The following is a 72,089-nucleotide window of genomic DNA, read 5'->3' as shown; positions in this document are numbered from 1 at the left end:
GTTAAACAATTACCAGGAAATATGAGACAGAGTAAGCAGACCAGTTAAACTGTTACTATACCAACCATTAATAAAGATTGACAATGCCTAGCTTGTGAAAACCTTACACCTTGCCAACATGGAAACAGAGAACATTGCATATAGTAGAGTCAGGTGAGAAAGACCAAAGGCTTTCTTAAAGCCAGGATGGTCTAAATATCTAAGCAGCAACATTGACTGTTTTCGGTTTCCTCGGGGGAATTTGCTCATGGCTATCAAATCTTTACAGGCTTAAGCATTATCTATAGACCTGTGTGCACCAAAGCATGGATACTGTCTGCCTAAGTGAGTCCTCCAAAGATTGGTCTAGCTGTGAAATTGTTCCATTTCTGGCCTGAGTCTTAACTCTGTGTGTTAATTGATATTCTTTTCCTTAATGGGAGATAATTTGAGTTCAGACACCTTGGGGGAAAGCATCACCTTGTGTAAGTCTTTAAGTGGTCATAAAACAGAGAACAATATGAGGAGAGAAGTTACTGAGATGTGAGGCTCTGATTAGATAATAAATTAAGTATTGTATATTATGTACAGTATATATAGCATGTTATATATAGTATAATACATATTTTATATAATGTTAAACAATATATATAACAAAATGTATTAAGTGCTCACAATGTGCCAGGAAACCCTTTAAAACCCTTCCTTTTATCTCTTCATATATTGCAGGCAGGAATTTGTTGGGAGAGTACTCAGACATCCCTGTATCAGTAGAACTAATGTACAAAATACCAATTTGCCCAACTCTGTGCCTAATGGAGCTAGAATGTGTGTGTGCACACACATGCTTTTTGAACAGTAAAGTGTGTTTACAGGGTGAATAGAAAAGATTGGCAAGCCCTTGGGAAATCGTTTTCAGCTTTTCAGAGGTGAGTGTTATCGGTATGAAGACTCGTTTCCTTCCCCATCCTTTCCACCCCGGAAACCCATCACTGGCTGTCTCTTTTCCCAAACACATCTCCCAGAGAATGGGATGAGAATTAAGAAAGAATTTCAAATTGGGCTGTCTGCTGACTGTTCTGTGGAGTTGAGCACAGAACAAGTTGGGGTTAATAGGAAGAATAAGACTGCTTTTTGCCTTTGTTTAGAACAATGCCACATATAGCATGTGACAGTTTAAAGAGTGCCTTCGCAGACATGACTTCATCCGATCCTCAGACAGCCTCAATATATACTCAATGCAGATATTAATATCCTCATGCTACCAATAAGGAAAGGGGGCCTGGGAAGCAGTAGATGGTTTGAAGGTTTTGGCTAGGGAGTGGAAACATCTGAGCTTATGTCCAGTCCAGTTCTTCTGATGTTCAATACTCCCTCTGTCCATTTGGTGTCAACGACAACACTTCCCAGAGCCTCTAGACCAGGCAGTCACCTGATTCTAATAGACACACCAGTTGTTTTCCCTGCATTCTGCCTTCTTTCCTCTCCTAGCACATGAAGGGGGGGAAAATAACAGGGAACTTACCTTGTCCATGGGTTCCTCAACAAAATAACGGCTACAAAAACTGTTGAAACTGAGTGCTTTGCAGCATTATCCCTAAGAATATGACCTTCCTTCTGGCTCTCAGGCTGGAGCTCTGCACTATCCTTGGCTAACAGACCATCCTATTTTAAAATGTCTTCAAGGGAACAGCAGTTTTCAACAGCTTGGCTGTTTGTCAATACTCACAGTCTGCCTTATAGGTACCCCAATTCTGTTCCCTTCTCACATTTGCACCTTATCCTGCATTCAGCAAAGCCTACCTCCCAGTTTCTCACACACTCATCTGTCACAGCGAAATAGAGTTTGGGGAACAGCAGCATCTTCTTTACTCCACAGTGTGGAGCCCTCGATGCATACACAACCTCTTTGTGAAGTGTAAAGACCCTTGGCTGCCTCTCTTCCGGGGTGGGGGTTTGCCCAGTGTGTTGGGAGGAACAGCCGATTCCACCGATCTACTTGGATCCAATTTTGTAAGATCAAATAATTTCTACTTTTTTGAGACTTACCTTTAGAGATTTGCATGACTCTCCTCATCTATGTCCAAAGAGCACGGGGATGCATGCAGGGACAATATGTGTGATTAGTATTAAATGCCATGTTGTCCTCTACAGCATTTCAACTCAAGGACTTCATTGCATCTTCCTCTTTGTAGGTCAGTCCATCCTGTCACCCAGAGTTACACCAGAACACCACCTCCTTGCTTCTAATATACAACGTACTTCACAGCAGGAAAGAATTTATAGCATCAGTGTTAATTTGCACAAGTCCCCTGTGGAATGATCAGCAGCACTCAAACTCCCATTCAGTTCCTGGTACTGTGCTTCTAGGAAGACTCAGACACAGACTTAAAGATGGAGTCTGTATTCTCCAAGGCCCTTCATGTCCAAGACAGAACCTAGTCCCACAGAATGCTTTCTTTCGAACCAGTAAAGAGATTTGCTGCTAACAAAAAAAGAAAGAAAGAAAGAAAAAAAAAACAGTAAAGTATTCCTGGACCTGTGAGGAATTGTGGAAGTGGCTGGGGTGGGTATGATCTTGTCAACTTGACTACATCTGGAATCAACTTAAACCAATGCAGCTGGGCACACCTGTGAAAGATTTTTCCTGGTTATATTATTAGAGGTCAGATGGCCCACCGTAAATCTGGGCCACACCTTCTGGTGGCATAGGGACAGGGAAGAAGGAAGCTTTTGCTGTTTGCCTACTTGTCCTCAGTTTCACTGGTAACTTCCTCAACCCTGCTGCTGAGGTGTTCCTTCACTGTTATTAGAACCTACTTCTTTGGGGAACCAACAATAACCAAAGACCAGCTGAGAATCCAGCCTTGTAGACTGAACAATTTATATATTCTTGGTCTTTCCACAGAGAGATAGCCACTGTTAGACCAACTGGACCACAGCCTGAACCATTCCAAAGTATCCTCATTTAATCCAGAGTCACTATATCCGTTCTCTCTCTATAGAAGCCTGACTAATATAAGAGGAATGGAGTCTGGAGAAAGTCATCCTGTGGGGTGTCAGCAGCAAGGGGTGCTCTGAAAGCTCACATTGCTGCAGAGTCAATGGGCCGCCTCCATTTCTTCAATGGATTGAAGAATAGAGGTAGAGTTACTTTTTTTTTTTTCATGAGAAACCAGGGATATGATTGAGAGATCTAAGAGAGATGAAAGGTAAGATATGTCCTGAGTCTTCAGCCGCCATACTCACTGAAGCTGGAGACTCTAAATGCTTATCTGGAGGCTCAGTTCTTCCCCCTCCCCCATTTCTTTTTAAGAATCAAACTGAAACAAGCACCGATGTCAAAATCTGGTCTTGACTCAGACTCGAAGTTTCATCATCATTACATCGAAGCCTGACAGATCGATGATGTCCAAATGTCTTCTCAGTGCAGTGATGCTGGTCTCTCATGCAGAGCAGATGGCCTGAATCTCTGCTTTCGTGAGGGAATCTCTACTTCCAGAGCCACAACTGAAGAGACTGTGAATTAAAATCTAAACTAAGCTGCTCTTGGGATGCTGTTTTACAAATCTGAAGATGAAGCAGAGAAAAATTCTACCCAGTGCTTGTTTTCAAAGAGGAGATATCAACCCTAAATCAATAGGCAGAAATATTCTCTGTATCGTATAGACTATAGGAACAGACAGAGGAAGTAAATCCCCAAGAAAAGGAATGAGGTAACCTGCAAGAAAATGATACTAGCAAAGATCCTGGTGGGTTTCCGGTTCCCAGTCCTACATTCTTCCCAAGATAGAGCTGCAATTCCTGCCCTAGGATCCACACAGCACACGGGATCCTTACAACATCAGTGTATTCCCCTTTCCTACCTAAGCTGTGACATGTGAACTTACGGAAAGTGCAGACTGCTTCCAAATCTCTGTGCTGGTATGTTCTCTGTCTTTGGCTCCCTGTTGCTTAGACTCCTGATTGCTTTTCGTTTGAGTTACCGCTACTCCTGAATTAGTCAGAATGTATAGAGATGAGTCCGAAGTTAGTGATGCTTGCTACTCACTCAGGGGATGAAAGTTCATTCCCAGGACCCATGTTGGGTGGCTCAGAACCACCTCAAACTCCAGTTCCAGGGGTTCCATGAGCACCAGTACCCATATGGCACACACACACACACACACACACACACACACACACACACACACAAAGTATTCAAAAAAAAAAACACCCTCCCTACCCTGAGTATTTCACCCAAAATTGAAGAGTGTTATTCTGAGAAATTAGTCACACAGCTCTTGGAAGGCTAACTAGGAGAAATACTAACTTCAGACAGTAGTTACCACCCTTAGCCTCAGAGAACAAAAGTGGGCAGATTAGATGAAGTGCTGGAGGGAGGGACCGGAAACATTAGAGCTGAACCTCTGAGACAGTTCCCACGTGGTTTCTCTTAGCACTGTGAGTTGGCACATTGGGGTTCTGCAAACAGGAGAAGATCTGGAGCAGACTGCCACCGTGGTGTGAAATGCCCCTGCTAGGGGAAGGTGCCACATCTGGAACAGTGACGTTAATATCAAGGAACAGAAAAATGACCTCTTTCTTGTCTTTTCTTTTTCTGCCTTTTGGCTTTGCTTCTTGTCTCCTATGCTCAGAGCCTAAGAGGAAGCCCATAAAGGGAGAATCCCTGAGTCTGGTTTGCAAAATCCCAGCTATGTCATCACAGAACAGAGTACAGAAGGACAGATTTAAAGCTGAGACAACAGGCACATTGCAATGTTGGGGACAGCATACCATGACAAGGACTGCCTACAACAGGCCAGGGTGGAGACATCTCAGAAGCCCAAAACAGGTCTTTGTACAAAACAGGTGAATTTTGTGAGACTAGATGTTTCTTGGTGTAATGATTTCTAAACAATTAAAAATGAAGATAGAGGGGCACCGCACAGTCCTCGTGGCCTAGGAACATGTTGTATGTTCTCATCTTGGAAACGATACAATAACTGTTCAGTGGTAGTTCCAGATTAATGTTTGACTTGTAAAGAAAATTTGAAGAGATTATTGGAAAATAAAATGGAACCAACAATGAGACCCTGAGAAAGATAAAAGTTATTAAAGTTATGAAATAAGTTTTACACAACATTTGAGAGTGGTTCCTGAATAAAAAAGTGTAGAGCAGATAAAATCTTATACTAGTAAAACTAAGAACAGTGGGACTCTCCCGTGAATCACTGTGTGCAAAGTGCAGAAGCAGAAATCTAGAACTGCTGAGTTAAGGGCTAACTTGTCTTTCTGGCCACTGCCTGGCAGCTTTGCTCATGTCATTTATTATTAGAGCCTTACAAGAAAATACAAGTAGCTGGCCTCTAAAATATAAGTCAAAAGTTCAAAGTTTAAGTAATGATAAGTTTACAATTATTATTTTGGCCATGGGCTTGGGATTAGGGGAAGCTTGAAACTTTGGGGAACCATTGTAATTTTTAATTCTGTGGTTATTCTCTTGAATTTGATTTGACAATGATAATACAATGTCTTTTTGTTTCTACCTGCTTTTGGACTATCAATAAAAGACTGGGGCAAGAAAAAGACAAGAGAACTTGTGAGAACAGGTGGAGAACATGTGCAGAGCAAGTGGAAAGCAAGTGAGGTAAGAGTGAAGAATACAAGGTGTTCATAGGTGCAAGCAAAGGGAGACTGTGAGGAGGGAGAGAGGATGTGAAGAATGAGCAAAGGAAAAATGTGAGGTGTGAGTGTGTGTGTGTGTGTGTGTGTGTGTGTGTGTGTAGTGTGTGAGGGCAAGGGGAACACACAGAGGTGTGTAGCAGTGTGTAAGTTGGAGAAAAGAAAAGTACACAGGAAAAAAACAAGAGTTCACAAGAGAAAGCCATTTTAAGCCTTGAAAAACTGCCTATCAGTTTGTACCCAAAAAGTAGTGTGTTTGTTTATTATGCGCTTTCCAGATACCTGTACCTCAGTTGAGAACTCTAATCTTGTGTCAAGGCTGGACCCCGATATTGCCACTAACCTTGGCAACTTGAGCATGCCTTCTCCGTCCCTTAACCAGATTCCCACCATATAAGACCTTCCTTACAGGCTGTTTTTCTCTGCTCACCAAGCCTTCTGATGACTGTCACTAATCCAGTGTTTCAGACAGCACGCCTCTCACAGAGTATTCTTAAGCCATAGCCCATCCAGGGAGCTCTGTCATGCTCCACTTCATCAGATTGAACTGGCTGCGTTTGTGTGTCAACTTGACACAAGCTAAGAACCATCAGCTCCTGCCTTCTGGTTCCTGCCCTGCTTAAATTCCTGTCCTGACTTCCTTTGGTGATGAACAGCAATGGAGAAGTGTGAGCCAGATAAACCCTCTCCTCCTCAACTTGCCTTTTAGTTGAGGTGTTTTTGTCGTGGCAATAGAAAACCTAACTAAGCCATAGATTATACTAAAGGCCAGTTGATATCTATCAAGCACTAGCTGCCCTAACCCAAAAAGTATTAGAAGATATTTTCCAAAACAATTACAAGTTTCAAGTGTCTCTGACTAAAAAATGAGCAAAAAGAGGAAAAGGAGTCTTATAGTCAGGCAGTAGTCACTCCTCAGGATGCATTTCCCCCCAGTAACCCCTGACAGAGGCACATTTTCTCTGGTTCTCCTGTCTTCTATCACAGTCAGGTTTCATCTTCTCTTCCTCCCTCCACTTTATGTTGAATATGCAAATAGGCATGTCTTCTACCAGCCTCTAAGCTTCAGTTTTTTTCCCCTAATGTTTTAATTGCCATAATTGTATATAGTTATGGGAGATGGTATGATGTTCCAATATACATAAACAACGGGTTATCGAAGAACAGCATGTGGTCTAGCTACCACCGCAAACGTTTACCATTCCTTTGCGCTGAGAACACTAGCATCCTCTTCTATTACTTTTTAAAAGAATTATTTATTTATTTTATATGTATGAGTACACTGTCACTGCCCTCAGACACACCAGAAGAGGGCATTGGATCCCATTATGGATGGTTGTGAGCCACTACGTGGTTGCTGGGAATTGAACTCAGGACCTCTGGGAGAGCAGTCAGTGCTCTTAACCACTGAGCCATCTCTCCAGCTGTCACTGTTATTTTTGAAAGATACAGTAGGATATGAGCTGCGGTTGGCCCGCCCACTGTACGACCAGAACGTGTTCATCCCATCTTATGATACTTTTGTAAGTGTTAAAAATCTCGTCCCATTGTTTGCTCCCACCTCCCCCAGTGGCTATTCTACTCTGTAGTCTTAATACCTTAGTGTTTTCTTAAAATTAATTGTTGTGTGTGGATGAATGACGTGTGTGCGTGCATGTGTGCACTTCATGACTTTGTGGAGTCAGGTCTCTCCTTCAACCTTTACATAGGTTCCAGAAATTGAACTCAGGTGGCCAGGGTTTGTATAATAAGCATCTTTACACAATGAGCCTTATTGCCAGCCTCATGTAAATATATTTTTTAAGATAGCGCAAGTTAATGGAAGGATATAGTCTTTGTCTTTCTATGTCTGGATTGTCTCGCTTAAAATGGAGCTCTCCAGATCCACCCATATTGATGTAAATGGCAGGCTCTTGTTCTGTTTATGGCTAAGTGTGTATGCATAGTTCCAATGTGTATACATACTTACAACTTAGAGCTATGCTATGGGTCTGTCTATCCAATTGTTTTTGCACTCATAGTAGATGTTCAATCATAAGCACAGTCATAACACATGGTAGAGAGGAGATGCTCCCACTGAGACTTTGGTCAATGGTCCAGGGTTTTAGAGGAACGTGAGAGGACTTCCTGACGGATGAGTCACAAAGCCAAGTTTTTCTAGTCTTGAAAAATGACTGTAGGTCTGGAGAGATGGCTCAGTGGTTAAGAGCACTGGCTGCTCTTCCAGAGGACCTGGGTTCAATTCCTGGCACTGACGTGGCAGCTCACAACTGTCTGTAACTCCAGTTCTAGGAGACCTGACATGCAGGCAAAACACGAATGCAAGTGAGTGAGGTAAAATAAATAAAATGTTAAAAATGAATGCAAGTCTGAAATTCAAGTCAGAAAGATCCAGGCAGAGCCATCGAGGTTGGGAGAGGCAAAGCACATCCTTGAAATAAAACAAATGATGACAAGTCCCAAAGACTTGGCACTGTGTGTGACAGAAACAGGGAGGAAGGCATTCGGGTTGGCAGCAGCAAGTGGAAGAACAACAGAGTCTCCCTGTGGGCACAGGAGATGGTGCAGGGATGCAAAAGACAGACAAGATCACGTGCTCCGGTCCTTAGAGAGCATGGGTATGAGACGCTGGACCACAGAGCAGAGAAATAAATGTGAAGAGACCAAGGGAACAGTGACTGAAGATGAGTGTTTTATTCAATTTTACATCAAAAGGCAAAGAATAGAAAGCCGTCAGTGTGAGTCTCTGCTGAGGAGAAAGAAGCTCATAGGTGACACGATGCAGTGGCCATCATCACAATCCCTAGTGAGTACGGATCTTAGTTGATCTGCATGCTGCCAGTTGGATGGTGAGCCCAGCATTCCATCTCTTTGTGCCTTATCTCCCCGATGCACTCGCCCTGGACGAATGCTGGGAGAGTTAACTGGGCTCATCATTATTCTGAAGTAGCCGCAACATCAGTAGTATACTGACCCCTAAAATAAACATTAATGAGATAGAATGTTGAAGACGGAAGGTATATGTTATACACACACATTAATATATATTTAATTCATATTAAATATCTATAAAAATGCACAGAATAGGCAATAGCTAGGAAATTCAGAAAATTTAAACACTGGGTAATTTCTGTTTCTATGACATAATCATGGAGGTTTTGTCACTGAGCTATAGAAAAACCCTGAAGAGGTTTTCAAGCTTATTGAGTTCAGCTCTTCCTCCATCCTCCCTCCCCCACTGTCTCTTCCATAGTATAGAAGAGGAAACTGAGGCTTGAACCAACATGGCACAGCCCTGTGACCCCAGCACCTGGAAGCCTGGGGCAAGAGGTTAGAGTGCTTGAGATGAGGCAACATAGTGAACCAAACCCCAAAAGGAGGAAGAGGAAGAAGAGAGAGGAGGAAGAAGAAAAGGAGGACAAGAAGAGAGAGGAGGAGGAAGAAAAGGAGGACAAGAAGGAGAAAGAGGAGAAGGAGAAGAAAAAAGAGATGGATAAGGAGAAGAAGAAAAGAAAAAGAAGAGGAAGAATACCTTTCACATGAAGCACGCACATGTGTGAACACACACAGACACACACACACACACAGACACACACACACACACAGACACACACACACACACACACACACACACACACACACCTCTTGAGAATAGCCATGCAGAATCCAGGTATCTTGATTTCCAATCCAGTATACATTGACAGTCTCAGAGAAAGTGCCAAAAAGGGGACCTGGTCAGTTGATCCACTTCTGAAGTGGCTTACCAAGGGATAAGAAAAGGAAATCGGATGCTATGCATACAAGCTGCCGGAGCACAGCTACAAATACCACATAGGCACGCATCTCCAAATCCCAACTCGCCAGTCATTTTATTTCTGTTCTGGAATCAGTTTAAAAGGCTGTTGCTAGGAGCAACCCACAGAGCATTTGATTCTGAAACATGATATTGTATAATAAGAATGGCCTCCAAAATGTATAGTCAAGGATAATGAAAAAAAAACTGCTTGAAAAAAATTAGAAGTAGAAAAAAAAGCAACACAACAACAAAAACAAAAACAAAAACAAAAAAAAAAAAAAACCCCAACAACAACCACATCTCCCTCCACCAAAATCTGTGGAATAATAAAAATACAACAGAAACCTGGGCTACACTTTTAATTTTCCACTTTGGGACTTTATGAAATGATATAATTTTGGTGTGTCCTAAAATGGTCTCTACTGTATACAGGAAGCCAGACGAGGTCTCCACAGGGGCTGGCTGTACTTGCTTTTAAATATGTTAAACAAAAGTTGGTTACTCAGTAGGTCAGACTGTGTTTCTGAATAAACAACTGGCCGGTTAAATATAGGACTTGAAAAGCATCACAGACGACAGATAGTTTGCTATTGTTTGGTCCTTCACAAAGGAGCAATCATTTGGGAGAGGAATATGGAAGGAACAAAGGAAGCCTGGGTTTTTGGAATAATATAAAAGGACTTAATTTGCACTTTTCAGGGAGGAAGAAAAAGAATCAAATGGAAATAAAATTGTTCTGGGCTTAGAGACCTGAGCAGACCAATTATTGATGAAAGAAACAAAGATTTTATAGGAGTGTGAGACTATTGTCAAAACTCCAATTGAACATCTGATAAGAACAGGAGGAGGGAAACTGTCTAAGACTGAAGTTTTCTCTCCCCGCTGATGGGAAGCTGAGATTTTCTTTACCTGTGGTTTGGCAGTCCTGTAGTGGACTCCTGCTATGTACGATGAATAGCTTCCCCCTCGGGAGTCTGTTGAGTGTGAGGAAGAACAGACTACTTTGGGCAATTTCTTTTTCTGTTTTTCAAAAGCTGCAGAAACTGGAACCTCTGGGAGTAATTTCCCATGTTCTTACAAGGGTGCTGGGCAGCTCTGGACCCCACTTACCCATTTATTATACCCCTCTGGGTAAACTCTGCAAAACCAAGCATTCTGCACCAAGCCTCAAACAATCACATCGCTTAGATAAGCATAGGTTATATATGGTTTGGGTCTAAACTGTGAAATTCGATGCCTGAGTTTACCCAGCAATAACTACAAAAGGCCTGTGTGATTCTGCCCTGTGTATGTCTAAGGGAATTGTCAAGGGAAAACAATGTTTGTATCATTTAAGTTGTTTAAGCAACTGGTATAAAAGTCACTGGATCAACCACGAGATGTGTGCTCTGTTGTAGCTAAGACACATGCTCATAGGCCTTGAAAAAAAATGTCTATAAAATAACTTTTCTGTGTTCTATGTATTGTAAATAGCATTTTACATTAAAAGATGTAAAATTTTTAAGACAAAAAAATTTAACCATGTTCAAGACAGCCAACATTCATGAGTTTGTGCCCCCATCACCTAAGACCACAACAGAAAACCAGCAAGTGAGAAGTATTTGCAGCCTGCAAAAGGTAAAGGCTTCTAAAAATCTGCTCCATAAAACAGGAGCAGTGAAGAAATCATTAAAAATCAACCCTTTTTTTCCCCCAGACATTTGTAACAACTGAGGACATTAAGGAGAAGCCTCTAAAATGAGGCAAAGAAAACAAGCATTGTGGGTTCTAACTTGCCCTGGTTTTGCCCTTGGATGCTCAGCTCAGCAATGGCCTTATAAACCAGACTGAGAAATGTATGATCATAATCTCAGCTTGCAGGAAGATGAGGCTGGAGGATCAGAAGGTCAAGGTAATCCTTAGCTACATAGCAAGCTCGAGGTCAGCCTGGGCTAAATGAGAGCTTGAATCAAAATAGAAGTTAAAAGAAGCAGTGGCTAGTGCTGGTTGGAAAAGTGGTTGCCATGAAAGAAAGAAGGCTTGAATTCCAATCTCCAGCATCCGTATAAAAACTGGGAATGGCTACCTGCTCCTGTAAACCTGAGGATCCTGGCACTTGCTGGCTAGTCAGTCTAGCCAGTTGACTATTGACTAGTCTCTGGTCTCAACATACATCTGCATGCACAACATGAATACATGTGTGCGCACACACACACACACACACACACACACACACAGAGAGAGAGAGAGAGAGAGAGAGAGAGAGAGAGAGAGAGAGAGAGAGAGAGAGAGAGACTGAAAATATTGTTTAGAGGTACACTATTTGCCTAGCATGCAAAACACCTCAAGTTCCCAATCCACTAAAATAAAGACATTCAAACTAGCAGCCTCAAAACTCTATCTGTGAAGAATAGCTCCCCATTCACCTGTAGAGATAGCAGAAGGTTTGGAAGTTTTTCAAAAGGTACCACCTGCGATCCTCTCTATCTTTCCTCCCCATCTGGCAGCTGTTTAGAAACTCTATATATTCTAGAGTTGACTTTATTGGACCTGACTCGGATTTCACCCAGTAGGAAACTGAATCTTTAGGATGTTTATCAAAAGCACGCAGTGGGACTGGTATAACACTGCAGTGACCTATGGCAGCCGTACACACCGAAACAAGCAAGAAGTCGGCCGAAATGCTTTAAGGAAAAAAATTGCTTTCTACACGAACTTTGAAAATTTCCCCAGTACTTTCTTACAGATCTGAAGCACTCAGAACAAAGCCTGTAAGTAAGCCTAGAAATGCCTGGAAAGGGTACATCTTCTGGACCCTGGTTTACAATGAGATACTTGACAAGCAAGAAAGTGAAGAGCAGAGGAGGCCTTCTAAGAAGCCAGTGCTTTGAGAACGCCCCCCACTGTCAGCAGAAAGCAGAGAAACAGCTGGTTTAAAATATCTAAAGAAATGTCTCTTACAGCTGGCTACTAAGTTAACCTAACAGAAACATTAGTGCTTATCCATGCAAAGGATGAAAACCAGTAACACTGAGGAAAAGAGAAACGTGATTTTCAGAGTCACTGTATTTCCCTATTTTAATTGTCCAGTAGTTTTTAAATGACTTACACAAAACCAAGAAAGTTAGTCTATGTAAGGGGGGAGGTAGTTAAAAGTAGTTCCTGGGGAAGCCCTAACGTCAGGCTTACTAGTAAAACACTTTGAAGCAGATATCATAAATATTTTCAAAGAAATAAAAACAATCAGTGCAAATAGTTAAAGGCAAGTTTGAGAACAATGTCTTATAATATAAACAAGAAACTACCATTTTTTAAGAACTAAAGAAAACTCTTAGAAATGAAAGGTAATACGAATAATCAAAACTAAAACTCCATAGACAAGAAAACTTGATTAGTGAAGTGTTTTTACAAGGCATGAAGACTTGAATTCAATTCCCAGAACCCATCTGAAGAAGTGCATGGCATATATCTAGATGGTAAGACACCGTTACTGAAGAAACCACACATGTTGGTTGCAGGGCACAGAGAAATCAAAGTGGGGTTGACCAGGAAACTTCCCCTGCTGGCTAGCTTTCAGAGGAGCCAGCAGAGGGAGAAAAGACATCAGTGGTCCTCCCCAGCACAGGACCCGCAGGCTGTAACACTGGCCTGCTTAGATGAGATGTGTCTACTGAAGCAACTGTGGCTGCTATAGAGTAACCAACCACTTTCTGATTACAAGGCCCAATCCACAAGAGAGAAGAATTCATCTCCAGTACTGTGACCTGGTCAGAATCTCATGGCTGCAGAGACAATAGGCCCTAGACGTGGGGAGACAGCTATTGAGAAATTGTCATTATCTCAAATGGCCTTCTCAATACTCATTTGTATACCCATAGACCCAGACTACTCTCAGTCTTGATGAGAGGTTTGGATTTTCCTTGTTATTTATTTGTTCGTTTGTGGTAGCTGGCAGGCGTAAATGCAGAAATTAAAACTAGTCAAAGTGCTACAAGTAAAGGACTGTGAGTGCTCGGCCCTCAATGAGACATCTAGATTATATGTGCACCCAAGACTCGGAGAGCCCTGCAGGAGGAAAGGGGGGAACGATGTAAGAACTGGAGATGGACAGGGGTGCTCTTCCAGACATGCCGTAGGAGAACCGAGGCTTCTCTAAGAAGGATATCAGCCAAATCACAGGAGAAACAAGGGGAGAGCAGAGCACAGGACAACAGCAATGGGAAAACAGGGTTTGGTGGGGTTGTACACTGTTGCCCAAAGATACTGCCAGCCAGAATCCTCAGAATTCTGCACTGAAGTTCACCAGGACACAGCCCAACTGCACATACCTCCCCTTATCTTCTTTGGAGCTATATCATAAATATAAATAATTACATAAATTATATATATATATATATATATATATATATATATAATCAAACAAATAGAAAAACAGGTTTGAAGAGAAATAATGACAAGCTCAATAGAAGTGTAGAATACCTCAAACTTTCACTGTAAAGTATGCTATTGAACAAAGCTGGGGTTGTCACTACATACATGATTCAAATAAAACACATAATTGATTAAGAAAAAGCTACTAGATATTAAATCAATATTATAAGCAAGATTAAAAGCTCTCCTGGGGGAAAGGTGTTTGGTACTAAAATTGAAATTCTTCAAAAAGGAGAAATGAGTAAGAAAATGCTAAGAATGAGAGGGTAAGTTCTCCTGACTCAGCATCCCACAGGCACTCCACAGAAAAGAATGGGTAAGGGCTGGAGAGATGGCTCAGAAGTTAAGAGCACTGTCTGCTCTTCCAGAGGTCCTGAGTTCAATTCCCAGCAACCACATGGTGGCTCACAACCATCTGTAATCAAATCCGATGCCCTCTTCTGGTGTGTCTGAAGACAGCAACAGTGTACTCATACACACAGAAGGAAGGAAGTCAGGAAGAAAGGAAGGCAGGAAGGAAGAAAGGAAGGAAGGAAGGAAGGAAGGAAGGAAGGCAGCCAGGCAGGCAGAAACAAACAAACAAACAAACAAAAACAAAAAAACCCAAAGAAACAAAAAGCATAATCAGTGAAGAGCAACTTGATTGTGTAATCATAACCACTTCAATGTTAACACTGTCTTAGTGGAATTCACACTGTGTCCACTTTAAGGAGATATAAGATAATAGTGGGGATGTGATAAGTAAATGTGTAAGAAAAAGCTAATTCCTCATTTTAAAAGAAGGAAAGTTAACGATTACTATCTATAAGTGATGAATTAAAAGGCTGTGATTCATATGTGTGGAATCCAAATATATGCACAGATTAATGTAAACATCTGAGTTAGTCGGGTTTCTGCTGTTGTGATAAAAATGTCAAGAGAAACACCTTACAAGGAAGAAAGATGGAGTCATGGTCACTTGAGCCATGCTTTGGCTCCACAGTCAGACAACATAGGCACGAGGTAGAACAAAGCTGCTCACCTTATTCTAGCCAGGAAGCAAAGAGAGGAGAAAGGGCCAAGGTCCCAATATCCCCCTCAAGGGCATGTTCTCAGTGATCTGACATCCTTTTTGTCGGTCCCACCCCATAAAGCACCAAGAGGTGGTGACCCAGGCTTCAATGCTTGGTCTTTGGTGGGCATTTAAGAACCAAATTGTAATTCTAGTGCAAGAAAACCTACAAGAATTTAAGGTGGGGTCAGCAGGAAAAGAACTTGCTCCAGTAGCCTGAGTTCAACCCCAGAACCCACATAAAGGGGGAAGGAGAGACCCAACTTTCTACAAAGTTGTCCTCTGAACTCCATACATCTGCCGTGGCACACATGTATGCACATAATAATAATGATACTAATTAGTATTTTTTAAAAGTTTAAATTCGTGATTTCTGGAGAACGGGGCTTTGGAAAAGTTGAACTTGGTTGGGGCAAGGAATTGGAATTTCTTATATCATCATCTAATTTTCTAGATGCAAAAAATTGATACATTCAATTAAGTGACAAGTCATAATTTAAAGAATTTACTACTTCTTTTCGGAAGGGTTGCTGGTCTTTAAACCCAAAGATATACAGTCCAGGCACTCTACCACTGAGCTACACCACCAACCTGCATCCTTCTTTGAAAAGAGCTTTTGTTAAAATGAAATTTGAAAAAGATATTTTGGCAATTTGTATAATTACTGCTATTTCTGACTATCATACACTTCATCCTTCATCTTCCCCTATTATCCCTGCCACTTAAACCACACGTAGCTTTGAATTACTCCCCATAAACAGTTGTTGTCTCAATCCTGACCCCAGCTCAGATCTAGCATCTGGTCTGAACTGTTACTACCTAGATGTACATCCTTAAGGGAGTCACTTCTTTTTGAACTTTAGTTACTTATATGCAAAATGAAGCACTCACACTAGGTACTCTAGTTCCTTTCAAGTGGGAAGAGTAACAGAAAAACACGCCTGTGGGCCTGGGGGACAAGATGGTTAGGGGTAGGAAGTGAGCTATGGAGGGTTCATGACAACATTCATTGCTACAAAGCCCCAGCTCCAGAACCAAAGCTGAGATGCTAATTAATCCCAGCATTTGTTTATACTGCCCCCTGCTGCTCAGACTTAAGCCTTCCTCAGGAGCCACAAGGGCTGCCAAGACAGACTCAGGGGGGACAGCTGACTCACAGGAAATAGTCTATTAATTCAGTCAGAATATGTGAGGAACCAAGCCTGCCAAAAATATTCTGTTTCAGGGCTTCGAATATTACCTTCATATTTTGTTTGTTCATGACAGAGTTTCATGTATTTCAGGCTTGCTCCGAACTATAAATTTAAGATCCTTTCGCCTCCATTTCTCAGGGGCTGTAATTACAGATGTGTACCACCATACTGGGTCTGATACCCTCGGATTATTAACCTCAAGTTTCTTTTACACTAGTCCTTCTGACAGCTTGGCATATTAGAGCTAGGTTAAGTCATGAGGGAAAAGACAATAGCTACTACATTGTACAGTATTTCAGAAGCCTGGGATGGGAGGGGTCCCTATACACAGCAGATGTGTCCAATCTTTGAGACATTGTGACCCAATGTTGTCACCTACCAAGTTCATACTTAGGAACTAAACAATCAAGTAAGAATCCCTCCCCCAATAGCTTTTGACTAATAAATGCTGATTGTAATAGTACTCAGAGCCTCTAACTGGCTCTCCATTTGAATATGCTTATCTTCGAGAATGAGCTCTCAAGTGTCTTCTCTTCAAGGGTAGTGTTTTTCCTGCAACCCGAGACACAAATTGTGGGTTGACTTTTTCCCCCATCTCCTATATGTAAGTTATGAAGGTTTCGATTGCATTTCCCAATTGCTCAAGGAATGGGGATGGGCGGGATCTTGTGCTCTCACCCTCTTCTACTCTGCCATTCTGACGTGCCAAATTCAGGCTGCCAAATGCTCTACTCTTCAGTATGTCTGTTACGAGCAGATAAACGTGTGCTAAGAATGTAGGAACCTTTCCCTTGAAACAATTAAATTTGTCTAAATATAGCCCAGTTCTCCCAAATGTATTCCCAGAAGTGCTCTGCTCTCACACATACATATACACATACTCACATACACACATGTACACTCACACACATATGCACACACATACTCACACATACACATACGCACATGTATACTCACACACATATGTATACACATACACACACACATGCCCAGGAACAATTGATTTGCCTTCGGCTGATGTTGCATAACCTTGTCAAGACCCCCATTACTTCACAATAGCCCAAGTATGGCCCTATCCGTAGCTGGCCACATCCTCATCTGGCCCTCTCTCTTCTTGTGCTATAATCATTCCCAACTAAGATACCAAAGACCAAAGCTTGCCAACTTGCCTCTTCCTTGAACTACTGATGGTGACATTCACAAAAAACAATCGATGTCCTTTCTTAGCTTTCCCATTTCCTCTTCAGTACAGAGCTTCAACCTTGTAAAAACACAACCGTTTCCAATGCTCCGAACACATTAGCTTGTGCTCAGTATTTTCAGAGTGCTGTTTGGACTGGATCGTGTGGCAAGATTTTAGAACCAGAAGACTTGGATTTTAATCCCTACTCTTCTATGTCATAGTAATGAAATTGTAAGTTATTGACCAGTGAATTATAATACATCTTGAAACAAAACTGTATGAGGCAAAAAAAAATGTCTTTTTAATCAAGGCATAACTTCAAAGAATAGTAACAAATCTTAACTGTTCAGTTTTAGGATTTTCTTTCTTTAAATGACTCCATGACCACTGCCCAAGTACAGAATATTTCTAAACCCTGGCCAGCTTCCTGTGCCCCTTGCTCAGTTGACATCCCTTCTATAGGACTTTACTATTCTGTTTTTCTACCATGAATTTATTTTTGCCAATTCTTGATCACTGAATATTTGGAATAATGCCATTGTTACAAGGTAAAGACGTCTCCTCAGTTTTCCTTGTCTCAAATGAAAAAAGCTCAGCCAGTTTTTAAACATAAATTTAGCCTAGCCATGATAGTCCACCCCATAGACTGGAGCAGGCAGTCATCAGCCTCCCATTGGCTTCTGTGTTGTGAGCTTTTTTAAGTTCACAGGACTATTTCAGTGGGTGTCACACATTCATTTTGTTAGAACTTAGTGATCTAACTGCAGTCTATTAAGAGTCTATATTCCCACTGTGATGAGATGTTAATTTTGTGCCAACTTCATTAGGCTAAGAAAAGCCTAGAGAGCAGTAACACATTCTTCCCCAGTGGGTCTCTAAAGATGCTTGGGGAGAAAGGGAAAGCAGGATGGAAGGTGTCAGCATATGAAACTGTAAAGACCAGCCTCTTCAGGTGGGAACTACTGAGGGCCTGTGTCGACAAAAACACACATGTATTTGCAGTGTGAGCTGGAACAGTCATCTTGTTTCATGACCCTTGGCATCCTCTGACTCGCTGGGGTACCATTAGTTCTCTACCTTGACTATGGATTGGAATTATAAACACCACTGGCTTTTTCAGATGTCAAACTTGTAACAATTAGGCCAAAGAAGTTAGCTTCCACAACCCCATGAGCCAATCCGTTAGAAGTCTCTATACAACTCTTATCTACCCGTCAGTCACCTAGGAGCAGTTTCCCTGGAGAACCCTAACACGATAGGGTTTTTGAGAACTCTCGCTGCCAGACTCCAGTCGATAATGAGCACTGTTGGCTCTCATTTAACTTCCTTCTTAGCACTACATTATCTTCTTGTATTTTTTCCAATGAAATAAAAACTATTAAGGACTGTCATATTGTATACCTCCGTATGTGGCACTTAGACATCCCTGGCTGCCTTAAGCATCCCTTCTCAATGTGCATTTCCTGAAAGATTGGGTGGCAGAGGTGAACAAGAATTCTTTGAAAGAAACTGTGCAGCAGTTTGTCTAATTAGATCTTCAGTGGTATGAAAGGGTTGAACTGTTGCAGGTTCAGAGGCTAATTTCAGTGTACCTTGAGCTATCTTTAAACCCCTAGGTGGCTATTTCTAGCCCACGTGTTTCAGGCCTAACATCCTGTGACTAACAGACAAAGACAAACAAAAAGCCCTTTTGGAATGTATTAACTATCAAAACCCTAATCTGCCAACCAAGAGGATAACTTATAACTGAGATGTCTCTGATTTATTTTAACCTTCAGTATATTTGAAAAGCACCTTGATGTACAACTTTTTTTGTTTTACAATAAAGACTTCAAAAATACTTCCATATTGGAACATGGAATTTGGGGTAACCTAAATCTGTGTTTCTGGGCTATGATCACTCTCATATTTGACTCCGTAATAAATGATCTCTTAGGACCTTTGAGATAAAAGCTGGGCTTTGCGTCAGCAGAGACTGAATTGAAGAAGCGCCTGTCTCAGGTGGTAGAAAACCAGGCTGGAAAGATAACTGGATGGTGTTAGCTCAGTTCCTTAGATTATACATGCTGGCTCTCACCTCTTCTCCAGACCAGACTCTGCAGTCATGCGTCTTCAAGAGGAAATGCTAGAATAATCTAGAGCTAGAAATTAAACCTCCCATCATTAAAAGCCTCCAAACCTGGGGCTGGAGGTCAGGATTGACAAGCCTTTGGCTCATTGTCCATATTGGAACATGGAATTTGGGGTAACCTAAATTCCAGTGGAAGTGACGGAACACACTCCCGGGCTTGCACGTGCACTGTTGCTTCCAATCAAATATCCAGTGTGATCTGAGCTGAGTGGACTCTAACTCCAGAAAGCCTCCGCTCTTGCCAGATGGTCTTGACTCCTATTTTAAAAACACTTTCTCCAGTTCTGCACCTGGATAGAGGCAGCACTTAACAAGAGCTGCCTGTGGTATACAGGCTTTTCCTCAGTCAGGGCTCCCAGGCTCTTTCTTTACTTGAGATTCCCTTCACTGTTCCTTTCCAACAAACACACCACCATTCCAGGTTCTATGCCTCCTTTTCCCCTGGGATGTCTGGTAAACTAGACACAAAAAGATAAATAACAAGTAAATGTTCATGAAAAAAAATGAGAATGGATCTCACTCAGGTGCTAAAACCTCAATCCATTTGGAGCCCATTCCAAAGAGAACTCAAGTCCCATAAATCTCTTGAATAGAAAATAGTAAGACTGGGCTGTTGGGAGAGAAATATGCAAGATAAACTACGTAGGACTTAATACAAACCAATCCCAATGCATAAGCTCTGTAAACCTGACATTTAAGGTCACACTTAGCCCCTCTCACAGCAGCTTACTAGTGGAAAGTAAAGTGTGCGAGCCTCTACATACAATCCCTACACTCTAAGACTAAGCATGTTATTTAAATGTATCCACAATGCTCAGTATTTTCATGCAAAGTGAATTTTTAGATAAATGGTTTGTCAACACCCAAGGCTTCTGGCCCATACTGAAGAGTCACATTTGCCTCTCTTTTTCAATCTTCTATTCTATATCAGAATTGCAGCGATTCATTTGCTAAGTTTTAAGTGCCACAAGATACTGAGGAACAATAAGGTAAGTGACTGGTTTAAACAAGCTTCTCCATCCTGAATCCTAACACACTGGCTGTGTCATTTCTTGCAGTAGGAGGCTGCCCCAGGCATTTGGTTATGATCTGCCATATGGTATTAGTACCACCCCACCTGCCCAACCAGGTACCAAAAATGTCTCCAGCTGACCAAGTGCCCCTTGCAGATGGGGAACATGTTCAGTAGAGAGACTGGAGAGTAACAGAGACAAAGTCCCATGTCAGCTGCCTGCTGAAGAAAGCTGTGACTACGTCCATGTTTTTATGTATCACCTCAAACATCTCCCAAGGTTTTTGCCAATAGAATTTTCTCAAGGTAGAAATAACACTGCAGAGACAAGAAGATAATTTTATTTTGCTGTCCAGTTATTTTCTTAAAAAACTTTAACGCTTGACAAAATAAAACAAAATTTTAGTACCATAGAAACCTTCTGACACATACGATGACTTATCAACACGTACAACTTCAAAACAAATGCTTCCAGCTCCAAGCAAAGTCAGGCTGAACATCCCAACCAGAGTCAAGCTGAGGAAGTTCCTGGATGGCCACTGTGACCTTTGGCTTGGAAGAACCGATATAGTTAAAAATATAAATAAGACCTTCAATGAGTTGAATCACACATACACACAAAATGCTTTTAAAAATGGAATCCAGCCATCTGGATCTGGGAAGTCTGTGTTGTTTTTAAGATACTAGCAAGCAAACGAAATTCTATGACTGTCCAAACTTCAGCTGTCCAGAAGAGGTCTTGCAGGTTCACAGTTGATCTATCAAAAACAACAGCTCCTTATATGGCCCTTTAAGATTCATATGCCATTTTTCACCAGTTCATGAACTCCGTTCTCATCGATGATTAAGGGTGCATGGAACTCTTTATCTGCCACATAACCTTCAAGTCCCTACGGGATTGAAATGAAAAGTCTCAGAAAAGTAACGGGTCTCTGTCTACACTGGCCTGGTAGCTGCAGTTAACATTTAAAGTGTTATGCATGCCAAAAGCTAGTTAGAAAGTAAGAATTTAGAAGTCAGGTATTCACATCACATGTTTTGTAGACTAGACTTAATGACTGATTTATGGAATCATAAGACAAATGCTAAAAGAAACAGAAAAATAAATGTTGTGTCTTTTTGGGTTTTGTTATTTTCTAATTGACTATCTCTGTTGCTACAGCTAAACAACAAGTAACTCCAGGAAAATGTATGTAAGCAGGGCAGAGGGAACCTCAACTGCACAGGTCTGTACAGCACCAGTGATCAGTGTGAGAACAAAGCGGAGAGACACCTAGAAAGACAGCTTACATTGTGTTAAAAAAGCAGCCAGCCAACTATAACACACTTATCTGATTTTTAAAGGCATCAATACGTAGGCATTAATGAGCAGGTGAAGCATACTGAATATTATAGACTCCTGTTAAGGGCAGGTAGTTTATTTATGGTATGGATGAAAGTGAGAACACAGCTCCTCTGCCTCTGAAACAACTCTACTGACCTAAAGCTATACCAGGTCCCTGCTTTGTAAAGTTTATTTTAGACTGGTAAGTAATAAATATATTCATAGGCTACTAAGTGCTGATCAAAGTGTGTGCGCTGTGGCATGCTCCATGAGCTAATTAACAGATCAACGTCTTCAAGTACTTAGCACTTCTTGGTGGGAAAAGGGAAGCCAACTTACTTCTCCAGCGTAAGAGATGAGGGGAGAGATTTCACACTGGATCGGTACATCATTGGCATCTTTCAAGCTAAGAAAAAACATATAGTAGACATGTTAAAAGGTTCTGCTTTCCATGTTATTTGCTAGTATGAAAATACAGACCACAGTCTTCCTCTGAGAAGCTTGCAGGTAATAAAATTCTAGTTAAAGAATGGAACCTGCCTGGAGCCTGTTCTTCACTAAATGCCTTGAAAGTTAACACATTATCATCATCAGATACAAACTACTTGAACAAGTACAGTACCTATAATTCCACCAGCTCTTTATTTACTACACTCTTATACAATCTCATTTGCAGTCTCAGAAAGTTCATTAAAAAGGGACTGTTCATTAGACATACACTTGTGTGGCAGGCCCACTGATAGGTCTCTTGACTCCTTCACATCTAATTCTCACAAAGCGCAACCTTGCAGTCAGACCCCAACGCTGACAAACACTGTAGAGCTGCACTGTCCACACAGTACCCAAGTGCTACTTAAACTGAACATTTCCAACTTCCATCCCAGTGCTCAGGAGCCACAGGCACACAATGACAACCACACTGTGCAGCGCAGACAGGGAACATCTCTTTCCTTCTTGCATGATTTCCTAGTGCAAGATTTTCTTATAAAAGTCTCTTGTATTAGCTAATTTATTAATGTCTCAAAACACTGTTTTGACAAAGTTGCCTTTTTAAAGCACTAGGGCATTAAGTACCAAGACAAAGCCAAGGCAACGTCACTGGGTGCCAATTCCAGGTCACAATCTGACACTTTATAGATATATGGAATTCTGAATTTCTAGATAGTCTAACAGTCAATAATGTTTTCCCTATAGTCAGTTCTTGGAGAATGGTGCTATCTCAAGAATCTTGCCAACAGTAGATTCAGAATGCAGATCAGTTTGTAGACTGTTTGCCTGTCAGGCATGAGGCTCTGGGTTCAATTCCCAGCACCACATAAATCATGCATAATACTGGATGTTTGTAGTTCCAGAACTCAGGAGGCAGAGGCAGGGGGATCAGAAGTTCAAGGCCTTCCTTGTCTACATAGTGAGTTCAAGGCCAGCCCTAACTACATAAGGTTGCAATAATGAAACTCTTGAATTGAACTGAGTCCACTTAGCAGGGGGTAAATTATACCTGGAACTCAAATGTTCCAAGCATCCAAGGCTAGTGAAGTCGTGGACCTTAGAGGAGAGGCAACCCTGACCATTTTACTAAACAGGAGTAATTTCTAATTATATTCTAAGTATCCACCCTTAAACTAACAAACTAGCATAGCTCGTCTTTCTCAAAATATAAATAAATAAATAAATAAATAAATAAATAAATAAATAAAACAACAAAACCAAACCCTTTCTTTGCAACAACTGGTCAAGATACAGAGGAAAAAGTGATCATAGGTGCCTTGCCCTAATTAATACATCTACAACTCCTGTAGCAAAGGTTCAGAGAACATCTCAGAAGAGGAGGCTGAAAGATTTTAAAACCCAGAGGAAACCTTTGATATTGTTTCCTAGAAATGACAAGGAAGCTTCACCCCGACACCTGAACCATAGACCTGCCTGGACAAGGACAACATCAATAGATATGCTGACATGAAAGGGAGAAGGTGTTTGCCCCACCCCCAGACAAGGAACTACAGGCAACAAAGGAAAGCTAAAAGCAGGAGACACAGTCTTTCCTGGGGATGAGCCCTCTAATTGATTATCAATACCAAGTGGTCAAACCTAAAATTATATACACACAAGTAACACTAAAGGGACTAGGACAGAGCAGGCTGTATTTACAGATTTATGTATTACATATATTGTGTAAATTTATATAGATATATTATATACAGATACATATACATATATATCAACAAGAGACCATGATTTTTAGAGGAACCAAAGGAGGAGGGGAATGGGGGAAGGACTGAAGGGAAGAAAGGGGAGGGAAAGTGACACAATATTTTTAAAAGATAAAATAATTTTAAAATAATTTTTAAAAGAGAAAGAAGAAAAGGAAGAAAGCAATGAAAGGAAGAAAGAAGAAAGGAAGAAAGAAAGAAAGAAAGAGAGAGAGAGAGAATGAAAGAAAGAAAGAAAGAAAGAAAGAAAGAAAGAAAGAAAGAAAGAAAGAGAAAGGCAGGCAAGCAGATGGAACATGACTATACTCCCAGCACCTGAGGAAACTGAAGAAAACAGAACACCAAGAGTCCAAGGCCAAGAGCTGAAGAGAAAGAATTCTCTCTCAAAAAAATAAAGTCTTAGCAACAGTAGATGACACACAAAACCCAGTCTCTTTGTAGCCTCAAGCTAAGATCTTTCCTCTTCCAAGTATGGCTCATAAGGCTAGTCAGAGGCCAGCGTTTCTCTAAGTAGGTCACCCGAGTCCACTCAAGGCACTCCATGTCCTGTCCAATGCCCGCATCCGGCTACTTCCACTCACCATGAGTCACTTTAGAATAATGGAGAGCAGTCTTGGGAGTATCCAAGTCATCTCAATCACAGCCCTCTGACTATGGAATCCATACCTACTCTCCAAGGGTTAGCACCACCCCAACATTCTCCCCCGCCCCCTCTCTTTGTTTCTGAGCGACTGCTTCTGTTCACTGATAAACATATTAGATGCCTGGAAATCCCTGTCTCCAAGAGTAAATATTACTTATACCATATGTCAGAATAACTGCACACTGTCTGACAACATCTCTTAATTTTTATGGTTATGTGCCTTGAATCCCAGTAGGCTGTGTGGAATGACTAGTCTCTCCTGCATGTGGACACTAACTGCAGCTGCAGGCCTGGGAGCTTGCAGGAGAAATGAAATCTAGTGTCAAGAAAAGAGACATACGTTTCTCCAAATATCTGCCATATTCTTATGACAAGGACCTTCTGACCCTTTAGAGAACCTCAATCAGACCAAACAAACAAATATGGAAAATGAAGGTATAACATTGGCAGGATGCACAGAGTCCAATTCAGTTAATTCCCTCAAGGATTCAGTCACTATAATGACAATGTGGTTTTGAACCCAAGAAACAAACATCTGACTGGTCTACACATGTAACTTCTGTTCTCACTCTGACAGCCCTCGAAGCCAAATGGGAAGAAGGAACAAAGAAAAATGGACTTCAATAGGCAAAGTGAGAGGCCCTGAAGGAGGGAAAACAGAAGTGGTCCTCATCAAACCTAGACACTTGGCTTCTTGGTGAAATAGCCCAATAGCCAATGGGCCCCTAATTTAGTAGCTAATACTAAGTTAAAAGAAAAAATAAAAATGTCACTTTTGTCAAGACTCCAAATCTTTGCTTTTATTCTTCAAAGTATCTCCAACCTATTTTTCTCTGTCTTACATATTTCCATTTCATATTTCATTTTTAAAATGTTCATTTATTATTGGTGTGTGTGTGTGTGTAAAGTGCACGAGTTGGCACGCCACAGTGCATATGTGGTAATCAGAGGATGCCAACTTTGTGAAACCCTTCATGTAGGTACCAGGAGTCAAACTTAGGACATCAGATCTATGTGGCAAGAGCCTTTAACCACTAAGCCAACCTGATGGCCTTTTACATCTAATTTTCAAGAAATCTTCCCAGCTTCCTATTGGTGTCTTTTCATAGCAAAGGTTGGAGTAGAAATTAGTTACAGGTCCACGGTGTCATTGGTTTGCTTAGCCTAATATAAAAGGCAGTGGTGAGAAACACTAAAGAAAACAATTCGAGTAAGAATAATGCTTCTGGATCTTAATAAAAGTAGAATAATATTGCTTTTAGCTACATAATTTAAAAACTTTCATTTTGAAGGTACAGCTATAATTTCAATAAGAAAGAAACTCAGTCAAAGCCATATTTCCTAAATTATAAAAGTAGTTTGTCTACATACTAAAAATAATGAATGAGTCAGAAATGACAAAAGACTCTGTGCCCAGCTCCCATGGTGTATATGGCAACAGTCTTCTATGACTCCTGGAAGAAACTAGACAGATCTCTAGGATAAGGTCCCTGATCTACAGTGCTACAGAGACACAGTGCTCACGGGGCCTACTCCCCTGGACAAGTAAGTAGCCTGACAAAAGGGGGGCACATGGATGGAAAGTGTGATGAAGGGTAGGTAACCTTCTAAGACAATTTCTACCTTCAGATCCTTTTCCATGAACCTCATTCCCAAATTACCTGAAAACCTTAAAATTAAAACTAAATCTAGTAACTTTTAAACTTGCATTTTATGTGTTCAGGTGGTTTGTCTGTCTGCATATATGCATGCCTGGTTCCCAGTGCCCAAGGAAGCCAGAAGAAGGAGTGAGGTCTCCTGGAACTCAGTTACAGATAGCTGTGTGCTATCACATGTGTGCTGAGAATTGAACCTGGAACCTCTAAAAGATCCATCAGTGCCCTTAAGCATTGAGACAGCTCTTCAGGCCCTAAATCTACTAACTTTTAAAGAGCAACAAAAACATCAGCTGACCTTTTAACTATAAAGATAATAGCAAAAGAAATATAAAAAAAACACAATAAAAAATCCTGTCACTAACAGGTGAGAGAGGCTGTGCTATTTCTAGCTATAAAATGGCCTGCTGATAAAAACAGAGAGATTTATATGTTAGAATCTAAATAACTCAATGATAAAAAGTGACCTAGCCATATTTGGTATTATGTGGCTATAATTCCTGCACTTGGAGACACAGAGGAGAACAGAACTCCAGACCAGCCTTGGCTGAAAACCAAGATCCTTTCTCAAAAATAAAAACAAAGCCAAAAAGTGTGAAAATAAAATAAAAAATGCCTTCTGCATATTAGAAGCTGTTGGATGTCAGTAGTCAAACTTGAGAGCACATGTATTCAAGTCAGTAAAATACATTTGCAGAATGCTGTTTACATCCAGCTTACTACCCAGTGTATAGAGCTTTGACTTGCTCTCCCTTCCGGGCTCAGACACCCGCGCTCAGCTTCTTCAGTAAAGCATGCTCCCACTTCCTGCATGCACAGAGATTCTCAGTTAGTGTTACCCAGATAGACACCTGCCACCAGGAAAGCAGTGCACCCACACACCAGAGCTTCAACCGTCCTCCCTCCAGAACCCCAAAAGGCAGACGACTAAACTACAATGCCAGTTAGTACGGAGAGAAGCACAGCCCCATCACCATGCACTGTAGGCAGGCGGTATATTTACTTGTGATTGACATCAGCTGTGATGGTCTCTGACTTTCCATTTGTAGCACTGCTATGTAGGAATAAATAAGCATTAATGGGAATGGAAACAAACAATAACAATGAAGTGAAGATGCAAATATGCTTAACTGAATGGCATGCCCCTGTGGTGGTGAATCATAAATCTGGCAAGATAAACAGTAAATAAAAATTAAATGAAAAACCAAACTCAATCGAAGATGAGCATGAGAAAAGTGTGACATGTCACCGAACAAGCTTGTTAAGAAGGCGGAGCCTGCCGACCTGGCCTGCTCCTCCCAGTGGAATCCATCACGGCCCAGTGGCCCAACGTTTGAGGCTTTTAGCACTTTAGCATGAACCCAGAATTTTAGCCTCTTAAGAACAAAAATTAAGCCAGGTGGTGGTACACTCCTTTAATCCCAGCACTCTGGGAGCAGAGGCAGGTGAATCTCTATGAGTTCAAGGCCAGCCTGGTCTAAAGAGTGAATTCCAGGATAGCCTGGGCTACATAGAGAACACTTGACTCAAAAACAAAAACAAACAAAATGAACATAAATTAAACGGCAAAATAATTTACCTAAGTACAAAAACATAAAAGATTTAGAAAGGGACATTTCTAGGTGCCGGCAGCTTTTATTAGAGGAGAAAGGATTTGAATTAAAAGTGTTTTATCTGAAATGTGAAAAGCTCCAAGTGCCTTTTTTCTTATCTTCTAAAACCCATCTGTGGTGGCATTCACTTCCCCTCAAGGCACCTTCTCTATGCCATGGTAAGACATGGCACAGACAGGCTGTAGGTAAGGAAGCCATGGTGTCTGTGTTTAAGGACCTTGCCTGCAAGACAGTGGGTTGTTAAAGGCTTTGGTCACAGGGACACACTGAAATGATTTCATTGACACAATAAGGATGTTCCAAAACAAACAAAAACCAGAGACTCCTCTAGTGCTTTCTCTAAGAGAACTGAGGCTGGCATTCTCTTTGTAATGAGCAAAGCTACCGTCACTTTACATCAGTAACTATACAAAGCTACTTCAAAAATAAATAAATAAGCAAGATCTAAGGATATATCAGACAGAAAGGAAGAAGCTCAAAGCAGTACATATGCACAAAAGCAATGACAGTAACTTACCGGGGGATGGCTGGGAGGCGAGAGCCATTTTCATCTATAAAGTGCCCCCCAGCATTGAGGACCCAGCAATGATGAAGGGACAGCAAAGCATGCCTTGCAGTGGTCGGGTTGTCCTTCCCATTCTGGCTGTCTGCATTCTTGAGTGGAGAGAATTCGTCTTCCCGTAATACTTCGTACACCACAAACTTCCTAGAGGATCGAGCCACGGAGACTTAATTCATAGGAACAAACTATCCACACAGCCTGGCTCCTCCCACCACACCTACATCTTCAGGACTCAGCAACAAGGTTTCTTCAGCCAATTTGTGATCACAAATAAAATTTATCACTAATTCAAAGAGAAATAGAACTTTCCCATTGAAAAACATAAACTCTTCTCCAAAACTCTCATTGTAGATAAGAAAAAAACTTTAACGTATGAAGATCACGTGTTTTGAGAGAGGCATTAGTAAGGCATTTGGGAAACAGACAGACTCCCACCCATAACCCAAGCATTCAGGAGGTGGAGGCAGGAAGATTGGGAATTCAAGCACAGCCTGGCTACAGAGCTTGGCCTACATGAGACCCTGTCTGAAAACAGCAAACAGAACAGAAAGGCAAAGGAAAGGAAGGCACACGACTGAGTAAGGATGAGGTTATACAACTAGCCTGCTCTCTGCATTTTCACATTGGCCAAATCTGAAACAGCTATCTCAACATGCAATGAGATCTTTATATAGCCTGAAGAGTTCACTGAACATGAAGTCAGTTACTCTAAACAAAATTGGCCAACTATTTATATTAATCTCTTTAGTGTCTCAGTAAAATACAAATGACTTGAACATTTTCGCAAAGCCCTAGACAATGCCAGTTGATTTTTGATTTTTAATTGTACTTTCAGGCAACACAGACCACAGCTCTGGCGTGGCTTTAGACTGGAGAATGGCTGACCACACAATCACGTGATTTTTAGCACAGCCTCTTGGCTAACAGTAAACAACAGCATTTCAAGGCAGACATTGGATCTTATTGGTGCTATTCAAAGCATACTTTGCAAACTGGAAGATGTCAAAGACGAATTTTTCCATCTTTATTCCATTTGGTTTGTCTGGCTTAATTAAGTGCCCTTGGGAATCCACATATGGAATCTTCTTTTGAGCCACATGGTGCTGCAACTGAGGTTCGTAAACACTAAGAAATAAAGGAGAAAAGATATAACCACTTTTTAATTAAAAATGTGTACAAAAAAAAAACCCTGAAAATACTCAGGCACATGTGTATCAACAAGCAACACTGAAATTTCCCAAGTGAAGAACATTTATCAAGTTTCAGTTCTTATGTAAATATTATAAACCAGATACTTCCTAGAAATTAAATAATGATTTCTACATTAAGAAAATCATTATTTAAACGTCTAGCACTTGGAGACAGTTAGACCATGCAGCAGGGAAAGCCTGCCTCACAGACTTGAAAAAGCGACACAGCTCAGATAAAGCAAGGATGACGTGAGGCGCTTTCCCTCTGAGAACACTGATCCTCAAGATAACACATGAGTTCTGAGGAGCAGGTTTGGGGTTTCTACCCAGCTCCCCAAAAGGTTCCGTTTCTAATTAGCAACAGCAATAAGAAAACTGTTCATACTTGACAACATCTTTCAGGAATGGTACAGTAAAGAAGTGATTGGCAATGTTCCCTGCGTTGAACAGCAGCCGTCCGTCTGAGCTTCGCTTTTGAGCTGTTGCCAGAGAGATCTCGCTGTACTCCACCACCTGGTATACTCCATCCACCCGGCAAACCACTCCGACTGGCTCCGTGGGGTTCGTTTTCTCTACCACCTGCCCATCAAACAAACAACAGCAATGGAAGAAATTTAATTAAGGGCTCTTTGATAACATGCCACACAAAAGCCACTTATACATTCTACTTATGTTGTCTTTAAATTCAATCCAAAAGAGGGCTGTAACTTAATTTTTATTAAAAATTAATTATATTCTTTGGCAGACTTTTTTCTGATCAGAAAATAAAGGAATATCATGTCCTTCCTACTCATCACAGACCAAACCAGAGCAAACACACGACTCCTAACACACAACCCAGGGAAACCCAGGGACAGGGAATGACTAGGTGAAGTCCTTTCCCAAATACCTTGAATTTCTAATTTAACTTATCCTTAACCACACCTAAGCACTTAGAAAATACGTTAAATTTCTCTGAGCATCCTAACACAAAAGCTGCAAAGAAGGCATTCTCTCTCTCCCCTTTTCACAGTGCCCAGATCATTGCTCTATTTGAATTCTGTTTCTTGAATTTTCAGTCAACAATTAAGTGTTTTCCATAGTTGTCAGAAACCTGGATGGATAAAGGAAGGTAAAGCAGGCAGGACACCCCACTCCCACTCCACCTTTAATCAGAAGTATAAATGTGTCCATTTCATGCTGGATTTCAATTGAAAATACAAGAGTCGATGCCCTTAAATTTTTTGAGAACCAGTGATTTGCTCATTTAATGTCTCTGGGCTAACAGGAGAAATGGGGAAAGAGCGCCTAGCAAATTCAAGGGCAGAGGGTGGTGGTGAAGCACACCTTTGACCCCAGCACTCAGGAGCCCGAGGCAGGTGGATCTCTGAGTTGGGAGGCCAGCCTGGTCTACAGAGCAAGTTCTGGGACAGCCAGGGCTACAGAAAGAACCCGTCTCAACAAAACAAGAAAGAAAAAGTCTGTGGACAAAGTAAGAACATGAAATTCTTAACATCGCTCAGTTGATCCTAACCTGTTACTCCCATAATCTCTCAACATCACTGACCTGAGTCGAATACCTGGACGGAAACTATGGACTAGCTTAAAAAAAAAAAATTAAGGTTCACACTGAGCATGGCGGACTACACTGCTGTAAGAGAAGCGCTCAAGAAGCTGAGGCAGAGGACTGCTTCAAGCATTAGGTGAGCCTGGATTGCCGAGTGAGAACTAATTGATTAATTAAATGTTCAGATGAAGTGAATAGTCAATATGAGAATCAAATAAGTAAAAAAGAATACTTGAAGGCATTGCTTTATAATTTAGTGTGTAGCAGAATGTTTAAAAAAAAATCTGTCCTGATCTGAAAAGTATACCCCAAGTCTATATGAAATATTACCAGTCAGCTTATATTTCTGCTTCAGTGACTATCTTCTTAAAATACACAGGGCCAGGGACAGCCCCAGTCTTCTGCAGGCCAGCAAAGCAACCAGGAAGCATTTCATTCACATAGCACTTAGAGGTACATACACGGCCTGGCTGCACCAAGAGGGAGCCTACAGATAAGTGCCTGTGCAGTCAACTGCTGCCACCCTGAAAAGGGCACAGTAAAGACTGGAGGGAAACGTCTAACCAGGGAAGTAGGTTAAAATGAGAGGAAGTGTAGAGAAGATGATGTAACTCAGTCAGGGCTGTTCCTAATTCCTGCCAACCAGGCTCACTCCACACTCCCTATACTCTACAGCAGGTGCCTTCCTAGGCAGACTTTTCAGAGTTGTTAAAATGCACCTGAGGTTTGTTTTCTAGTCACCACTATGAACCCTCACAACCAACTAACCACAAGACATAAAAATAATCATATCCACTTATACTACTCACATTTAATCTATAGGCAAAGGATTTGCTTCCATAATTATTTATATCTACATAGTGTAAAAGTCTAAACTACAAGAAAGAATTTGCCAACTGCATAATATTGAAAATCAGTTGTATTATAAAGAAAAATTTTATGGTATAAAATTAAGAGAGTTGATCAATAGTTTATAATTTTTGAAAAGCAAGAATCCAAGATAAAACAATTAACTAAAATCACTTCACAAAATGACATCCATTAACACTGGCTCCAAACTTTTTGTTTGTGCTTTTATAAACTAGCTCATTCTTCAAATCTGTCACTCCATAAAAAGGGTATTTAATGTATCAAGGTAGAACAAGAAGTTACAATGTACTACAAAGAAATTTACTATCATGCTATGAATCACTCCCTAATTAGAATGTGTCAAAATACAACACCTTCACAACTCATTGAGCATGGAGATGCTGAGTCTGTAGCTACAGTCTTCACCCTTTACATTTCATGGTGTTTGGTATAGGAAGGTACTCTGTGCTCCAAATGAGGAACATCAACACCAAGCCAGCCACAAGCCCTTTACCACAGTGATGTGTTTATAAGACATGCTATGGCAGTGGTGCCACAGAACTTGTGGGAGTGAGCACCCAACTCATCTAACTTGAGGTCCACTCCATGAGATGGGACCCATATCCAACACTGACTGAATGACCAAGCACCTGAGATTAGATAGCTCAGGGACCGAGGATGAAACCAAGTAATAATGTTCTAAAAAAAGAAAAAAAATGTAGTGATAAAATAGCAACAAATGGAGCTGGAGATGGCCCAGTGGTTAAGAGCACTGACTGCCCTTCCAGAGGTCCTGAGTTCAATTCCCAGCAACTACATGGTGGCTCACAACCATCTATAATGAGATCCAGTATCCTCTTCTGCTGTGTCTGGAGAATGACCATATCCTGGTATGTATACATACATACATACATACATACATACATACATTCATACATACATAAATCTTATAAAAAATGACCCCTAATGACATTCTGCTATACTCATAGATCAGCGCCTTGCTCAGCCATAATCAGAGAAGCTCCCTCCTGCAGCAGATGGGAACAAACACAGACCACAGCCAGGCATAATGCAGAGACCCACAGACCTAGAACACTGAGCCCTGAATGGGACATGTTTATCAAGTCTCTCCCTCAGGCCTCGGGAACTCCATGGATGAGGAGGCAAGAGTGTAAGAACAAGAGGGATAGAGAACAAGAAGAAAACAAGGCCCTCGACATCAGCATGAGCAGAGCTCATACGCACTCAGGACTAAAGCAGCACACACAGGGCCTGCCCCAGGGCCTCAGCATTTCTGTATGGCTTCCAGTTCAGTGTTTCTACGGGATTGCTGCATGTTTATGTCTCTGATTCTTATGCCTTCTCTTGGGCTCTTTTCCTTCTGGTGGTTTGTCTTGTCTAACTTCAATGTGACACATTTTGTTTAATTTTATTTTATCTTGTTATATTTGTATAAAAAAAAGAATGAATGAATGAATGAATTAATGAATGACTAAAAACCTAGCTACCAGGGAAAATGTTAACAAACAACCTGTCATTTAGACCTGCTGGGCGAGGGGAGATCCATTTTCTCCTATAGGTGTATCACTGGGTAGATCAAGATCTACAGGGTTGATGCTCATGTTCAGGAGCAGCTGACAAACATAATGGACCTCACAGGGGTTGTTTGTGTGTGTGTGTGTGTGTGTGTTTATTTGCTTAGACTTTGATGTTTTGCTTTGTTTTGTTTCTTCTATTTAAATAATGGGGTTTTTTTTTTTTTTTTTTTTTTTTTGTTTTCTTAATTTTAAGGGGCTTCATTGTTGTATTGGATTTTTATTTTATTTTATTTTTGAGAAAAAACTTAAAAGTTGGAGATGATCTAAAAGACTTGGGATAGAGGAGGAGAATATGATCAAAATATACTTAAATTCTAAATGTTTTAAATAATAAAAATATCATTTAAAAGAATGTGTGAAATATATGTTTAATATCTTACTTGACTTATTAAAATAAAAAGGCGTAGCTGTAATCCCAGCACCTGAAAAGCAGAAGTGAGCTTAAGGCAAGTCCCAAAAAACAAAGCTCGGGAAAGAAATATTCGTTAACTAACTTTTGTAAAAATGTTAACTGTGTCAGTCTAGTCTTAGCTGGGTGCCATCTGCATTCTTAGTGATTCAGAATGACCACAGTGTAAAATGCCAGACCCAGGACTAAGAGAAGAGTCTGCAGAAGAAAAGCACAGCTGGACTTGGGCTGCAGCTGATGGAGAAATTAACACTCATGTGTCTGTGAACAGTGCACAGAAGACAGCACACCAGTCCCAGCAAGCAGGACTCTTCTCCAGATGGGCTTGGATAATGCAAGTGAGAGGGTAAAAGTTGGGAAACATGAGTTTCAGCCCTTCTTCTGTAGATACAACTCATGACTTATAAACTATCTAAATGAAGAATGCCAATACCTTGGATCAAATGGGGTGGATCTGAAGCTTATATCAGCAGAGATTAAAGTTCTGTCTCAGAATGAAGAGTGAGACCAAGTGGAACAGGGTCAGAAATGGCACTGTTGTGCCTTGGTGGTTTTCAAGCTACTTACAATTCAATTTGCTGTTTCCATTACAATTCAGTAGCAATTAAACACATGGCAAGTGCTAACCAGTATTTGATTAAACCAATGCCTTCATTGATGAGCTAATCAATGATTCTCTTCAGAGTCAGAGAGTCTTATATTAGACATGGTGTTTCATGCCTATGATTCCAGCCCCTCAGGAAGCTCAGGCAGAACGGCTACCATACGTTTCAAGTCAGCCTAGGATAACAGCAACACCCTTTCTCAAAGAAGATAAAATCTTATTAGATCTAATACTTTAATCTCTCAAAACCCGATTTGCTAAATTTAGGGCTTTAGCTTCTGAATATAACTATTTTTAAACTAGTATGGTAAGAAATTAATTTATAATAGAAAATCTCTAACCAAGATTATAGTGTGTCTCTCGAGGTCTCTCTCTCTCTCTCTTTTTTTTTAAAGATTTATTTATTTCATTTATGAGTACACTGTCACTGTCTTCAGACACACCAGAAGAGGGCATCAGATCCCTTTATGGATGGTTGTAAGCCACCGCGTAGTTGCTGGGACTTGAACTCAGGACCTCCAGAAAAACAGCCTGTTCGTGCTCTTAACCTCTGAGCCATCTCTCTAGCTGTTGAGGTCTCATTATTAACGGACATTTCAAGTTCATATGTGACCCATTCTGTTTTTGTCAGAGCACACATGGTTTCGACTTTTACATCAAACACATACATACATTCTACATCTTAACATCTTATGGTTTCACATTTCTATTTAAATGTGTGTCCACTTTAGGGTGATTTTGGCATGAGCTTTGAAGAAGAGGTCGGTATGTTTTACTTAGCCTGTCTCCTCATTCATTTTCACAATTTGAAGTGCTCTATTTTTCACTTTGTTCCTTCATTTTTAAATTATTATAATTATGTTTATATGATACAGTACAATTTAATAAACATATATAATGATCAAATTGGGGTCATTAGCATTCCTACCTCTTTACTATTACCTAATGGTCACCCCAGTTAAAATGGATATGATGATAAAAAGTGCCAGTGAAGAAATGTAGATAAGGCAACTTTTCTAAAATATATTTTCTTAATCTTGTGTTTAGAGATGTTTGCCTGCATGTATATGCACATTCCCACAGAGGCCAGAAGAGGCCATGGGATCCCCAGGAACTAGAGCTACAGATAGTTGTGAACTGTTACGTGGGCCCTGAGACCTGAACCAGGTCCTCTGGAAAAACAGTAAGTGCTCATAACTACAAGCTATCTTTCAAAACCCTAAAACAAGAAAACTCTTAAACACTGTTGGAGGGAAAATTAGTTCTACACAGAAGCTATATAAAACAATATAAAATTCCCAAAATTATATCATGTGACCGAGCTATCCCTACTACTGAGTACAGGTCCAAAAGAACTGAAATCAGCACAGCAAGGACTATGTCCTGTGTTACTGCTGCACTGCTCACAAGAGCTAGATACAGGATCTACCTAGATACCTTTCAGTGCATAAATAAAGCAAGTGCAATACATAAACACACCACACACAAAAACAACATCTCCTATCACTTATACCAAAACAGATGGCTCTGCCGGACATTATGTTAAGTGAACCGGTGTTATCTCTTGACCATCTTCCCAGTTTATTCTAAACCTTGCAATCATCTCACTGGATGGGATTAGTCTCCATGGGATCTAACATGACTGTTATCATTTATTTGTTGAGAGTAGAAGCTTTAAACATCTTTAAGAAAAATCGGTGTTTGTATCAATATTTTTAAATCTTCTGAAATGTTAAGGTCTCTTCTGACTATTTTATTCTTAGCCGCATCTATTACACACACACACACACACACACACACACACACACACACACACACACACGTTGCAGTAAATATTAAAAAGCTCTGTTGTTACCTACACCGAAGTCCCATTCTGTGGACGCCACTCTACTGGGGAGCTGAGCGCACCTGGACACCATCACATGATCCGTAGCCGCCCTCTTTACTTGGCTCCCTTCCCAGGCTGTTCACTCCACCCTCTCTGCTGCTTCTGTCCCCAGTGGCCTACAGCCTTCCCAGAATGTTGCACTCATACACTGTCCTCCACCGCCCAGTAAAAACATGAATCCACATCCATCAACTTATCAAACGGGTTTATATGTTAAATTCCTCAATCTACAAACTCTCCACACAATAAGCTTACAGCCAACGGACAAAAATATAAGCTGCCCATCTATATGAGATAAATTAGACCCATAGAAACCCTGAGAAATAATCATGACAAGTTAGAGATTCGCTAAGAGGAACATACACATCTGCCTCCACCTCCTCCTCCATCAATGTCCAAACACACAACTTAACTGTTCCTATACACAGCATAACCTCCCTCCACACTAGTATCAGTGTGCTTAGAGTCATTCCAACAGAGATTTAATACCTTTAAGTGTACCCATAATGATGACCAGCATTCACTCCCTCAAGTAGTTACAAACCATCCTAACACTGTTTAAATTCTTGTGACAAGTAAAAACTTGTGAGCTTCTAGAACCATATGGAATGGTTCATATACTCTAGTCAGATGAATGGTTCTAAAATTATTCAGATCACCTTAAAAAGACTGACAGAGAGAGGTCATTCAAAGCCTTAAGAGAGCTGAGAAGGCATTACCTTTGCTCCACAGTCTGCTCCTTTCTGAATGCAGAATCCGATGAACCGTGGGTCTGCCACTTTTACCAATATGTTATCCACGCAATAGACATGAATACTCCAGATGCCTCTGTGCTCCATGTCATCCACAATGTTTTGGGCTGCAAGAGCCCGGTAGAGACCACCATTCCCATCTGGAAAATAAACAACCCACTAGTAGTATACCATGACCCACTGTGAAGACAACTAGAAGACTGTTTAACATTTAAAAACCAGGATGGCTTTCACTACAAAGTCAAAAATACTGAGTTCAGGTGTCAAAAGTTAATAGTGCGTAGCTTTGGCATAATTATGCACAGAATATCAGTAATGTAAATCCAGGAAATCTCAAAACAATAATCTATCCTATAACATAGGCTACAATATAACACTTATCAATGTTATGTTTATTTTAATTAGACCATTTTGAATGACTGAAATTTAAACTAACTATAAATAAAAGTTTTTCTCTATCTTCATTGCTGTTTTAGTATATTTCTTCTAACAATCTTAACCATTACTGAAACAATAATGAAAAACTACACAGTACCCCAAAACAAAGCTAATAATTGTAGTAAACTCTTCTTCAAGAAATAAAAAAAAAAAAAAAAAAAAAAAAAAAAAAAAAAAAAAAAAGGAAAGAAGAGAGAAATAGAGAAAGAAAAAAATACAGGTAATGGGAATGCAGTTCAGTTGACAGCCTCCTACCTAAATAGTGATGCTTCACCATTCTTCAGTGCAGTAAATGGTGTGCCAAGGGCACTGCTGTACATACAAAATAGTAAGGGGGAAGAATGAACATCCAGAAAGCTCTCTAGGGCTTTCATCCATAGGAAGTGTAAAAACAAAAACAACCTGTCTTGTTCATACTGTCAAATAAGTCAGCACTGCATGAGGTGACAAACCTGGAGCCATCGAGACTTTGTTTTTCTCTTCCAAGATAATTTTCCCATCAAAACTCATAGCAGGCAACATTCCCTGCTGGAAAAAGACCACATTCTCTTTTTTTAAACCAAAGAATTTGTGCTTTGTGAAGAACTCCTTTGTCAATTCCATTGTTCTGCCGCTGGTCATTATATACCTGCAAAAGACATTTTATAAGCAAGAATTGGGGCAAAAGAAAGTGCACTCAATATAGTTCCCAAGCTTCAGAGACTCTGTGAGAGCCCTTGCTTCATATATCCCTTACTTCATCTTTTTTCTGGCTCAGACACACTAATTAGCTATTGTATTTCTTCTAGGATTTTACCAATCCTTATGTACGAAGTAAGTCTATGAAAATATCAGACTGTTCCCAGAAGCAAAGAACCCATACCTAGAGGCGTAAGTTAGCACTTAGAACTCTTGTGAAAGTGTACGCTAAAATTAAACCTCTTATTCCAAATAGAGGAAAAAAGATAACAGCAATAAAGGCTAATATTTTCTTGTGGTTCTTATTAAAATTTGAAATAGACCCCAGACTCTGCTCACCATCCAGTTACAGTCACAGAGGTACAATTATTGCCACAAGACTTTAATTTAGGATCTTGAGAGATGGATCAGCAGTTAAGACCACTATCTGCTCTTCCAAAGACATCATTCAATTCCCAACATCCACATGGTGGCTCACACCTGTCTCTAACTCCAGTCCTAGGAATCCAGTATCTCTTCTGGTCTACCTGAGCACCAGGTACACATAGGGGTATTCAGACCTATATGCAGGTAAACATTTATACACAAAAAATAAAAGAAATCCTTCATTTTTAGAAAAGCTGAATTCACGATAGTGGGGCAAAGGAGAAAAAGAACCCTATCTAAAGCTATGATTAGAGACTAAAGTGATTTTGGGCCTTACTACAATTTAAGCTACATAGAAGTTGGGATGTTTGCTTTGGTTAATGGTCAAAAGTAGGACTTAGAAACGGTCACTTAACTAATAATCATTAAACAAATCAACTGGTGAAGTCCAGAGCTGGAGGAGATGGCTCACAGAGGACTCGGGTTGGTTCCCTTTGGTAGTTAATGAGCTCTCTAAGTACATTCCTATAGGAGCTGAGGCCCTCTTCTGGCCTCTGCAGATACTGCAGGCATGTAGTACAGACATTAAAGAAGGCAGAACATAAAACAAAAAATAATCTTTGTAATAAGGTGAGCCACAATTCTTTGTTTTATACAAATAAAAAAAGGTGGAAAACAGCTCTGCATACAAACAGAAGCAGAGCACTAAAAAGCAGAGGAAAGAGAAAGAAAAAAAATCCAACATGACAACAGAAACCAGGGCTGCAAATAACATGCTGACTGCATAGAACACAGATATAAAACCCCACAGGAATCAGAATGAAAAAAAAAAAAAAATCACAGCATCCTAGTACTTTTGTATTTTGTAACTTGAAAACCCTGGAAAATTATTCCAAAAATCATGTCTTCAAAAGAATCAGAGACCCACAGAACATCATGATTCAGACCTGAAGCCCCAGAGAGGGAGAATCTTCCAAAGGGAATTAAAGTAAGCAGCTGCTTCTTTCTGACAGTTTTTTTCTGACGCTGGTACAGGCCAGGGAATCTGCACTAGGACCAGAGGGTGTTGCTGGGAGACAGAAAACCAGCAGTTTTGATTGGTCCTAACGTGATAAGATCAAGGCCCTGAAGGATGTCAAATGCACAGCTGGTTCCCCTTAAAACTGCTCTGGAAAATTAATCAGAGAGCTAAAGAAAAAAGTTTTAAAAGGTTAAAAAAAAAAAAAGTAAAAGGCAGCGCAGAATCACCAGAGTGTCACTCTTAGTGCTTAGGAGCAGTGACCAAGACTGAGGCCCTGCAAGCAGCACTCCAGTGGTGTGACCCATAGGAAACAAGTGGAAGTGGCTCTCACCTCTGGGGTGTGTGTGAAAGAGGTACAGGATGGGAGAAGAGAGAAGAACCAGCTAACCTGGTACTTAGGGCATGATTTGCTAGGCTTAAAAACCTAATGGGCCATACCATCTTATCATGAAGTTTCAGAAACCCAAATGCTTGAAAGAGGAAACAAAATGATCAGGGATCAAAATGACACTGGACACCTGGCAGCAACAAAAAGAACAATAAAGCAACACCTTCAGATTTCAGGGAGAAATTAATTTTCAACCAGAAAGACTATTTTAGACACACTATCAGTCAGGAAGAAGTTTCTGAACTGTGGGTTTGCTGGGTACTGAAAGGTATTCTTAAGGTGCTCAGTTAAGGGTATAAAAGTAAGTATATACACCCAGTGAAGCCACTGAGGTCAGATAGATAGCTAAGACCTATACTATTTTCAGCATACATAAAATTACTTTTCCATAGATTCCTGGTAACGGAGAGTGTGCGTCCTGTCAGTACGTTTATATGCATTTGAGCACCACAGAGCAGATGCTTCAACATGAGACCTGGCTTACCACGGGATGGTGCACTTGTTGCCATAGTGTTTCTCAGCTAACTGCTGTAGCTTCAGAATGCGTTCTGCTTGAATCTGAAAAAGTGTCTTGTGGGATGGCAAGCCAACATCATACATGCCCTTGGGATATGCGACTCCAAGTCTTGTCCCCTGGCCACCAGCTAGAAGAAGAACTGCTACTTTGTTCTGAGAAATCTGGGAAAGTCCTGGAAAAGAAAACACTTGTATCACAAAACCTCCATAATTCAACATACACACTTAAGCTTAGGCAACCTACTCAAAAACTAGTGTGAGACTTCGATGAACACATTAAAATGTTTTTCTGGACCGGAAGCATTAGCTCAGCTGGTAAGAGCTGCTCTTCTAGAAGGACCAAGTTCGGTTACCAGTTGGCTCTCAACTGCCCTGTAACACCAACCCCAACTTCAAAGAGATTCCAATGCCTCTGACCCCATGGGCACCTGCAAGCCAACACACACACACACACACACACACACACACACACACACACACACACACTTAAAGGTAATTTTAAAATATATCTTTTTTAACTCAAAAGAATATGCCTTACTTCGTTAAATAACCACTATTATGAGTTCTAATATAATGCATATAAGCTATGATTTAAAAGGTTTTCCTTGGACTAGAGAGATGACTCAGTAGTAAGAGACTTTGCTCTTTATACAGGAGAATACAAAGCCCTAGCATGCACATTAAAAGCTGAGCGTGTCTGTATACCTGCAACCCCAGCACTGGGGAAAGGAGACACACAGATGCCAAGAGCTTACTGGCCAACCAGCTTAGCCAACCAGCAGAGAAGAAAGGGTGAGCTTTTAGAAAGGGACCCTGTCTCAAGGAAATATGGTGGACCACATTAGCAGAAGACACCTGGGTGTCCTAGCCTCTGCATGTGCATGCATACATTCATACACTTGCATAACCATGCATATATAAAAATACATATGCACAAAGGGTTTCTGTATTCTTCATAAATCTAGCTTACGAGTAGACAGAGAAAAATCAAAGGAGAAAAGGGGGTCTTTAGATAATCAAGGCCTGGACAACTCAAAATCAAATGCAATTCAGGTAGCTGTTCACAGACTCTGATGGTGGGTACACTGCTGAAGGAAGCTGCTACTCCAGCTTTGGAGCAATGATTTACTGCTTATCAAAAGGATGTAGCATAAAAATTAGTATCTGCCTTATAGTGACAAATACCTTCCCAGTGGAAATCAAGTAGGCAAACAAAAAGGAAAGGGTATAAAGCAAGGGTACATTATTTTAAACTAGCAATAATATATTTCATATAGGCAACAGTGAAAATCAATCTAGGTAAACATAAATGTGTTTGCTCAAGCAGCAGTTAGGAAACTGAACTTCACATATCCTAAAGCAGGCGGTCATGGTGCTGCACACTTGCAATTCAGCACTTGGAGGTAAAAGCAGGCGTTCAAGACCAGCTTAGATTTCACAGCAAAACCTCGTTTCAAAAATATGTTTTAAAATATATACATATATACGTACATACACACATTCCCTCAAGAGTCTTCAGAAATATGAAAAAGTATACCCTTTATCCCCCTTTTCACGTCTTCATAATAGGGCCTGAGTTAAGACTTTCTTACAGGATGGATTTTAACACAGGCAGAAAAAAAACAAAACAAACAAAACAAAACATTTAGCCAGAGAGAGACAACTGCAGGTCTAGAGAACACTGTCTTTGGAGATCCAGGCACTGTGAGTTCAGAGGTTAATGTTAACTCTTCCTTGTTAACATTACGAGAAATAAAGCAGTTTACAGTGGCCCCAGAAAGGTCAAACCCTTCCTGGATAACTTCCTGGTTGGACTACTTCCTCCCTGTGCTTTAACTTGGACAGGTGCCTAAAACAAGGACAGTCTCATGGGTGCTTCTGGAGCAGAGCACAACAGAACTTCAAACTGTGGACACTCCAGACAAGTCAAGCGGCATCAGCAGGTGATTCAACCAGGACAGATGAAGGGAAGCTGTCGGAGAAAGCTAGTCAGAAGGAACACTGAAGCACAAAAGCTTTGTCTCGCCTCGGTATTTTTGTTGTTGTTGTTGTTGTGGTTTTTTTGAGACAGTCTCACATACCTCTGGCCTTAAACTTTCCACACAGCCAAAAAGGACGAGAACTAGTGATCCCCCTGCTTCCACATCCACACCTTACGACTACAGGCATGTACCGCCATGCCCACCAGAAGTCTTTAAGTTGTAGTCACATGTTACAACGGAAACTGCTTCCCAAAATGTTAAACACAAAGAGTAGACTAATCAAGGACATCTCTATCTGAACTTATTTTATTAACTAATGCATTGCTTACTGTGAATTTCACTTGGCATCAACAAAAAGCCATTGTGATTAGTGTGCAGGATATTTGGCACTGGATACATATTTCAAGTCATATATTGAACTATGATGATATAAATGGCATGATATTTGGAATACAGCAACAAAAAAAAAAAAAAAAAAAAAGAAAGAAAATGGAGGGCACATGAAGCCAAAAAAAAAAAAAAAAACCTTTTAGTCAAAGTACTGTATGTAGGCATTTAGGCATTTACTATTTGTCTCAATATATTTATTCATAATATACTTAAACCATTTAATAATAAATCCATATAAATTTCTGCACAATGATATAAATGTTGCTAGTAGTTATTTTTGTCTGGAGTATGGGATGGTAGAAATTTTCTTTTTTTCTTTGATATTTTTAATATTTTCTAACTTCTTTAAGATATGTATTGCTTTTAAAATAAAACAAAAATTTTAAAACATTACTATACCAGACCTAATAAAAATTAGAGGAAATAATGTTGAGCACATTTCTTCTCCACAGGACACTTATCGTCCTGCCATACTGTTCTAGGAAGAGGAGAAACACCGGTACAGGTCCTGGGATGCAGCTTGGTGGTCGGGCTGCTCACTACCCAGCCATACAAGGCCCCAGCATCCATCCCTAGCGCCTCTATAATTGTTAGAAAAATGTCTCGTGGGCAAGAAGATGGGTAAAAGCAAACAGTTATTAGTATAAGTGGGAGAGAAACTTGCACTTAAGTAAATATGTGTTTTTAAGTAAAAGATGACATTTTATGCTGACCAGTCAGATTTCCCCAGTGTATCTTTACTAAAATGGCACTCTTCTCAAAGCTTCTAATTGTTTCTCTTTCAAGAGATCAAGAGTTCCCAGTTGCTATTCTATGTTACACTATTTATGTTTAGCCGGTAAACTTTAAAACTCAAATTAGGAGGCTGGAGAGATGGCTCAGTGAGCACTGGCTGCTCTTCCAAAGGACCTGAGTTCAATTCCCAACAACCACATGGTGGCTCACAACTGTCTGTAATAGGATCTGCTGCCCTCTTCTGGTGTGCAAATGTACATATAGGCAAGCTACCCATATATATAATTTCTTAAAAATTTTAAAAACTTAAAGACCTCTCTTCAACAAGGAGGTTACTCAACCCCTAAGAAATAACTCTGTACTCTCAGTTTCTAATGCCCATTATTATTTATATAATAGACACCTAGAAACCACTACATAATACTTTTTTCCACCATCATGAAGAAAACAAAATTGCCCTTGAAACAGTGATAAGACTCCTCACAGCACATAAAATACAATCCCCACTGCACTCTCCTCCCTCTGGTTAGTAACTGCAGGAACTTCCAATTGCTCTGACTGCAAACACACAGCAATTTCTGGCTAAGTAAGAAGGTTATAAAATCAGTTACAAAATACCCTCCACCCTACTGTAAGCCACAAATAAATATGGTTTCCTGATACTGAGCCAAAAGGAAGTTTGCTTTGCTCCTTCTTGGGCCATACTAGGTTCTAACAACTGTGGATTATACTTTAAATGAAAAATTATAAATGTAGATTAGCTCTAGAGAGTCCATTAAACCTAAAGACTCCAAAGGAGGCCTGCTTGTTGCTCACAGCCATTATACCAGATTCCTGAAATGTACATGCTAGGACTCTACCCTCCTCAATCCCTAAGAAGAAACATGGCAGCTGGAATAAAGGAGGAAAGAAGCCCATTTGATTTTGATTTGGAGCAGTAGTCTTTTTGAAACCCAGGGCAGGTAGGCCAGATTAATGATTCCAAAGTCAGTGTAAGCCACCGTCTCACCAAAACTCTCCATTCACAAGGGTTCATCTGAACATCATTCTCTCGATTCTGAGTGGCCTGCCCAATTCACACTAGGTTAGCACAGCTCTTTGTAAGAGGGAACGTTGGCCATGGCTCCCTCCATGAGGGGCCAGGCTAGACATACTCTCTTGGCAAGAGGCTGGGCCAGCCATATGTGTACATTTCAGATCTGAAAAGTGTCCTCTGAATGAATAACCAATCTTTCTCAAGGCGTTCTTTAACATCCTTTTAAATCCTTCAGAATAAAGTCTCATAACAATTGGACACACAGAAAGAAGGAAGTAGAACCATTGGGACAGATGGGAAAGGTTAGAGACCTGCCCAGTTAGAATCAGCTTCCTCTTCCCTGTGTGAAACAGCTTTCCCACAAGTGGACCCTTTGGAGCTCTTCAGAACACAGTTTAAATAAGCCTATCGGCCGGGAGGAGGAACAGAGAATGTCAGTGGCACTGGTCACCTTCTTATTTCATGGACTGAGAGGTAGAATGTCAAAAGGTAACAGAAAAAATAGCCACCGGGATAATATTGTAGCTATGACAGTATTTGCATCTATGAAAGTGAACATGTACACAACTAGGTAATATAAGAAAATAGATCTGATATAGTTACAGGTAATTTCTGAGATTTTGAAAGTAGTTCCTATAATTACGTATATTGGTCTCACTTGTTCATTCGGTTAAGAAAGCAAGGCAGAGACTTGAGAAGTGAAGGCAAGCACTCAAAGGCTGTGTTGCTCTCTCTTCACTGTCAACCTAGGAGACCAGTGAGGCACATTCCTGGGTTTATCTGTGAGGGATTTCTAGGGAAGATTACGTAAAGGGAAAGAAGACCCTCTGTCCATGAGGATGACAACTTCCCAGGGGGGAAGCCCTGGCAGAGTCAAAGGGGAAGAAAATGCCAGTGAAGGAGATGTAAGTTCAAAGCTTTCCTGGCCTTCTCTTTCTACTTCCAGGTCCACCATGATGTGAACTGTTCTGCTCCACCAAGCCCTCCTGATCAGGACGGAAGCAACTCTCTGAAACTGTGACCTAGAATATATATATTTCATCAGAGCTATGCCACAGTAACTAATGCACAGGCCTAGGGTATATTTTTAACAAACTTTTTATTCACAGGAAGACTAGACTACAAAAGCAAAGTTTTGAACTCTACCAAAGCTACAGTGGAACTATTCTGCCATTCTCAAAAGATAAATTAGTACTAGACATAGGAATAAATTATAGTATATGCTTTGAACAAGAAATCTGTGGGCAAATTCAACACATAACATTGATCCATGTATAACTGCAGATATTCCTTCTAAATGATGTCTGACACACACACAATCAGGACATGTGCTGCTCTTGAGAAGTTTATGACATACTTAGGAAGACAAATGCAAACAGCTGGTACTAATGTGAGCATAAGCAACCAATTCCAACTTGGGACAGTGAAGAAAGCATTGCAAACAGCAAATATGGAGAATCTTATTAGAGCACTGACTTAGAGGTCCTGAGTTCAATTCCCAGCACCTACATAATAACTCACAGCCTTCCCTAACTTCATTCTGAAAGGGACAGATGCCCTCTTCTGGCATCTGTGGGTACTGTAAACATGTGATGCACAGGCAAACATGAAAGCAAAACACTCATACATACTTTTTTTTTTTTTAAGAAAAAAAGAATGTTTGAAGAAGAATGAGTGTAAGAACGGGGCCTATAACTCTGGCTACTGAGGAGGCCAAGGCAGAAGGGCTGCAAGTTCAGAGCTTTCCTGGCCTTTATGGTGAGCTCAAAACCAGCAGGTAACTAAGACCCTGTTTGGAAATGTGGCTCAGTGGCAGCTTGAGGTCCTTGCATGCAGAAGGTCCTGGGCTTGATCTCTAGAACCTCAAACAAAACAAAGAATGTCAGTCCACAGCTGCAGAACCAAGGCATGCACAGCTCCATGACCTTCAAGGAGAGAAAGGGCACAGCCCAGACCAAACAAAGATAAACACAGGAGGAAATGCATAACAGAACACCTAGGCAAGGTGAACTGTCTGCCTCAGCTACAATATGTGCAGCAACAGGAATGAGACATAGTAACACAGAAGAAAACAGAGCTGAAAATTCAGGTGTGGAAAACCAGTTCAAGGCAGACTTTCAGGTCAAAGCAGCTTAAATCATAACATTTAACTCGTGCCACAAAATTCCAGGGGAAGTAACCTAGCAAGAGTATAGCATTTAAAGACAAAAAGAGACGGAGGCCAAATAGACTAGAGAAGAGCTTTGAAACCAGGCATTGATAATTCAAGCAGAGTGTAGGTCAGCCACAGCAGGGAGTGCAGCTACCCTGGCAAGAACATCGGGTGCTTGCTAGTGGGTCATCTGAGTTCTAGTATGGTAGCCTAGTGTTACATGATCCAGCAACTTGAATAATCTCAGCATATCTCATAACACACTGTGGAAGACATGAGTACGTGCTCTGTACCTTCACTTTCCCAGGCCTGCAGCTGGTCTTGATCTCTGGTAGCACTGCCCAAAACCTGTCGGGGCACAGGCTCCATTCGTGCATCCACCTTTTCTTGGTGAGAGGATCGATCAAATCCGCCAATGGCCTTCTGGAAAAAGGAGTTCAGCTCTTCAAAGTTCATGGTCTTGAGCTCCATATAAAGTTCTACCTGCTGGGCTTCTGATAGCTCATTCCAGAACTGCAGCAGGTGCTCCTGCCCAGCTCTGGACAACCTTTGTTTGAGGTCAGTCACATTCATAGTGCTCTGGTAGTGAAGCTTTGTAAAGACAGTATGGAGATCTGCGAACCAAAAAGAAAAGGAATTAAGAAAGGGCAGACAGATGTCTTGACATTTTGGCCAAGGTCACTTATTTAACAGTGGCCCCACGAGATTATAATAGTATGATGTTTGCACAGTAATCAAACAGCCTAATGATACACTTCTCAGAACACAGCCCCATCATTAAGCTATGTATGACAATATGTTTTTTAAAACTCAGCATTTAGAAATGAATCTCTGCCTTTCTGACACTCAATATTTGCGAAAGCTCAAACTTAAACAATAATTAGCACTATGTGCCGGCAATATAACGAAGCACTTTACTTACAGGTTTCATCTAACTTCCTACCACTCTCATCTTGTAACTGTTCCCAGTATTCATATGGAGGAGGCTCTAGCACACAGCTCAGCAGCGCAGCCCTGGGGTGGCACCTGCCCAGTGATCTCATTCCCCTGCCCCTGTACCACTTCATAGTTCAGCTGCTCTCCTTTCGCCTCTAAGGAAGATTAACTACTGTTGACTACGGCACTGCCTATACCTAGGAAAACTGTATTTCAATAGCAACCTCCACAGGGCAACAGGGGACTCATATCCATCAAGTACTCACTAAAAACCTGAGCTCCAACTCAAAGAAAGGTGATGCACCCAACAATCGGGGAAGACCGAATTAGCCCAAGCACGAGTGCTCTATGATCACAAAGTCACATCTTATACTGCACAGTGCTAAAAAGTAAGAGAATGAAGAAATATTTACTCTACCACCCACCTAGTACTGATAAATGCAAGATCTGAACAGGCACCAGCTGGGAAATGTTCACAGTCTAGCTCTTTCACCCTGAAGGGGGTCAAACTGACTGCATAGATAAGAACAGGAAACAAGGAGACCTTGATGGCTCAGGTGAATGAGCAAGAAGACAGGAATCCCTCGGAAAGTGAAGGCTTACTCACAGTGACAAGAGGAGGTGTAGGAGTGTAGATTGTCCTGAAGCTGTTGGTATTTTAATGTTAATTCCATATCCCCAAGAAGGGGATTAACAAAGAATCCATGAGAGAGGTCTCACTTACATACAGGCAAAATAATTTGTTGGCAACCAACACTGAGCTTTAGAATCAGACTGACGAGGCTCCAGCTCATCAATTCCACCATGGTCTGTTTGTGATTCTGATCTAGCTATTTCATCTTTCAGTGCCCTAATTCTTCATGTCTACAAAATGGAGCAAAGATAGTCCTTAGCATTTGTGTGGATGAAGCAAGATGAAGAATCTGAGGATCCTTTAGGCTATAGAAAAAGACTGTGTCCAAGCTACAGAGCACGGCCCTGTCTCAAAGGCATACAAACAAACAAAAACCCAAAACAACAAAAAAGGAGTGCTTACCTCTAAAGTGAAAGGTGATCTTACTGTGAGGAAAAGCAGTTTTGAAAGTACCTAGGATATTGAGAGGCCTCTATGAAATGCTAATGTGACCAAGTCACCACCTTTGGGACATAAAAGAGTTACTATGGACAAAGCCAAAAAGTTTATCAAAGACGCAAGAAGAGGAAAAACTCCTCAATGGGAGCAATAAGGAAAATGCCTCCCAGAGTCATATATTCAGAGATTGGGACACGGGTGGCAGCAGCTGTTTGAAGGCTGCCGCCACCTTGTACAGGGGACAGCCTGAGAATGGAATCCTTCAGTGAGTTCATCGTATGAACACCTTAGAGCACAGTGAGTACACACATGGATTAGCCAATCATAAGATAACAGGCTGTTGCTGGAGTAACGCCCAGCTCCACAGTAAACCTTTACAAGTTTACTTGCAGTCATTAGCAAGTACGTGGTAATGTGTCCTGCTACATCACACTGGAAACGACTTCATTAGGGAATCTTCACTTCCAGCATAATCTACGGGTCCAGCATGGTTTGCTTTTTATGTCACAAAACTACAGTGAGTCGTGACACATCCCCAGTCGCCCTCCTCAGGATGTGACTACTTATTGGTAAAAGCTACCCTTTTGTGAGCATATGTGATAACAGAAAATTTAAGGAGGAAATTTAACTTTTATGTGTGAGTATTAATTCATTCGCCAAATATTTAATGAGCACTTACTGTCTACCAGAGTCTAAATTTAATAAGATAGCTGGAGCATGTACAAGATACTCAAAGAACATTTTCTATTAAATAAAAAAATAAGACAGTAGGGAAAGGTAGGTTTGTATTATTCTGCAAGGAATTATTCCCAACTTCTCATGCCCTGTTCTTGTGAGACTTGAGGGGACATGTTGTAGTCAGATCACTGGGGACACATGTAACCAAAAAAAAGCACCCCTAGTTCTTGGCTTCTCGATCCAGTAGTCCCCTGCCTGATCATCTGATTCAATGCAAATCATTTTACTTCCCTGGTGTATCTATTTTCTCATGAAGACAACCCAGCCCTTTTCAAATATCCTGAAGACTAAAAAGTGAAAAGGACTCTTCTACTAAAAGTACATGAAAACATATTATGATAAATGTTAAGTAGAACTGTTCCTTTAAAAGTCACTCAAAGTTGGCAGTAGAGGCTTACTCCTTTAATCCCAGCACTGAGGAAGCAGACAGATCTCTGTGAGTTCCGGGTCAGTGTGGTCCGATCAGAGGCAGAGGCTGGTGTGTATCTCTGAGTTTGAGGCCTGGTTGATCTACAGAATGAGTTTTATGACAGCCAGAGATATACAAAAAAACCTTGTCTCAGAAAAAAAAAAAAAAAAAAAAAAACAACTCACTCAATAAGTACTATTCCCCTTTAGGTGCTTGGAAAAAACGTATTCATGCAAATAAAACAACTCACTATAAACTTTGATATCTGCTTCCAGAACATCAGCAATCAACAAAACTTATGCCAAAATCATATCTGTCCATTTATGTTATGTAACATTCATAATAAACATGCTTAATATTTATCTGACATAACTATAACCATAGTACTGGTTCTCCTACTGATTTTCTTAAGAGGTGTGTGTGTGTAAATAAATGGTATACAGCAACAGATAAGAAAATTAAAAAGACATGAATTTTTATACCAAGATCAAACGTCTAGAAATTATGACTAAATTTGGTGTATGCCTACAACCTAACACACCTGGATCAACATAAACGACAAACCATTATCAAACATGCCTTTATTAGAATTTAAATGCCACATAAAGAAGTCCAGCATTTCCCATCTCCTTCCCCCTCTGCTGCTATATGTCCTCAGAATGGGTTACTAAATCGCTTTAAAAAAAAAAAAAAAAAAAAAAAAAACCGCTTTGCTAGCGAGAGACAGGCAGTGGCTGTAAATAGATTTCTGTGAGTTCTGGGACAGCCTGGTCTACAAAGTTAGTACCAGACCAACCAAAACTACACAGGGAAACCCTGTCTCAAATAAATAAATTAAATAAATAAAAAAGGAAAAAAGAAAGGCGGGATTGGGAGGGATGGTACTGAGACTGACTTGAGTCCTAACCACTGACTAACAGCACTATGAAACAGACTATGAAGTCTTTCCCTCAGCCAAGTGAGTCAACTAATAACGAAATAGACAAATGCCTTCAGTTCCCTGCAAACTCTTGGATCCAAGCCCAGTGAACTTCACCTCCAAGTCCCTCAACTTTTGCCTCACATACATACATACATACACATACGTATTAGCCATGATCATTACCACCGGATTTCAGATTTCAGTGTGCCGATGAAGGCCAGCCAACCTCAGACCAAACTTTTAAAAATCTTCAAGAGCGTATGTGTGCTCTCAGCCCTCCAGCCTCTACCAGTCCAACTGAGAGAAAACCCTGAAATCTGAACCTCTCTCACTATCAATATCAAGCGAAGCAAGCAGGTCCTGTGCTAGCTCCATCCCCCATTGGGATCCACTGTCCTTGTCGAAACTATCAATTCTTACCCTCGTGGGTTCAAAACACCCCAACCCGCTTTCCCCTGACAGTACCAGAAACCACTCCCACCTGAGACGCCCCAGAAAATGGCACAACTATGCCCCGGCCCTAGCCTTAGACCCTCGCGGTTCCTCTTCCCCATCCAGGTGACGGCCAAAACACAGCGCTGACACGTGCCAGGGACTCCATCACCACTCCAGCCTCCTCTCCCGGATCTCCCCCCCCCCCCCGACCCTCCGCGTATCCCCGCCCCGCCGCGACACAGCCCACGCCCCTCCGGAGCTCCGAGCAGCCGGCGCCAAGCACGGGGAGGCAACGCGCAGCCGGGTCCGCGCGCTTGGCATGGGAGCGCGCGCGTGAAGGGGGCCCTACCTCCCTGGACACTCCCGCGGCTCGACCCGGCTCCGGATCCTTCGCCCCTCGGCTACTCGCCGGCGTCCTGCGCCCGCCTGGAATATATACCGTCATCCGAGGGGCCGGGGCGGCGGGGCGGGCCGCGAACGGCGGCGGAGGGGAGCGCGGGCTCCGGCCACCCCGCCCCTCTCGCAGCGGTGAGTGGCTGCGGCCCAGGGGCGGAGCGGAAGCCTGCCGGCTCGACACGTCAGCGGCAGAGAGCGGCCAAAGGGGCGGGCGCCGGCTTAGGGAGGCGGAGCCTCCTTAGGTCACTCAGACTCTTGCCCAATAAGGATAGCCAAGGGTCCTGTCAGTCTGCGGCACCGCCCTCTCACGCACTAGCGGGGGCGTGGTCGGCTACGCGAGGGGCCAGGGGGGAGGAGGTGAGGCCAGGCGCCACCTTAAGAGCAAACTGCAGGGCGGGTCCTCAGGGTCACCAGGGGCGGATCAGCGTGCCCGGTACAGAGCAGGGAGCGGGCAATGAGTCTTCAGGTGACGGATTTCCGAACGCCCACGGATATGGTTGGGAACGGCTGGGAAAGACCCGCCGGTTTCTGGGCAGAGATCCCTCCGGGGCAGGCCTGTGACCTTAAGCCTGCTGATTTTGTCTCTGATTTTCCAGATACTTGCTTGCCAGTGACTCAGGCTTCCTCTGTCATTGTCTTCTGAGTCTCTTGGGTGTCAAGACAGCCAGGTTGCCTTTTGCAGGGCCACAGTGAAAGAAGAACTGCAAGCAAAAGGGATTAGTAACCCGAGGTCGTGCTAAATGTGCCAGTCAGTGAGAACCGGTCCGGGAGCAGGACTTAGTTGGGAGGGAAGAGCTAATGTTCAACTCTCCTGTTACACCAGGGGCAGCGGGTGTCATGAAGTTGCGTTTATATTTAAAGTTATGTTGAGTTTTGCAGGTTCTGAAAGAGAGTCCAATTTGTTGAGATGTCAAAAGCAACTAAATTTAACATATTCTGGATCCTAGGGAAAGTCAGATGGTTTCCATCTGGTGGATAGGCTTCCTAATTTACATTTTAACCTTTTCTTAGTCATTCTTGTGTGTTCGTTTTTCATTCAGATTTTACAATCAATTTATGTGGTTTAGAAATTTTATCATTTAGCAGGGGTATCGTTTGTAAATAAAAAGATAGTTTTCCATTTGATAAAAAGCCTCTGTGGACAGATAAACAGCTTGGTAGAACAGGATCAAGGAAGGGTGTGATATATTATTCGAAGTATTTGCATGGCCTTAGTCTTGCATGCCCTCTTAAATCCTGCCAGAATGCCACGTCGCCCAGAGAAGCTGTAAATGCCACCCACAGTGCTGTTGATAGTGGCAGGCATGCCTTCCTGGAGCAAGAACAACAGGGATGTGTTCTCTGGTTTTCGTACTTCCAGTTCAGGAGGCACAGAATCTTTAAGTGAAGAACAGAGTCTATACACAATGGGGACTGCCCAGAATCCTTTGATCTTTACCTATTCAAGTCCCTGGGGTTGAAGTGTTCTCTTAAGAAGAAACTGGCGGCTACAGCATTCAATAAAGGGAATATTGTTCAAAACATATTTATTGAGTTATGCTAGACCTTATGATGGACTCTACTGAGAAATCAAGAAGTCTATTTCTTCAAGGAAACTTTCCATAGATTCGTTTTTAGTTGGGAAGGGAAATATCTAAGAGATGCTAATAAATACACTTGTAAATTTGAAGTGTTGAAAGGGAATACTTGCCAAAAGGCACATTCTTGTAGTACTGTGAGCTCAACCCAGTTTAAAAAACTAAAAGGGTGATACTTTCATCATTAGCTGGATAGGTGGGTAGGTGAATGGGCAGGCAGATACTTAGATGGATATTGTGAGACCTGGAAAGAAAAGATCACTAACACTGAGAACATAGCACAATACAGCCAGCGACAGAGTGGAAAGGGAAGGAGAGGGGGCTAGTATAATAGCTAGATAGTAAAAATTAGCTGAAAACAGATACAGGGAAAAGAGATGTAGAATAGTCACATAATAAAGCTACAGATAAGGCTGGGGATACAGCTCAGTGATTAGAGCACTTATGTAGGTTATATAAGCTCAACCCCCAGAAACACACACAGACAAAAAAAAAAGTTATATTGGGATATGAGATGATTTCTTTCTATCATTATTTTGTTAATGTGTATTAGTTGTACATATTAATGATTTTCCATATACAGATGAAATGGCAATCTTCCCTTCTCCCTTTTGAGACAAGATACTTTAAATGAACCATTGTGAAATAATTTAAAATTTGAAAAAGTCATATATTGGTGATAGGTTTTTACGGTGATTATTTTGCTAAATTGTAAATTATTTAACTTTGTAAAATATGTTACTTAAAAGCTTGGCCTGACTGATTTTCTGAGTGACTTGTCTGCCCACACATATTACTTGTTTCTCAGAATTCTTTTATAACCCACCTAGATTTTTTTTTTTTTTTTTTTTTTGAAAAGTGTGTGGGTCCTTGGAGCTACTACACCAAAGGAGTCTTCCTTCCATTGTCCTGAACATTATGGCCTCACATGGCTCACGGAGCTTGTGATGGTTTGCATGCTCAACCCAGGGAATGGTACTACTAGAAGGTGTGGCCTGGTTGGAGGAAGTGTGTCACTGTGGGGGTAAGCTTGAGATCTTCCTCCTTGCTGCCTGAGGCTACCCAGTCTGTTCCTGGCTTCCTTCAGATGAAGATGTAGAACTCTCAGCTCCTCCTGCCTGGATTCTGCAGTTCTCCTGCCTTGATAACAGGACTGAACCTCTGAACCTGTAAGCCAATCCCAATTAAATATTGTCCTTTATGAGACTTGCCTTGGTCATGGTGTCTGTTCATAGCAGTAAAACCCTAAATAAGACAGAGCTGTTTGCCAGCAAGGGACACAAAGCACCAAGGCAGTCTGACTCTGCTCAGCCTGGGTCAGCACATGACTTAAGCACTTATGACATCACTGTTCCAGGGAGAGTGCAGACAAGTGGGTGGTGAACTGACTAGCAGTGTCCCTTTCTGTTGACAGTTCCCTAGGATGTAAGGACTTTATTTTGGGAGATGATACTGCCTTAGCTCACCACCCCTCCCAACACTTTCATTTTCTCTAGTTCAGGGTGTGTTTTGGAATATCGTGAAATGAAGAAACTCCCTCTTAAATGTCAGATGTTTCACCCAGTGTTTCCTACACCTTCCTAACATTTACACAGTCCTTCAGGGGGCAATGAGAGAGACAGTGGATCCAAAATGTGTGGGATGCTGAGAGTGAGTCATGCAAATGAGAAAATGCAACAAACTCTAACCTAAGAAGCACACAAGTCACAGGATGAAATAGCCTAGGTTATAAAGAAAGCCAGGGTGTGGTGGTTCCTAGGACTGCAAAAGCTGGAGGAGTCCACATGGAGGAGAGGTTGTGCATGGTGGAAGTGAAGACTTAAAATTCCATCCCTTTAGTGTTGGCTAAACATCATCTGTTCTGCCCCTTAATAAACACTTGAGCATAAAATTGGAAGACATGAAAGCAAGATTCAAAGTCAAACCAATTCTATAGAGCAGTGATTCTCTGCAGGTAATGAGTATGAAAATAATCCAAGAATCGAAAAGTTCAATCCAGGTAATAAATCCCTCTCATTTTTTTTCTCCTTAAAACTAAGTGGTTCATACTGTGATAGTTTTTCGGTGTCAACTTGACAAGATTTAGAACCATCATGGAAACATCTCTGGGCATTTTTATATTAGGTTTGAAGAGTTACCCTAAATGTAGGCAGCAACATTCCATAAGCTGGGGTGGGGTGCCACCTGAATAAAAAGGGACAAGGGAGCTGAAACAGTATTTACCTGGTTCTGTTTCCAGACTGTGGACACATAATAAGACAGCTGCCTGCTGCCCCTGCTACCATACCTTCCATGCTTTGACAGACTGTATCCCTACAACTGTGGGCCAAAATAGACCCTTTTTTTTTTTTTTTAAGATTTATGTATTTACTTTGTGTGAGTACATAGTTGCTGTCTTCAGACACACCAGAAGAGGGTACCAGATCCCATAACAGATGGTTGTAAGCCACCATGTGGTTTCTGGGAATTGAACTCAGGACCTCTGGAATAGGAGACAGTGCCCTTAACCAGTGAGCCATCTCTTCAGCCCCTAGACCCTTCTTTCTTGAAGCTGCTGGTATTTAGTGTTTGATCTCAACAATGAGACAAGTAACTAAGACCATCATGAATCCTAGGTCAAATATTGAATACTTATGCCTGGGGACCTACTTGTCTTGAACTTATAATGCAGACAGCATCACAGTGATGTCTCCGAGCCGTGACGTTTGACTTATGGATGAAACTGCTGGAATGGAGAAAATGTGGTTCCAAACCTCCGCATATGTAGTGATGTTAAGCCACCCTCCTCTGCTTTAGTATACAACTGTCCATATAATACTGTCTCTCAGATGTAAACGTTTCTTTAAATATAGTTTGGATTTATTGTGCATTTTACCTTGGGGGCTTCTCAACTCAACATGAATGATGTACATAACGTGATGCCAAGTCGTTTCTGCTGGAGATATCTCTTAGCCTTATATTTGGACTTTAAGAATCCCTATTTATTAAGTTTACTTTATATTTTTTCAGGTAGTATCCCTTTAAATTAACAATTTACTCTCTGCACATGAGTGGTTTGTTGTTGTTGTTGGTTGTTTTTTGTTGTTTTTTTCCTGCATGCATGTCTATGTACCACTTTCATGCCTGGTACCTGCTGAGGCCAGAAGAGGGCATCAGATGCCCTAGGATTGAAGTTACAGGTGTATGTGAGCTGGTGTCTGGGTGGTAGGACTTGAACTGGGCCCTTTAGAAGGGTAGTCATTGCTCTTACTGTCAAGCCATCTCTCTAGCCCCCACAGGTAATACCTTTAAAAAAGTGAAAGACTTCTTATCTGTCCTTCCCTCTACTAGCATTTCTTGTCCTAGGCCCGGTCTTCCCTTGATCTGTCACTTTCCGTTAGTTAAGGAAGAAAGGATCCATGGCACAGTGAGTCTCCAGCAGTGCCAGTTGGCTCTGCATTGGTTGAACTATGGAAGTCTGATCTTAGAGCTTACTTGGAGGTAGTGTGCTGTGTGTGATTATAATCTCAGAGCTAGGCATGACGGCACATGCCTTTAATCCTAACACTTGGGAGGGAGAGGCAGGTGGATCTCTGAATTTGAAGCCAGCAAGTTCACAGAAAAACACTGGTGGGGGTGGGGAGGAGGAAAAAGAAAAAAGAAACGAAAGAGAATCTCAGGACTCAGGAGGCAGTCAGGAGCATCTCAATTTCCATAGCAGGCTGGATACATAAACACAATCTAGAAAAGCTGGGAAAAGGAAAGACTTGGATGTTCAGATCCACCATCTAATTAGTTTCCGTGTCCCCACAGCATTGGGTTATTCTTTCCACTGATTCTAGACTACTCACCATAACAGATGACAACATGAACTTAACACAGCATGAGTTAGAACTGTGGCTCTGTCTGCAGTCGCTAGTTTAATGTCATTAACACGTTAATTGGTATCTTTGGGTCCCATCAGGGATAATAAGGCCTACCTATTAGGGCTTCTGTGTTTCTTTATAATACTGAATAATAATTTCTAACAAAACAGTAGTTGCTGAATTTAACTAAGTGTCAGGAAATAGAATATGAGTTTGAAGAGTTTGTTTACTCCCCTGTCCTTGAGTTTGGGCAGGACTCTTTCCTAATTAGGACAGTTTCCAAAAGGTGATGATCTGTTACTAGGATTTGAATGTTCCCACCAAAACTCACTGAACTTTAATCCCCAGGGTAAAGTAATTAGAAACAGACAAAATGGGACATCACAAAGTTGATTAGATCATGAGGATTCATGGATGGTTTCACGAGCTAGTTTAATGACTTAATGGCTTAGTTTTAAAACAGGTCTGTTACAAGAAGTTTGGCTCTGCTCTTGTGCACATACTTCTTTCTGTATGATGCCCTGCCTAGGGATTTAGCAGCATTCCTATGCATTGACCTTGGATCTCCTAGAACTGAGCTAAACAAATCTCTATTTATATAAACAACCCAGTCTGTAATGTTCACTGATAGCAATAGAAAATGAAGAGGATTTCATGTTCTATATCAAAGAGGATAGAATGTCCCACATAAGACAATGTTCTAGTGGACTGACCATCGTTATTCTGCCAGCCTTGAAGAAACAAATGGCCATAGTGCCAATGGCTGTGGGCTGAACTACAGGGCAAAGACTTGCTTGTAGCATCTAGATGCTGAGAGTCGACTCCAGACAAATAAAAAGTGCAGGCATGCTGGCTCATTCCTGTCATCCCAGCACACAAGATTCAGTTCCAGCCTGAGGGGCACAGTGGGATACTAACTCAAGACAACAAGACTACCTGTGAAAATAGAAACAACAAGCCTATAGTTTTTGACTCTAAAAACAGAAACAGTTTGGTGGTACATTCGTCTCTGATGGAGCTCCAAGGATAGGAAACCTCTGATCCAATACTTTGATTGCAGCCTTATGAGAAATCCTTAAAGTTAAGAAGACTTGACTACAAGAGTAGACTGGAGAAAACCAGGCAACCATGCTGTCTGGTCTGACTTTCGGACTTTACATTCACAAGTGAAGCAAACTCAGTGTCTCAGCAGGTAAAGGTACTTGCTACCAAGCCTGACAACCTGAGTGCATCCCCCAGACCCCACATGATGATAGAAGGAAAGAAATGACTTCCACAGTGTCCTCACAATGCATGCACAGGCTGTCATTTCAAATTAAATCCATAACCATTACACAAATATTATTTCCTTCTCTAGTCTAGCCACTGTACTATTCTCATAGGTGACTCCTATTTTTCCTGAGACTTCTGTTACTTCCCCAACTCACTCTCAACAGATAACCTTGCTCCTTCCTTTCTTTGAGACATTTTGAGAGAACTTTCACAGACCCCACCACCCACCCAATCACTGCATATGTGCCTACATTTCTCAATTCAAGTGCTTGTGATAAACTGTTCATGGGCTATCCCACTCCCCATCTATGCATGTTCATGCAGAGGTCAGAGAAAACCTGAGGGCCACCTGCCACCAGGGTCTCTCATGGGCCTACAATTCACCAATCAGGCTAGCCTGGCCTGACCAGTCAGCCCCAGGCATCCTCCTGTCTCCACTTTCCTCATGACCTTCATGCTTTATCCTCAGATGCTGCTGCTGCTGCTCTTCCTCCTCTTCCTCATTGCCTTCCCTTCTTTTTAGGTTATTTATTGTTGTTTTTATGTGTGTCTGAGTGTTTTGTCTACTTGCATGTGGATGTGCCCATGCATGTACTTGGTACCCAAAGAGTCCAGAAAAGGTGACTGAAACCCTGGAATGGGTGTTACAAGTGAACTGCCATGTGGGAGCTGGGATGAATAGAACCCCATTCCCAGGGAAAAGCATAGATGCTCTTAACTACTGAGCCCACCCTCCTTTCCCATGCCTGGTTTCCTGTCTGAATTCTGAAGATTGAACTCATGTTTTCGAGGCAAGGATTTTACCCTCTAAGCCATCCCCAGGCCCAAGTAGGGGGGTTGATTTTGGGTTTTGTTAGTTTGTTTTCAGAATCATTTTTGCAGGGAGCAGGGTACAGTTTGAGACATAGTGTCACTATGTGGTTCTGGCTGGTCTTGCACTCACCAGGCAGACCAAGCTGACCTTGAATTTGGGGCTATCCTGCCCTTACCTCCCAAGTGCTGAGATTGCAAGTATGTACCACCATGTCAGGCCTTTGATATTTATTTTTATTACTTAAGCATTATAAACATTAAAACTTTATAAAGAAGAAAAAGGAGGCGAAGGAATAAGAGAAATAAAATACCCCATGGGCCTGACACAGATAAGAATTTGTAAGAACACTGCAGTCTCTTTCCTTACAGACTAGAAATTCTAAGAGTATTTACAGATAATGTGCAGTGTTCTGGCCCCTCCCCCGTCTTCCCCTGGGGTATGAGAGGAACAATGTGTGTTTTTGAAAACTTGATTTTGTATTTACAAACCACACCCTGCCCCAGCTGAGCTCATCTCTGGCCAACAAGTTTTTGCAGAGACAATTTGGGATTTCCTTTGTCTGTGAGTCTAGAGCTTTCCCAGTACTTTACAGAAGTAATTTCTGACAAGGCTTTTTAACTGTAAGGCTGTTCACATTCCTGTCTTGAAAGACAAAGAAATATCATTGCACTAAATCATCAGCAAGTAAAATAGTGGATGGTAAACAATACACAGAATAGATTGAATCCAACAAAAAGGATTAAATCCTTCCTCTGAAAAGGAAGGCACGAGGCTGGGCTCAGTGTAAATGCCTTTACCCGAGGCTGGCAGATCTCTGAGTTCAAAGCCAGAATTATTACAAAGTGGGTTCCACAATATCCAGGACAACACAGAAAAAAACATGTCTCAACAACAACAAAAACAAAGCAAAAAATAAAACAACAAAAAAGGAAGATATAAGCCATATAACCATGTCACATGCCTTTAATCTTAGTAGGTGGGGGAGACTTAGGCAGGAGGATGGGAGTTTGAAGGTTAGCCTGAGCTAGTCCCTGTTCCAAGAGAGAAAGGAAGATGAGTTGGGTGGGTGGCAGGAGAAAGGGTTAACATATGAACTTTCCCCATTACCCGAATCCTCAGTAAATTACAACATGAGGAAGTTCACCCTTAATCTGTTTTTATAAGTCCAGTGCGTCTTTTCACTTTTCCCGAAAGAAACTGTCCTATTAATGTCACGCTTTATTTTGTTCTACTGTAACCACCAGAATTGTGACATTTTACTTACAGATGATTGCTGTTATTTAAATAAGTGTTTTTAAATTATTTGTAATTGACCATAAAAAAGCAACTGGAGGCCACCACCTAAGAGAATGGAGTAGTCATTTACTTGTGATGGCTATTCTTGGTTGTCGGCTTGACTATATCTGGAATGAACTACAATCCAGAAGTGGAGCGCACACCTGTGAGGGCATTGTCTGCTTGGTTTGAAGTGGGAGAATCCACTTCTAGTCAAGACACGAAGTTTTGATCCAGATCTTGGGGTGGGAAGACACACTTTTCATCTGGGCCTTCTATAACTAAGCTATAGAAGGGCATAGAGGAAGAAAGGTTTAGCTTTTTGCCTACTTGCCCTTGGCTTACTAGCACACCCCCTCCTTCACTGGCATTAGAGTAAATCTTTGGGGCTTCTGACATATACAGAAGACCAGCTGAGATGTCAGGCCAACTCTGTGAGACTGAGCAACGATTAGAGTACTAGAAAAAATACATATAACTAGATATGGGGGGGCAGGGAGGTAGAGAAACTTGTTCCTTAAGTTCTGTGACTCTAGAAAAACCTGACTCGTGCATTACTCATAAATTATTAATAAGTACAAAACCACAAATGCTGTTGCATGGTGGTAGCACACCACCCAGAACTCAGGAGGCAGAAGCAGGTGGATCTCTGTGAGTTCAAGCCCAGCCTGATCTACAGAATGAGTTCTGGTACAGCCAAGGTTGCACTGAGAAACCATCTTGAAAAACAAAACAAAACACCAAAACCACAAACTCCACAAATGCAACTTGTCACATGGCAATTTGGTGGCTGGCACAGCATATATGAAGAAAGCAAGCCTTGTGTTAGCAGTAGACAATAGAGAATGTGCTAAGCTTTTTCCTTGCCACAAAAACTGAAATCAAAGGGAAAAAAAGAAAATGACATTTTCTAACAATTAATTGATATTATTTTCATCACTCAATCTGTACACAATTTCTCTAGAAATGACTACCAAGCTGAGCCATAAACACAATTTATTGCTGTGAGACTAATAGAGTTCCAGTGTTTCATTAATTATATTGGTTTTCCATTTGTTAAGCTCAGAAAAGTATTTTTTGGATTAAAAAAAAAAAAAAAAAAAACAGGCTTGTTGATTCCAAAATTGGCTTAAATGACTGTAGCTATCATTTCTTAGACATATGTTATAAGACACTGGGTCTAATTCATAACTTTTAAGTCATTCTGAGGTGTCATGGCTTCTTTCAGGAAGCACTAGTGTGGGTATTGGGGAGACGGCTCAGGTGGTTCAAGTGCTTGCTTGCTATTTAATCTTAAGTCCATGAACTTGGTCCCAAGCAGCAGTGGTTTAAGCACTCGTGCACAACACACACACACACACACACACACACAATGTGGGGAGGAACAAGGGCGGGGTAGGGAGGAGAGAAAGGAGGGAGGAGAAAAAAAAGGGTAAGAAATGAGAAAAAAAATTCTAAAATGAATCTCCATCTAAAACAAACACCTAGTACTTCAACATCCCATCGACAAGTAGTCAAATAATCATTTAGAGAATATGGGATTTGGCAAGGCTTGAGCAACCCAGTTTTATGTAGAGTCTGAATTCGGAGGTAGAACATTCTATATATTTGTACTGTCTTCTATGCCTGTGCTTCAGAGAGTCTTCAAAGATAAACCCTAGCACATCACAAATTGAACATGGTGGCTCTCACTGTAATCCAAGCACCTAGACAGTAGACCTAGGAGGAGGACCAGAAAGCTCAAGATCATCCATGGTTACACAGGGAGTTTGCAAGCCTAGATACAAGAGACTGTCTCAAAAATAAATAAATATAAGTGAAGACTAGAAAAAAGTGAACATGCATTTCTCCATTGTGGTGGTTTGAATGTGCTTGGCCCGTAGGGAGTGGCACTATTGGGAGGTGTGGCCTTGTTGGAAGAAGTGTGTCACAGTAGGGATGGGCTTTGAAACTCTCCTCCTAGCTGCTTGTAAGACAGTCTTCTGTTTGCCTTTAGGACAAGATGTAGAACTCTTGGCTCTTCCAGTACCAAGCCTGTCTGGACACTGCCATACTTCCCCACCACGATGATAATGGACTGAACTTTGGAACCTATAAGCCAGCCCCAATTAAATATTGCCTTTATAAGGGCTGCCCTGGTCATGGTGTCTCTTTGCAGCAGTAAAACCCTAAGACAGAACTCTTCTTTATACACAGCTACCATTTCTGGTGCTCTGGATTTTCTTCCTATTGATTCAAAACACCATCTGGGCCACTTCCTTCTGTGTTTCTTGAAAGCAAGCTTGCTGCAAAGAATTCTCTCATGCAGATTTAAATCCCGAAATATATTTAGCTTGCCTTCATTATCTGAAACATAGCTTTCCAGAATACCAAGGTCAGCTGTTTCTCTCTCATCAATGTATACTTTTGCTGAAACCTGTGTCTCGCTTCCCACCCAAATAAGCCAGCATCCACCAACAGGGAAGCTGTGTTCCCCATCATGAGTCCCACCCAGGAGGCATCTCTCAGAAGCAGGGTACATGGGAGTATACCAGGCAAGAACACCACAGGATCCATGCTTAGACAGAAGTGCAGCAGTTTCTCAGGGTAAATGCTCATTAATTTGTTTGCTTTGAGTCTTTGCCTCAAGCTTATAAACAATTGCTTTTTCTTAAATGCACTTGCGATTTTATAAGCATCTGAGAGGGAAGAAACCCACCTTTTGCACTGCTCTGATATATACAGATTAAGTGGGCTCAAGAGCTTTAACCCTTAGAACAGTAGCCACTGGCTCCAGAAGGCTTAGTTATGACTTGCTGAGGTCAATCACGGAGGCCTAGCCCTCTGGAGCATCGCACGTTAACTTTTTCTGCTGGAAATTAGAAAACTTATCCTTTCATCAGAGACAAGGGCAATCTCAGATTTCGTGAGCATCTGCTGGGTTTCTAGTGTTACATACTATCCATGCACTACTGCTCTGAAAAATAGAGATTTGGAAACCCCAAGTCATGGCTCATGTTTGTAACCCCAGGACCTAAGCAGGAGAATCACCATGAGTTCCAGGCCAGCCTGAGCTACAGAGTGAGAGACCTGATCTCAAAACCTAGATGCTGACAAAGATAACAAATACAACCAGGGCCGTTTGCTTCATAAAGTCTGAAAAGCACAGGGACCTTTGGAACGATTTTAAATTGCTACCACCCCAGAGAAAGCTTACATGTTTGACATTTGAGTCTATTTTTGATTGGTACCAACAAAGAGAAAGCCATACTCAACACATATGGAATACTGCCTGTTCCCTCTTCTCTCTGTTCCTATTTCTCTCCCCCATCCTTCTCTCTCTCTCTCTCTCTCTCTGTTCCTCCCCATCCCACCACCTGTGTGTGTCTCTGAATGTGAGAAAGATAATGTGTATATTTATTCCCCATAAGATAATTGCCTTTTTTTCAAGGCTTTAATTTGAGGTCATATTTTCTCTTTTTTAATGGGAAGATTCAGAACATAATTTATAGAGCATGAGCCCAGACCAAAAGACACACACTCTGAAAGGGGCAACCACACCAACAGTGATATTTCGTGTCTGTTTTGTTCATTTAACCTTTATGAGTAACATCCCAAGGGGGTTGGGCTGGGCAGGGTAAACCTTCTTAGTCTGGACTTGGGATGATTTTTACAGTGACATCAGTGAAAAATCATGGCAGACAGATGTCAGCAGGAGGGGTGCCAAACTGGGAATGCAGTACCGCCCTCCTCAGTCACTTTCACCCCAAGAAGAGGGGGTTCTCATTCCCCCAGGAGCTAACAGAGCCTGGACAGAAAAGCCATCACTGACAAAGCCTGAGTCATTTCCCAATGCTTAGGCAAACCCTGAAGAGAAACATTTCCTTCTCTAACATTTGAGACTGAAATTTCACAATTTCAGCCTAGGAACCTCTCGCATGGGGATTTTGCAGTCAGGGAAGGAAAATAACAGAGTCCAGATGGCAGAAAGCTGACAGATAGATTAGTTAGTCAGACAACCTGAACTCTGAAGCCCCCTTTGGTGGCCATGAGGAGGATCTGATCTTGGTTCGGTCTAAGAAAGTTATTTTCTCAAATGTACTTATGTACCCATCCCGAGTTCAAAACTATACAAAAATCCAAACCAAACCCTGGAAGCACCAAGATGGATTTGTTATCCCGGCTTAGTTATCTATGCAAATGAAATAATCTCTCTGCCATGACTTTGGGGTCCCCACAAGGAGAATAATCAGAAAATCACTTAACAGAATCATTGTGTGTGTGTGTGTGTGTGTGTGTGTGTGTGTGTGTGTGTGTTCGAGTGTGTGTATATTGCTAAGGATACAACCCAAGGTTTCATGCACGCTAGTAGCTCTGTCCTGGCCATGTCTGTGCACTGTGTGTCTGTCTCCTCATTCTCCAAAGACCCCAAGCAAAAGCTAATTAGATCTCTCTAGAACTATAAAATATAGTTTGCAAAATTACAGTGGTTTTGCAATCTGCAGCTGCTATTTAAAACTTGTCTTAAAATGACTGAAATTTTCCTAGCTTCTTGTTCAAAGTATATCTTTGGTCTCTAGGATCTTAATTATTCCATCAGGAACATTTTTTTTTCTTTTTCTTTTTGAGATATGTTCTCACCCTAGCTTAGGTTACCACTGAAATTACTATGTAACCCAGACTAGCCTTGGATTTGAATGCATGGCCCTCTCTCTCCCTTTGTCTTAGCCTCCTCTGTACTAGAATTATAAGCATAACTGATGTGCCCATCTGAGATTATCTTCTTTAAAAATTGATATTCTTTATATTATGAACAATGTCTTTGGATAGGAAAAAACATCCATTCATTTATCATATAAATCCCTAGGCAAGAGTCATGTGACCAGGCTCTTTTGGGGTAGGCTTCCAGTTCTGCCGCCAACCCAGGGAGGTCAGTCGATTCCACTGTTCCCACCCATGGGCTTTCAGTCTGGAATGTTCTAATAAATGCCACAACTGTTATACTTAATATTTGATTAAAACTGTTTTTTATATAGAAGGTGTTGTCTCAAGCTTTTTTTTTTTTTTTTTTTTTTTTTTTTTTGGTGTGTGAGCTATGCTAGCAAACTGAGATGTGCTTGGGTCAGATTCACAACCTTGGAGGTTAGTCATTATCAGCCTTAATTATGTCCTTTTTTCTTTTCCTCTTGCAAACAGGAATTTAACTTTTGGTTATTATGTTAATTTGTTTGTAATTGCTATGACTAAAATACCTGGCAGAAATGGAGGAGGAAGGGTTTCTTTAGGATCCTGGTTTCATAAGGCATAGTGGACAGGCCCTGGTGGAAAGGGAGAGGCAGGGGTGGTTGGAAAGGGCCCGGTGGACTGACAGGCCAAGAGGCAGAGAGAAGAAGAAGATTGCTGATGAACTCAGCCGGCTTCCCCCTTTCACCCCTCTGGTACATCTGGGCTCAGCTCATGGCATGGTGCTGCCCACCTTCTGGATGGGTTTTCCCCAGCAATTGATCATCTCTGCAAATTCCCTACCAATCTCCTAGACAAGTCTAAGTCCAGTCAAGTTTCAGTGAAGATTAACCAGTTCATAGTTATGTGCCTAGAGCATGAAACATGGGAAATGAATCTGAATGTGAAATGTGTCCAATAAACAAGGACTATCTGCATAAAGCACATGTATGTATACCAGGGCAAACATACAAAGTCATGAATCTAAGTGTGAAAGGCATAATTAAAGAGAGATTTGAGGTCTGAAATTCTACCTACACAAAAGCCAAACCTTCTGAATTCATCTTTAAAACTTTATTCTTGGCATTAAACAAGCACACTAATAAGCAACTGACTCACATAGATCCCATACCTACATTAACTGTAAAATACCATTTTTGAATGAATAATCACCTATAACTAAGATTTTCATCCAAGTAATGGATTCCCCTTTGCCTATTCATATAGCTAATTAGCTATGAGATATTGCCAAAATCCTCAACAAAACTCCTCGCCCAGTTATTTATTATATCTGACTTTGAAACTGGATTATTGAAGTTTACAGTGCTACTTTAAACAGGAATGGCACCATATAAGCTTATACACTTGATTACTTAGTCACTAGGGAATGACACTACTGTGACAGGAATTAGGAGGTATGGCCTTGTTGGAGTAGGTGTGCCACTGGGTATGGGTTAGGGGTTTCAGAAGCTCAAGGCAGGCCCAGTGGCCCTTTCTCTTGCTGTCTGTGACTCCTGATGTTACTTTCCAGCACCATGTTTGCCTGCAAGCCCTCATGCCCCGGTCCTGACAACAGAGCCCAATTAAATGTTTTCTCTTTTATAGCAGTTTCCAAGGTAATGATGTCTCTTCACAGCCATAGAACAATGACTAAGACAAAAGTAGGGCTTTCCTGTGTAATAATTATATTATATATGAAATTAAAATATTAATTATAGAGGCATCAAAAATTTCCCATATCATCAAAAGGCCTGGTGTACAGTTTCTAGCTAATCATTTCCTGACAGAATCAATGCCCTAATAAAAGAGAATAATTATAATAATAAAGCAAACAAGAGGAAAAAAAATCATTAACAATTGTGTTTCTGAATCTATTGCAGATGATATATTATCCATACTCTTAATTAATAATGAGTTGTCTAGGGAGATAGAGAGATGGTGTATTAGTCAGGGTTCTCTAGAGTCAAAGAACTTATAGATAGTCTTTATATAGCAAGGTATTTGTTGGTGACTTACAGTCTATAGTCTAATTCCCTAACAATGGCCAGCAGCAGCTGTGAAGTCAGAGGATCTAGCAGAGGCTCAATCCCACAGGGCAAGCAGGCAAAGCCCCACAAGGCAAGCAGGCAGAGAGAGCCTTCCTTGTTCCAAGGTCCTTATGTTTGTCTCCAACTGAAGGTGTGTCCCAGATTAAAGGTGTGAGCCACCACACCTGGATCTGGAATTTGCTTATCCCAGATGACCTTGAACTCAGTGATCTCCTTGCCTTAGTTTCCTAAGATTTTTAGCCTCTATGCCTCAAGATCAGGATCAAAGGTGGGCCTCCCAATTCTGGATTGTGGTTCATTCCAGATATGGTCAAGTTGACAACCAGAAATAGCCACTACAGATGGCTTACCAATTACAAGTATGTACTGCTCTTATAGAAGACTAGATTTCAGTTCCCAGAGCCCACAATAAGCAAGCTCACAGGCAATCACTTATAACTCCAGCACCAAGGTAACATGACCCCTTGGCATCCATGGGGACCTGTACACATGCGCATATACTCACACAAGCGCACACATAGAATGGAAAATAAAGTAAATCTTTAAAAATGGAGTTTTCCAGATATAAGGTTTATAGAATTCAAACCATAGGGATTTTTTAAAGTAATAAATCTGGCATTAGCAATGTTCCACATAAACAGTCAGGGTGAGCTGAATGCTCAAGCTGTACTGTCAGAAAGCATGGAGAGGCCACTGAAAGAATTAAAAGCAGGTTTCAAAAGATGTTGTTTGAAACTCAACCTAGGGAATGGAGAGATGGCTCAGTTAAGAGCACTGGTTTCTCTTCCAGAGGTCCAAGGTTAAATTCCCAGCACCCACATGGTAGCTCACAACCATCTGGAATGCTAGTCCCATGGGATCTGGTGCCCTCTTCTGGCCTCTGAGGGCACCACGCACACATGTGATGAACAGATGTGCATGTAGACAAAAAACCCATACACATTAATTAACCAGTTAATTAATCTTTAAAAAGAGAGCTTAACCTGAAGCTTGATGGAGAGGGACAGTTGGTGCAGTTACAGGACACAAGGCAATACTTCCCAGCACTTCCTGTAAATCAGCTTGTCTTCACAATCTTATCAAGTAACCTTTATTATGTATATATTATCTGTGTTACAAAAGAGACTGAGAGGCTGGCTGAGGTCAGTTAAAGTGTGATCATCTCTGTGAATAAGTATAAGTATAAAATCCTATCACTCAACTTTACCTCTATGCTTACCTAATCCTCCCAACTTCTTTCACCTTGACATCAAACACACACACACACACACACACACACACACACACACATACACACACACTCAGGATTTTTAACTCTTCTCTTCCTGTGGTAAAACTTAGCTTTCATGAGAGAATCAAGAGCCCTGGAGAACCACAAAACAAACAACACTGGACAGGAGACTACATAGGAAGGTGGTGAGTTTGAGGCTAGCCTGGGCTACGCAGTAAAACCTTGTCTCATATAAACCAAACTGCCTCCCTGACAATGGGCAAAGAGACACTTTGGTGGTGGAGGTGGTGGTGGTGTTTTTAATATCAGTCAGGGGCAGAACAGATGGCAACTCTTTGTTCATCTTAGCTAGATGCTTCCATAAGCAGACAGAGCTGACTTATGCCTAGGACTCATAAAAATCAAATCCAGGAAGCACAGGGGAGGAGGAAGACAGCCAGAGACCTGTGGATAGCCATGCCACTCACAGACCTGCCCTCCAGAGCACAACACAGGCAGACCATAGATATCCGCTTGCCTCTAGGACTCACAGCACAGATGGAGAATGTCACAAAGGGGCCCACCAGCCCTGTAGCCACCTGCAGCAGGAGCCACCACAATGTGTGAGTATGTGGTGGTCAGATGGGAGAGAAAGAGGAGCAGCTTGAACATTATGGTGAGAGATGGAACTAGAGACCAGGGTGAAGAGGGGTTGCCCGATGTATGTGGTCAGCCCAGGCCCAGGTTCTGCATCCATGTCTATAGAGAACATGGGGATATTACTGGTCAGGCATCTGCCAGGGACCACGTGGATGTCCAGAGACTGTCCATGACTGGCCCCATTCCTCACTGAATGCAGCACTCTGGAGAACAGGCACTATGCCTCGCCAATCTAACAGTGTTACAAAGAACACAACATGAAGACTGGGAAGACAGCTCAGTGGTTAAAGCGTTTATGTTGTAGCCAAAAGGACTGGATGTGCGATTCCCAGAACCCACATAAACAGTGGGTGGGTGTGGCAGCTCACCTGTAATTCCAACCATAAAAGGCAGAGAGGAGAGATTCCCTAGAGCAAAGCTGGCTAACCAGACCAGCTATTTTAGCAGCTCTGGGACTGACTGAGGCTAAGGTAGAAGAGTATTTGACAAAGTCGTCACATCAGTCTTGACACACGGATGCACACATGCATACCACCTCTGTAGAACAGCCCCTATACCCACCACACATGTACAAGAAAGGACTACACGCCTCAGAAGGTAAAGTAGGCAAATTTATCATTCAGATCAGTCTTATTTTATTTTTTAAAAAGGTGCCAGTGTTCCCCAAAAACTATAGCTCAGTTTGATGAGCTGTTGAATCTCAGAACGTTAAGTATCTGAACTCTGAAGAGTCTGCCACTGACTGATCAGCTCTCACAAAGGGCTGTTCAGTATACTACCATGGGGTTTCTTTTGTTCCTCATTAACATACAACTACTGTCAAAATAACATCACTTGAATAAAGCTATCCAATCTGTTAAAACAGGATTAGCACATAAATCTCCCACCTGTGGTTTCTGTTGAACCAGGTTATTTCTGCAATATCATGAACAGTTTTCTACAATAAAATTTAAAACTTACATTCCAGTACTATCAATTGGTTCACCACTTACCGAAATTAAATATATACATTTTTTTTTTCCTTTTGTGCCATTTAATTATGGCACATATATACATGCCTGTGCATACATATGGATCAAAGAATAGCTGTGGGGTCAGATTTCCTTCCATCATATGATTTCCAGGAAAAGTATTTATTTACTTTATGGTGTGTGTGTATACACAAATATGTAAACATGTATCCCTGCTGCCCACAGAGGCCAGCACAAACCCTGGAACTGGAGTTATACACAGTTATGAGCTGTCTTGTGGGTGCTGGGAACCATATCTGTGTCCTCTAAAAGAGCAGCAAATGCAAACCACTGAACCATATGTCCAGACCTGGGAAATTTTTTTGTAAATTAAACCTAGGGCCTCGAGCATAGTGGGAAAATTTTTTTTTTTTTTAATTTCTTTGTTCTTATTTGATGTGCATTGGTATTTTGCCTGCATGTATCTGTGTCCTGATGTTAGATCCTCTGGAACTAGAGTTAGATAGTTGTGACTACCATATGGGTGCTAGGAATTGAACCCAGGTCTTCTGGAAGAGTAGCCAATGCTCAAAATCCCTGAGCCATCTCTGCATCCTAGGAAAAATTATTAATGGTAGCTTGTAATAAAGATTAAAGCATAAAATACATTTACTTGTTAGATGAGCTTGAATATTTATACTGTAGAAACATATGAAGTAGAATTAGGGCAGTGACACACACCTGCAATCCCTGCACATGAGAGGTGGAGGCTGGAGCATCACGAGTTCAAGGCCAGCCTCAGCTACATAGTGAGTTAAGGCTAGCTGAACTACATGAAATGCTAGCTCATGAAAGGAAAAAGAAATAAAGGAGCGCTTCTTTTCTTTGTAAGCTTTATTGTATCACTCTTACCCACCACACATCAGGAAGCTATCAACAGTGCATCGCATGGCGAGTCAGTTTACAACGAAACTCAACAAGGCAATTGTGTTTACAAAGAAGTTTTCAGCAAAAGTACACAATGCAGCTCGCTGAAACACAGTGCTCACACTTTATAGGGAGGTGGAAATAAAATCCTCTGCTATTCAGCAAGAAAATAGACATCTGAAAGATTGGTAATGAAATCAGAAATTTAGGGATTTGAAAAAAGAACATCTTGGTACTAAAACATATCTATCTACATTTATAGTCCCACTTGGTTCAAACAAACAACTGACATAAAAAAAAAAAAATCAATCACATACAAGCAGTAAAACACCACAAAAACAGAATCATAGCATCAGGAAATTCAGGAAATACAAAGAACAACATTACCGAAACCTTGGGTAGGGAGACATGTTACAGACAACCACTCACTGTGCACTGAAATGTTCCCGTCCTGTCGTTCAAGGTGACGGTGAACCATTGGGAGTCAATGCCCCTTACGACAGGCTTTGGTTTAGGTGATCTTTCACATGTTCCTTAAACCAGACCCTCTATGCCCAAACTGGTAATTCCATGTCTCCAAAGGAAAACAGTAGCAGATTTTGATATTCACAACCAACCACTCCAGTGCTGACAAAGTCTAGAGATCAGAAACTATTAAAATGTACTGATCATAAATTTCTAAGAATGACAAAAAGATTTTTTAAAAAATGGAGCCCTTTTTAGGATGGGAAAAAAAAAGCCTTCTACCCTAGATTTGACACTACTTAAGGAATGTTAAACTATTTTAAGATTTTTCAAAAGGAATTAAAAATGAAAAGCAAATCGTGCTGGAAAATGTGACAGCTTTATACTCTGCGGTTCACAGAAGTACAGACTGAAGTTTCACTCTATACACACTGCTCACACTCCTTTCCACAAGGTAGTTAGTACACACAGAT

General features: G+C 41.3%; 1 protein-coding gene across 4 annotated transcripts; it reads right to left on the bottom strand.

The window, feature by feature from the left end:
- Positions 1-20,760: 20,760 nt before the first annotated feature.
- UAP1 (UDP-N-acetylglucosamine pyrophosphorylase 1) lies at positions 20,761-51,978 on the bottom strand. 4 transcript variants are annotated; one of them, XM_080919044.1, is made up of 11 exons: positions 51,826-51,978; positions 47,258-47,578; positions 40,638-40,842; positions 38,153-38,328; positions 37,230-37,402; positions 30,002-30,195; positions 29,411-29,551; positions 28,382-28,570; positions 27,255-27,305; positions 22,083-22,149; positions 20,761-21,309 (listed from the first exon to the last, which is right to left on the bottom strand). In XM_080919044.1, exons 2-11 carry the CDS (start codon positions 47,535-47,537, stop codon positions 21,217-21,219), a joined length of 1,569 nt encoding a protein of 522 aa, XP_080775170.1. In that variant the 5' UTR covers positions 47,538-47,578; positions 51,826-51,978; the 3' UTR covers positions 20,761-21,216. The 4 variants fall into 4 exon arrangements, with proteins under 4 accessions (XP_080775170.1, XP_080775167.1, XP_080775168.1 ...); XM_080919041.1 differs by lacking the exon at positions 51,826-51,978 and adding an exon at positions 51,523-51,630; XM_080919042.1 differs by lacking the exon at positions 51,826-51,978 and adding an exon at positions 51,523-51,630 and having other exon boundaries at positions 27,255-27,302.
- Between the last annotated feature and the right edge of the window lie 20,111 nt (positions 51,979-72,089).

Source organism: Micromys minutus (genome assembly GCF_963924665.1).
Source record: "Micromys minutus genome assembly, chromosome: 1".
Taxonomy (NCBI): Eukaryota; Metazoa; Chordata; class Mammalia; order Rodentia; family Muridae; genus Micromys; species Micromys minutus.
This window is presented reverse-complemented; position numbering and strand designations above follow the sequence as displayed.

Excerpts from the sequence above, each read along its gene's own strand:
- UAP1 (XM_080919041.1), bottom strand. The coding sequence starts at position 51,595 with ATGGGGAAGAGGAACCGCGAGGGTCTAAGGCTAGGGCCGGGGCATAGT. Across the intron at positions 47,579-51,522 it reads CATTTTCTGGGGCGTCTCAG|ATCTCCATACTGTCTTTACA; the intron begins GTGGGAGTGGTT and ends TTTGGTTCGCAG. Across the intron at positions 21,310-22,082 it reads TCATCTCTTACGCTGGAGAA|GGACTTGAAGGTTATGTGGC; the intron begins GTAAGTTGGCTT and ends TCAATCCCGTAG.